General features: G+C 35.4%; 2 long non-coding RNA genes and 1 pseudogene across 2 annotated transcripts; 1 reads left to right on the top strand and 2 right to left on the bottom strand.

Annotated features, from left to right (window-relative positions):
- Window positions 1-16,721: 16,721 nt before the first annotated feature.
- On the bottom strand, window positions 16,722-29,471 carry LOC121030593 (uncharacterized). The gene is made up of 2 exons (XR_005790310.1): window positions 29,000-29,471; window positions 16,722-17,462 (listed from the first exon to the last, which is right to left on the bottom strand). It is a non-coding gene; the product is annotated as an uncharacterized LOC121030593 (long non-coding RNA).
- Window positions 29,472-41,390: 11,919 nt separating this feature from the next.
- On the bottom strand, window positions 41,391-56,629 carry LOC121030586 (60S ribosomal protein L12-like; annotated as a pseudogene).
- On the top strand, window positions 56,575-61,713 carry LOC121030592 (uncharacterized). Its single transcript, XR_005790308.1, has 3 exons — window positions 56,575-56,680; window positions 59,262-59,264; window positions 61,676-61,713. It is a non-coding gene; the product is annotated as an uncharacterized LOC121030592 (long non-coding RNA).
- Window positions 61,714-72,089: the final 10,376 nt, after the last annotated feature.

Here is a 72,089-nt window from a genome sequence, read left to right as displayed (position 1 = left end):
GGGGGAAGAAGAAGAAGTGCTTATATGTGACAGGAAGCAGATTAGCAGGTAACAAGAGTATGGCAGAACTCTGCTTACTTCCTAGTACCCAGAACAGGTGGCCACACAGCAGAGGGCACTGACTTGAATTTGAATTCTGGTACCCTCAGAAGAGAGAGCTGACGTACAGGGTTCCACCAGAAGCAAAGATTCTTGTGTGCGAACTTGAGATAGAAGTATTCACCTGCAGTCAATGTACCACATCTGATTTGAATAAAATGATTATAAAATTTTGCATATCTAACATATAAAGTAAGATATACCCCCAAATCATCCATCTTCCAAGACTTAATTTAAATTCACATTGTTATAAGTTTTTCCTGAAATCCTCACAGTTTGAATCATTCCTTCTCTTCTATATTGATGAGATTCCTTCTCTTCTACATCTATAGATGCTTTGCATCTAGAAAACACGCAATATTGAACTTAATAATTTATTCCTATTTAATTTTTGTTCCTGGTGGTCATACTTCTCCCCATTTCCTCTTTGACATTTAGAACATGTATATATTTTACAAAAGATTCTGTAGTACCTTTCCAATGCAATTAGATTACTTGAGTTTTAAAAGCGAGTGTTCAGCTCTCAAATAGTAATTATGATTTCAACAACCCCAATAGTATTTCAATCTTCTTCTGAGATAAGTGACAAGTGAGAGGAGTAGGTTTTGTTCTCTAATCCCTCAGAGTCTCAAGTGCACCAAGATTGCCTGCAATTATGTTGAGCAATGTCGCTAGCTAACCTTGGCAGTTTCCGACTTTCATAATTTAGTATGCTTTACCTGAAGTGACCTCTAAGTATGAGATATGTCACAATCTTACATACAAATAAATCCTCTGTGACTCAGCTGATATTCTTATAGGGATGTTCTGTTCCATTTGGTTGAGTTTCCTTGGTGTCCCAAATTTTTGTTATGTTGGAACTGGAAGTAAAAGTACAAACTTTGGGAAAACTCAAATGAAATTTTGCCATCATTTTTCAAAGAAAATGCATTTTTTTTCATTTGGGGACTGAGGAGTGTGTCATTTTCTTCTATCTGGCCAGAAAAAATGACAGACTTCAGCAAAAATGAAACTCCTATGTCAATGAAAGTTTTCCTCAGTTCTGCATCATCCCATAATGTTGACTAACTCTGTTCTTTGGGAAGTTTATCAGAATTCAGATCTGACAGGATCTTAGACTTGAGGTGGATATATCTTGTTTAAATCAGTGAAAGTAAAGAGGTAGAAGTGAATACTAAATTATTTTTTAACTATTCTGATATAAAATAGTCACTTTGAAAATGTCTTAAGTCCTAAAGAAAAAATACCATATATTCTTACCATATACATTTAATATTACCAAAAGAAGCAAGCATATTTTCAAAATCCTAATGTACAACCTGATTACAAATACGAATCAATTTTTGCAAGTTCAGTTGATTTTTACAATGTAATGCCTTCCTTTAATTCCTTCCTCTGGATGTCCAGTTTTATTGCTGGGTCCTTCAAGCCTCTATTTTTAGACTAGTAATTTCCCCAGGCTCTGCAATAAATCAGTATTTAATTTAGTACTTAGGTGTTCTTCCAGGTACGTAGCTCAGTATTCAGGTGTCTCACAGCAGGTAGGAAGGTGTTTGTCTTGTTGATAAGAATAGCTTTGGGGTGCCTGTGTGGCTCAGTTGGTTGATCGTCTGACTCTTGATTTTGGCTCAGGTCGTGATCTCACGCTTTGCAGAGTTGAGCCCCATATCAGGCTCCACATTGATAGTGCAGAGCCTTCTTGGGATTCTCTCTCTCTCCCTCTCTCTGCCCCTCCCCTGATTTCTCTTTCTCTCTCAAAATAAATACATTAGCCTAAAATATATATAAAGAACAGTTTTGTCTCTGAGTGCCATGGTTTTATTAAGTGCCTTCTGCCTCCATCACTTGCCTGGCCTTTAGCTTCCTTTTTTTGATTCCCCCATAATGCCACACTGACCCCTAACCTTTTTTCAAGTACACTGAAGTTACCTTCTTCCTACATCTCTGTCCCCTCAATACTTGAATCTCAGGCCACTTACCCAGGGTCCTCTGTTTCTTGTGTAGCAAATTTTTAAAAAAACTGTTATCACTTATTTTTAGTTGCAAACTTTACCCCGCAGTCCAGCTGAATTTAAGAAGAAGTTAAGGGAAAGGTAAACTAAAGAAAGGAGAGTAAAAGCCCAGAGGTAACAGGATATGAGAGGAGACCAGGGGCAGCAAAAGCTATTCCCAGATACAAAAGTCATGGGTGGGCACAGCACCATCCCACACTGAAGCAATGGTGATCTTCCAGGGGGTGCTTGCATTCTAGGCACCAAAACTCCACCAGCTTTTACAATGTTCATTTGTCCTTTTACTTGGCCAGAGACTGCGTGAGACCCACAGAGCCCCCTCATAACAGATGAAGAAATGAAATCATATGTGGGGGTCCAACGTCTGTCAAAAACAAGATGCCACAACTGCTGTGATCCTCCCTTGAAGGTCTTATAAATGTGTTTTCTTCTGTAGGTAGTTTTTCCATCAGTGCCATTATGACCTATGAGCTCGCCAACCTGGCATGAAAAGTCAAGAATCTTTTGGTGGTTTCAGAATCCTTATGTTAGAATGCTTTCTCTCTGGTGTTTATGACCCAAGTGTTTCTGCTGTCTTTGGAACTTTATCAGAAAGTAGTTCAAAAGGAAACAGTGTAAGGCTGAAGTATACAACAGAGAGTTGGACATATTTGGAATCAGTTCAGAAACCCAGAATAAAAGCTCCAGGAAGTATCTATCGTGTGCAAAATGCCCGCATGTTTTATTCAGGCTGCCACCATAGTCAGCCATCTTCTTTGGATAGTGTGCTACCCCCAAGATTCCAAGTCAGCATAGTACACATTACTATTTCCTCAGTGGGGGAGTTGGATCCCCAGGCCTAGGTTCTGCCATCTGTGGTGAACTGTTATCTACCCAGCTGGGTCATGGGATTTAAAAAGATTTGCACATTCCTTGGTCATGAATCTTGGTTTTGAGTTCATTAAGAAGTGTAGGATACAACGGTATTTTCTACACTAAATTGTTATTTGAAGGGTGGATGGTATTAGAGTAAAAGTTTGGGAGTGGTGGTGGTGGGGAAGACTATTTTATTTTGTTGAATTGGAAAGCATGTGTGGTATAAATGGAAGTGAGGCACGTTGAGTCCTAGAGGGCATTTTATTTTATTTTAATATAATTATTGTCAAATTGGTTTCCATACTACACCCAGTGCTCATCCCAACAAGTGCCCTCCTTAATGCTCATCACCCACTTTCCCCTCTCCCCACCCCTCATCAACCCTCAGTTTGTTCTCTGTACTTAAGAGTCTCTTATGGTTCACCTCCCGCCCTCTCTGTTTGTAACTATTTTTTCCTCTTCCCCTCTCCCATGGTCTTCTGTTAAGTTTCTCAGGATCCACATATGATTGAAAACATGGTATCTGTCTTTCTCTGACTTATTTCACTTAGCATAATACCCTCCAGTTCCATCCATGTTGCTGCAAATGGCCAGATTTCATTCTTTCTCATTGCCGAGTAGCATTCCATTGTATATATAAAGCACATCTTTTTATCCAGTTCGTCAGTTGATGCCTGGAAGGCATTTTTATGTTCACTGACTTGGATTCTTTTAAGTGTGTTTCTAGGTTAGATACCCTGCCCCACAGCTCTCTTCTCTCTCCCTTATTTAGGGAGGAATTATTCTTTGTGGAAAAATCACAGAGAAATTATATGATTGATTGATAAAAAAATAATAGCTGCCATATGGATTATTGAAATTTTACTTTTATTAGAGCCAAACAGAAACAAAACAAAGTGAAACAGGGTCTCATCACTGTGTTGTGTCTCAAGTGCCAAGTTGCCTTTTCTCTACCTTTCGGAGTCTTCTGTCAGTTGCTTTATTCATTGTACCCAGGGTTTTTGGTGTAAGTACTAGGAAGACTGAGGTCAAATGTGTATACTCCATTCTGTTCAGAACCAGGAGAGCAGTTATGTTTCATAGGGGCATAAACACGAAGAAAAGGCCTTCTTAAACTCCATTCCCTGTCTCCTCAAGAGAGTGAGACCACTGCACACTGGGTTTAGTTTCTACTTCCTACCCTGTGGTTCAGAAACTGTCTCCAGGCTCTAAGGTGGGGCAAACGCAGCCTCAATTCTTTGCTTTTCTCCTTTCCTTTGTCATAGTCCTCCCTTGCATGTTGACAAAATACGAAATCTTGTTTTCATATATTTGTTGGTTTTTCTAGTTCTTTTTTTTTTTCTTTTTATCCATCAGAAGGTAATTCTCTCCAGTTAACTCTTCATGGATAGAAGCAGAAGCATTCCTAACTAGTGTCACTTTAATTAAACTTATTTGCCAATCCTTGACTTATGAATGCTAGCTCTCATTTTCATAGACCCTCTACTTGAAGGTAGGGCTTTGATTCTGTCATAGGAAGCATTAGGAAGGGAATTACAGATGTTTTTGGTCAGTGCTTAATTTAGCATTGCTGTTTGCTTGAGGGTGGCATTTGATCATTACAGAGCTACAGTACCACATAAGTTTCACCATACGCAAAATGTTGTGCCTCTGAGTACACTTTCATACCACTGTGACAGACTTCAGCCAGCAGATTAGAACACAGTGGGTTGTAAATCTGGAAATACACTTCAGTGAAATGAGAAAATTCAGCAGATGATAAACATTTACAGTTCCTGTTCATGGTATGTTTAGTAGAAAAACAATTAAAAATCTATGGAAAATCCCTTTCTGTCATTCTACTTTCTTTTTTCCCAGGCCACATAGAGTCTAAATCAGTCAGAGATGGGTACGAAAATTTAATTTTAATATTTTTATAATTATAATATTGTATGTTATTATAATTATACAATTATTATAATTATAGCATATATTATTATAATTATAGAATCATTATAAATATCTTTTCACTTTCTTGGGAGAGTTATAGAATATTTCTAAAGGTACCACGTCTACCTATCTTGGGCAGGTGTTTTTCATAGTCCTGTTTTATGTGTTTGAATGGAAATGGAGATCATTTTTATGGCAGTGAGTGTTTAGAAATACATAAATGATTTTTTTCTTGTGCTTGCAAATATGCTAGGACAGATGATTAAATAGTGACAGTGTTTCACACTAAATTGGAAAGAGGATCAATTAATTTCAGTAATTATATCAAATTCTGCACAGACAGCCTTAATGCACTTATTCTGCTTTTAATCATCAGCCCCATTCACATTTACAATGTTGGCAGTACAGTGTAAAAGAAATAGCATGGGCTTTTAAGATGAACATAATTGAGTTTAATTCTTGGCTCCGTAACACGGCTCACAAGTAAGTCAGACGGCATACATACACACACACACACACACACACACACACACACACGTACACACACGTATGCTCAGAGAGACCTGTATCTATTAGTTATGAAAAATAAGCGAGATAAGATATTAATGTAAAGTATATTCAAGTACCCTTTTTAGTGAGCACATTGTAATTCTTATACCTGTTAGGTAATATTATGAGCATTATATAATTTTATGAATTTATAAAGGCTAAAATATAACAGTTTGGGTGATTCTAGAAACTGGCAATTTCACATAATTTCACTTCTAAAGGCCTATAATGTATCTTTGAAGATAAACTGAGATATTAGTGAAACCCTAAATTTATTCGGCCTTCTTTCCTTTGCTGTGTACAGTCTCCTGCTGCTGTCCTCTTTTGTCATGACTCAGATGTCACGTTTACCCAGCAGAAATGAGCATTAGAACACAAAATTGTTCATATGTTCACTTAATCCTGCAAATATTTATTGAACAACTATGAAGATTATAACAAACAGATGTTGATGCCTTGCATAAGAATGGATCTGTTAGAATTTCACTCTAATTCTGTAGAATAGATGCAAGATCATTTCTCTTAAATATCTATCATATGCTAGGACTTTTATATAGATTATCTCATTTACTTCTCTATTAAGCACTGAGAGTAGTTTTCTCACTTTCTAGATAAGGCAACCAGCTAAGATGTTAAGTTACCCATTCAAGGTCATACAAGCCGTGTGACTTAACCAGTTTACGAGGCTTGTTTATATTTGGAAGTATTACAATATTATATAGACTATGTAATTCTTATTACCACCTCTCTCTTTACAAATGAGTATGTTTTAATTGTGTTCCTCTAAAGTGTAAAGATTTTGGAGGTATGATCAACACAGGTCTTTGCTTTACTCAGCAGAAAGATTCTGACCAGTAGCTTAAACCCTGAAGGAGCATTTTCTTCCTTTTCATAGATTTAATAGCAGTCTTTTCTCCCTTGATGTCCTTTTCTAGTGATGTACAGGCATGGTATTTCTTTTATAGATAACAAACACGAGATCAGAATGTGCAGAAGTAAAATAAATGGCGGACGGGGATCATCTGTTGTCCGTAGGCAGCGCGATGGCAGCACTTCCTTTGCTTTACTGCAGACTTGACAGGCATCCCGCTCCCTGAAGGTGCAGCTAGTGAGCTTTGGTAGTGGCTGCAAAAGCAGCTTCCGGCGATTAAATCTCAGTCTTTTAGTCAGGAAACTGCCTGTGATGTCTTTTCTCACAACTACTTATGTCTCATTAAAAGCCGCCTTTCTTCTCTGTAGATTCAAATCTGGCATTGCAAAGGAAAAAAAAAAATGCTCACATGGCATGTTCTGCTGTTCAAGTTCCTTACCTTTATATTTGGATTTAAAAATGTTGATAAACTCATTAACAAAGGAGGAAAGAGAGCAAATATATTTCTGAAAACGTTGACGATTGCACATGGGTTGGAATCCGAATATATATTCTTGAGCATTTCTAAATTGCATTGCTCTGTTTTCACTGATATTTTCTAAACAAATAATTTATTTCAAGTAGCTTCTTAGCATGTGTATTGCTGTGGGTTGTGCAACGTAGATCAAACTGTGTAGAATTTCTTAAACTTGAAATCTAATTTACATAAGCATAGGCAAAAAAAAAAGTGTAAAAATCTGAGTGCATTTATTTGGGTCATAAGTACAGGTTGTCTGGATGAAGATGGAGTGTTAAAAAGATGTGAAGACTGAATAATATTCAGATATGTTAGTTCTAGGGGGAAGCTTTTCCAGGCCTGAAGCATCATGATTCTAGATAAGGAAACAGAGATAGAGTAGGACGGGGTGTATTAATTTAAAGAAACACTAGGTCACATAAATTTTAACATGCATCTCCCCCTCATTTTTTTCAGTGTCCCTACTCTGCCCTCTTTCCATTGATAAATGGATGTGTGCTTCTTCTCAAATGAATTGCCTCTGGGATATTAATAGAGACACGTGTGAAACGACTCTGGAAAAAAAAAAAAGCTCGTCCACCTAACTAGAGGCTATGAAAGAAAATAATTTGTGTGCTCACACCTACACACCCAGAACCTAGGGGAATTGTGGCTATTAAGTGATAATTTGATTGAGAAGGACTATGTGTCCTCAAATATGTAAAATTTTCCTGTTCTATATTAATTCTTATGAGCAAATCCATTTATCCTTTATAATGCTGATACCGTGCTGGTGGGTTACATGTCAGCTTCTCACCTTAGCACTGAGTAACAGATTGCTATTTCCTTAAGCAGGTAATTTCAGTTGAGGAAAATGTGCATTAGTGGAATATTAAAAACAAAAATTTAATTGTGCTTGATAAATAGAGACTGAAATAAACCATACTGAGAAGCTTCGGCTAGCCCCAAAGCAGTATGAGAATCCTGGGTACATGGTGGATACCTGTGAAAGGACAAGTAGCAAAATTGTGTATGCTTACTTCTCCGAGTCAGGCTGTCCAGCGTACGGCTGTAAAAAACCCCTGAAAACAGCACTCCAATTGGGAAAAAAATGTTGCCATTAATTCTTCAATCTAATTTCCTGCACTATTCTTTCTCTCTTCATTTATGAAGAAGCCAATTATATTTAACTTACTGCTTGGTATCACGCAAAAGTCGGTGTTCTGCTTTTTCCATAAACTGTTTTCTTTTTATTCTTCAGATTGAATCATTTCAATAGATCGCTCTCTAATTTCAAATTTATTTTGCTCTCTTGATTTGTGATACACCTGTTAGGTAATTTTTCGTTTTAATTATTATACATTTTGGTTCTAGAGTTTCCATTTTTGTTTCGTTTTGCTACTTCTATGGATTCCACCTTAAATGGATTATTGTGATATTTTCCTTTGGTATATATAATAGTCAAAGAACTTATTGAACTTAAAACCCCAAAGATATTGTGCACATAAGCTATACCTGTTCAGTCCTTTCAGCTGTGGCTTCCTTCTGAGAACCTTGAAGTTTCCACATGCATGCAGAGTTTCAATGTAACCTAACAATTTGGGCAGGGTTCATATGGACATTTGGGGGCTCCTTCTGTTACAACTCATTCCTTTATGGATTCCCTGCTGAACTCCTTGCCACTCTGCTCATCTCTGAGCTTCATCTTCTGATACCTTAAGCCAAATTCTGAGGCTTTTTTTGCTTGGGTCTAGGTGTACTGAGCAACTTGGGTTGTGGAATGCTCTCAGAAAGATCATATATTATTAAGCTCACTCAGTGTAGTTCCTTTTGTCAAGGGTCAAATGCTCTCAAGTTTCTGCCTGTGTTTTGTCATTTCCTAGTGCTCTCAAATGTTTCTTTTTATTTATTGTGTAGAGTATATAATTGTTTCTTCTGCAAAGGTTGGTCTAATACCAACCCTCTGGTATTATCAAAATCCTTCTCCTTACCTAATATTTCCTGATGTGGATAAATTCTATTTATTAACCTTCAAACAATTAACATTAATGATAGTGATGACTAACACTAATGTATTTTATATTTATTTAGTTCTGTAAATATTTTATATTCTTTTACCTCTGTTATGCCATATGGGGATATACATTGTAATAAAGACAAATAAAAGAGAGAAAAATTATATATTTATCTTTATAGTATTAAAAAGGACAGGGAAAACAAAAAAATGATTTTTGTTTAAATCATGAAACCAAAAAAATGCCAGAAGGATAGTAGTTGAAGAAAATCTGACATTTAATCTTCTAAGCCTGCTAGATCCCCTGTCAACTCCACTGGGAACCTATTTAAAATACATTCTCATCTTTGTATTCAACCATAAACCTTCACTAGTGAAATCATTAGTGATTTGTTTTTTGTTTTTTGTTTTTTTTTTCTTTTGTGGGATAGGTTGGACTTAAAAAAAAAAGTAGACCTAATCAATCAATAATGGAAGTTTAATATTCTTTGGACAACACTGTGAAATTTTCTATGTTCTCAGAACATATTTTTATGCTTGTTACATGTGAGAAACATTGGTAGGGTTAGTTGTTTTATAGTTAGTGTTTTTGCTATTTTAGAATTCCTCAGTTGAATACATCATTAAATAAAATTTATATAAGATGGAAAACTTATTTAAATTGCTTTATTGAGCTCAGCATGTGGTATTCATTCTCGGGAATTTAAATAAAGCTTCCATCTGTTCTTTTATTCAGACATCTCTGATTAAATTTTCACACAAAATACAGATAAACACAATATATGCAAGCAAGTTATAAAAGTTCCATTAAAAGTTCACGTTCTCATTCAAATGTAATTTTGAAGTTGAAACTCATTACTTAAAAGTTTTTCTCACAAGAATGGGATGTGATTTTGTTGAATTTCAAAGCAGACATCCTGTGATTCCAAGCTTTATAGGGTGCCAACAAGTGGTTGCAGAAATACAGTGTTTGTTATTGTCCATTAAGTATTTTCTAAAAACTTTTTAAAATTTTTTTAAAGAAGAGACCTAGGAAGACTTTGTTATATTTGGAGCTTATGGTTTTGTCTTTTTAAAAGTTTTTTTTATGAGTTTTGAATTTCAGGAACACCAATTTATTGGTGTTTTAGCCTAAAATAGGAAAGAAGATTGTCTTTTTTATATTTTGGAAAACATCTCCAGAAAGGCTTACAGTCTAAGAAATAACCTTACTGATTTCAATTATCCTAATTTATTTTAAAATGATCAATTATTTTTAAAAATCAATAAAATAAATTTCAAACATAATAATGATATCTGCAGTTACTTACATAGTTTACTTCTTAATCTTACAAAGTAAATCTGTAGTAATGTTTATTTTTTAATTTATTTATTTAAATTCAGGCTAGTTAACATACAGTGTAGTATTGGTTTCAGGAGTAGAACCTAGTGATTCATCATTTACATATCACACCCAGAGCTCCTCCCAACACTTGCCCTCCTTAAATGCCCATCATCTATTTAGCCCATCCCCCCACCCATCAGTTCTGCAGGGGATAAAAATCACATTGTTGAAAACATGTAACTGGTCCCCGGTCTTATAATTCAAAATTTGGTAAGTTGGAATTCAAACTCAGTCCTATTTAAATTCAAAACCAAATTCTCCTTCCATAATTTTGTATTGGATCTCATATTAAGCACAATATCCCTCCTTTGACAGATTGAGTTAAAGCAGAATACAAAAAAAAATTTAAACAGTTGTGTTTCTAACATTCTTCTCCTTTCCAGTATTTTGCAAGCTTATGCTGTTATTTCTGTTGACGAGAGAAATGGAAAAAACAGAGAGAAGAGGCAGATCCTAGATTTCTTTGTACTTGCCTGGAATCTCCACTCTGATTGGGAGATAGGCATCTGGCAGTTTTCTGTATGAAAATGTCAATGATTTTTTTTTTCCTTCATCTTTGTCAGTACTCCAACCCACCTGACATGTCTTCGCAGAGTTGAAATTTTCCAGGTCCAGTCTTGTAAAGGACAGGATGATTTGGTATCACAGTAATTTTGGCATTGTCACTTATCTGAGCGACATGCCTTGCAAACTGTGGCCTGTAAGAGAGCAGGCTTTTTTTGTAACTAATACAGTGCAACCATTGATATTATTGATTCCTTTTGAGCTTTTGGAGATTTGTGTGTGGAAAGTAACATTTGCAAAAATAGTCACAGAATAGGAGTAGAATACATGAAAATTTAGATAGTACAATAATCACATAGAACTGATTTTATTAATAACATAAAAAAGTATATATTGCAGAGTGGGTTTTGCGTTTCAACATAGGTAAGTTGGAATACTACAGATACAGCTTAAAGTGGAGTCACCTACTAAAATCCTATTGAATGGCCTTAATTCTGCTGACCTTAATTCCATCTTCCCTTTATGAGTGAAAATGGTCTCACTCTCTCTGATCCTTACCTTATCATCAGGTTCAATTCTAAAAACACACAACAAAAACAAAAACAAAACCCCAAATTGGTTATTTCTAAAATCTTATTACAGACAGGCTTTGACACTCGCATTGACTTGAACATTCTAGGATTAAAAAAAAAAAAATCATGGGGTGCCTGTGTGGCTCCTTAGTTAAGTGGCCAACTTCAACTCAGGTCATGAACTCATTGTTTGTAGGTTTGAGCCCCTCATCAGGCTCTGTGCTGACAGCTCAGAGCCTGAAGCCTGCTTCGGATTCTATGTCTCCCTCTCTCTCCACCCACTCCCCACTCACGCTCTGTCTTTCTCTCTGTCTGTCTCTCTCAAAAATAAATAAAAAAATTTTTTTTAATTTTTTTTTCAACGTTTATTTATTTTTGGGATAGAGAGAGACAGAGCATGAACAGGGAAGGGGCAGAGAGAGAGGGAGACACAGAATCGGAAACAGGCTCCAGGCTCTGAGCCATCAGCCTAGAGCCCGACGCGGGGCTCGAACTCACGGACCGCGAGATCGTGACCTGGCTGAAGTCGGACGCTTAACCGACTGCGCCACCCAGGCGCCCCAAAAATAAATAAAAATTAAAAAAAAATCATTTGAGGCTCTGAATTCATTTCCCTTTCTTCCACACCATCAGTTGGATGTCTTTTCTATTGGGAAACATACCCATATAACTCAAATAACAAATTTAAGACTCTCTTATTCCTAAAATAATGCTTTTGCTAAATTCTGTTTAACTGATATCTTTAAATTAATGGTCCTTTTCACTCTCATCAGTTATAGAATGTTACTGTTCTTTTATAGCTAACTGATTCCTCACTTAGTCTCTCTGTTTCCTGAGGAACTGATCCAGGAAGATCATAAATTTTTCCACTGTGAGGAATTAATTGACTAAAGAGTACATCAGTCTAGAAAGCATGCCTGTCCAGTTCTGCTGTTGCTTGTTTGTAAGAGTTATGACCACAGTACAGAGATACTAGGGAATGATGTTTGTATTGCAAACACTCCAGCACTTACTAGCTTTGAGACTTTCAATAAGCTAAAGAACTTGACTAGCTAGGTTTTCTCATGTGTAGACATTAAGTATTAACATCATTTACTCCTAACTAGTCTGAAATTATTAAATGTGATGATTTACGTAAAATGTTTAACCAATACTTGGCACGTTGAAAGTGTTAAATAAATGTTAGAAAATCCTGTTCCTTTGTTATTGCTAACTATTACTTTGTTATTATTATTATCTCAAGTTCCAAAGTTTCCCCTTTCCAAAAAACCCTTAGGATACATTCTGAATTTAATAAAAATATTTTCAGTTTAAAGTATTATTAAAAAAACTATGATGTAATAATTTTCTGGACTTGAATATCTGCCCTGGATTTTTTCTACAGTATGAATTTTTACTATTAGTTTAAAAGTGTATATTCAAAATTGTAGATATTTAAATATATTTTTAATTTTTTAATGTTTTATTTAGTTTTGAGAGAGAGAGACGGAGAGTGAGCAAGGGAGGTGCAGAGACAGATGGAGACACAGAATCCAAAGCAGACTCCAGGCTCTGAGCTGTCAGCACAGAGCCCAAAGTGGAGCTTGAACTCAGGAACCACGAGATCATGACCAGAGCTGAAGGTGGACGCTTAACCCACTGAGCTACGCAGGACCCCTAAACATATTTTTAAAAGATACATGAGGGGCGCCTGGGTGGCTCAGTCGGTTAAGCGGCCGACTTCAGCTCAGGTCATGATCTCGCAGTTTGTGAGTTCGAGCACCGCGTCTGGCTCTGTGCTGAGAGCTCAGAGCCTGGAGCCTGTTTCAGATTCTGTGTCTCCCTCTCTCTGACCCTCCCCTGTTCATGCTCTGTCTCTCTCTGTCTCAAAAATAAATAAACGTTAAAAAAATTTAAAAAAAAAGATACATGAGTATATTGTGATACAAGTAACTCTAAACTCATTTACATAAAATATGACAGATTTTTTTTCTGAAATATTCTGGCTGAAAGCAGGGCAGAATATGAGATGTTACCTGAGATTCTTTCAACCTCAAAGATATAAACATATACAATTTCTGTAAACCAATAAGCACCACTTCTTATTAGAGTGTCCTGTAAGTTCCAAGAGGCATTTTGTTTACTTAGAGAGATTTGAATGATGAATTATATGAATGTTTCAGGACATGCTCCTATTACATCTCTATTCTTTCCTGAAGAGCAGGAAGGACTGTGCAGGGAGGTAACATAAAATTAAAATTAATAGGATGATATTATGGACATATGTTTATGACAATAAATATATAGTACAAGAAATGGATAATCTTCTATGAAATTTACCAAAACTACCATGAGAAATAAAAATGTCCCTATATCTCTTTGGGACATTTAATTGGTACTAGAAAATTACCCTCTCACCCCAAAATCAAACAAACAAAACAAACACATCAAAGGCAAGATGGCCCACTTCTCTCATAAGTCCTTACAAATATTCAAAGAAGAAATAATGCTAATCTTACACAAATTCTTTCTGTAAATAGAAAAAGTTAGTTTAGAAACTTAGTTCATGAGACCAACAAAACTGGATACTAAAATTCAAAAAACACGTTATAAGAAATGATATGATTAAGTACAAGCTAACTCCCATAGACATAGATGTAAAAACCCTAAGTGGTAACAAACAGGATCTAACAATATATACAAAGGATGATTAATTATGTCCAAGAGCAGATAATTACAGGGGTGTTAGTGGGCTTCACCATAGGAGGATCAATCATTATAATGCACCACATTTACAGGATAAAGGGAAAGAAACATAATTGTCTTATAGATGCTGGAAATATAGTTTATGAATTCAGCACCTATATATGACACCTATTCTTGATTAACTTATAGTAGAGAGAGTAGTTCAGTCAGATAAAGGGTATATGTATATCTATATTTACTTAATATCCATCTCTACATTTTGCTACCTATGAATCTTTTAAAGACAGCATTATCAAGGCACCTGGGTGGCTCAGTGAGTTAAGCTACTGACTCTTGATTTTGGTTCAGGTCATGATTTCACGGTTCCTGAGTTGGAGCCTTGCGTCAGGCTTTGTGTTGACAGTACAGAGCCCGCTTGGGATTCTCTCTCTGCCTCTTTCCCGCTCATTCCCTCTCTCAAAAATAAATAAATACACATTAAAAAAAAAAGTACAGACAACACTAAAGTCAATAGCAAAATTTTAATGCATGTCTTTTGATGGCAGAAGGAAATGTTGTACCAAAACCCACTGCTAATAAAATAACACAAGGAAACAATGGCATAAACACTGGAAAGGAATGGTGGGACCTGTCTTTATCCGTAAATTATTTATTGTTTCTACAAAAAAACCATCAGATTTTAAGTGTAAATTTTGTAAGTTTCTCAAACTCAATGACATCAAAACCAGCAAAAAATATAAAGTTATATCATAAAATAAAACAAATAAAAATATAAAATTAAATATAAAAATTCCATACATATACAATTGCACATAACATAATAGTTCAAAACTATTAAATACAAAGACACGTATCTCAAGAAGAGTCAGAGATTGCTAAAATTTAAATTGCACTATATTTCTCACAAAATGTAAGCCTAAAATTGGAAACATTTACCTTGTTAATTGATTTATTCCATATTATTAAGATCCATTTACTATGTCGCTATTATTCTCAAATTAATATATAGATTGAAAATAATCCAAGTAATGTTTTAAGCACTATTTAAATGGAAATTAATACATAAGATTACTATTCTAATTTGAGAAAACATAGAAAATTGGAGGGTCCTCTACATATTAAGAATGTTAATCATGTAATTACCCTCCCTCACTAAAAGTAAAATCTTTAAGGTCTGATAACCTCACTGGTATTTTAATAAAAAACTTAAAGAATGCAAAAACCTAGAATTTATACAGAAAGCAACAGACCTAGAATAGGTAATGCAAATTTGAAAAACAAGAATAATATTGGAGAAATTATATTATGATATTTCAAGGTTTACTTTAAATATTTTGTAAGACAGTGCATTTTTAGTGCACGACAAGAACCAAAATCGACCAATGGAACAAATAAAGAGACACTCAAGTGTGTTCACTTAATATATGGCAAAAGAAACATTGCAATTCATTTGGGGAAAGTATCCGTTCAATAAATCGATCATTGACAGAAACATGAAAGCTAAAACAATATAAATTATAGATATAGAAGTTAAAGATTATAAAGATTATAGAAGTAAACATAGGACATATCTTTACGATATTGTATAGTCCAAAACATGTTATGCAAATCATAAAGAGTACTAGACAAAATTGATAAACAGGACTTCACTGATATTAAGAACTTCAATTCATCAAAATATAGTTCTCAGAAGCAAATAAGCAAGTCACAGACTGAAAGAAGTTATTTCAAATTTATATATGAAAAAAGATTAATATGAAGAAATTATAAATTACCCCACCACAAACAAGGAAGAAAGCATCTACTTTATATATTGGGCACAAGACTTAAAAATACACTTAACTAAAGAGAAACTCAAAATAGCCAGTAAACCTAAAAACTCATGCTTGGTACCATGAATTTGGGGGAAATGAAAATGAAAACCACAGTAAAATAGCACTACAAATCTCAGAATGGATAAAATTTTAAAAGTTGACAGTTTCAAGTATTAGCAAGGATGTAGAGCCACTTTCAATATTCTAATTTGTGGGAGGAAGTGCAAATTGACTTAAAAAGAAAAAAAAAAAACTCTGGATGGGGTGCCTGGGTCACGCAGTTGGTTAAGCTTCCAACTTTGCCTCAGGTCATGATCTCATGGTTCCTAGATTTGAGCCCCACTTTGGACTCTGTGATGACAACACAGAGCCTGGAGCCTGCTTTGAGTTCTGTGTCTCCCTCTCTCTATGCCCTTCCCCTTTTCATGCTCTCTCTCTCTCAAAATTCAATAAGCTTAAAAAAAAATCTTTGGAAACCTCTTAGATGATACTTACTAAAACTAAGCATTTTTCTATTTCATGAACCAGTAATTTCACTGTCCAAAGAGAAATTCTTGCATTTGGCTAGCAAAGATACATAAAATATTGTTCACTGCAGCTCTTGTCCTAATAGCACCAAAGTGAAAGCAACTGATTGCTTGCAAAAGGAAAATGTAAACTGAAACCAATACAAATGTGAGAAGAATGGATGAATAATTTCTGGCATATGCATAGAATGCTATCTTATACCAAAAAAAAAAATTTATATGGACTTATATGCACAATAACCTGCCTGAATCTCAGAGACAATATGCTGAGCAAAGAAATCGTATAAAATGAGTCTATCTTGTATTATTCAAATTTATATAAATTTCAAGAACAAGTCACTAATATCTATGGTGATAGAAGTCAGAACTAAGGACACTGACAGGCATAAGTGAGTGAAGAAACTCTCTGACATGGTGAAAATGTTTTATATCTTTATAGGTGTGGCTATTACACAGGTGCATACATAGAACATTTATTAAAGTGTTGTTACAGGATCATACATTGTAATGCACATAAATACAAAATCAATACAAATTAAAAAAATGTTTACAAATTATACTTCATTACAAAGTAACTGTATTTTAAACATTGCCTTAGATATAAATGTTAAACACACAGAAGTCTATTTTCAGAGATCCTAAACAATGCTAGCTAATGCTAATTTGGAACATTTGCTTATTTGACAAAGGATATTTGATTATAGATCCTTGGCTGAAAAGAAACTTGTCTCTTTATCCCGTTACAAGCCACTGTGCTCAGAAGCTGAGGTTTTCCTTTTTTGACTCCAATCCCAAATAAGGAATCCAACTCCTCTCATTGTAGGGGTTTATAAGTCATCTAGAAGAGTACTATCCAGTGATAGGCTGAAAGGTATTTCCATCATTAAGGATGTCTTGTTATTTATATTGCCTGCTTTTCTCCACTTCGAAGACTCTACTCCTTGCACATCTTCCACTTTTATTTCAGAAGCTCCTTCACGTCCTCCAGTCCTCCTCCACACCCAGCATTAGCTCTTCTTTGGGAGGATGAACAGCAGTTCTTTTAGCAGCATCAGATTATATGGATCTTACAGCAAATGCAAATGTTTTTTGGTATTCTTATTTTTCTTTTGTTATAAACCAGAGTTGCCATCAGGATGTCTATATGAGAACTAAATGAGCAAAACATAAATTTAAAAGCACAATAGTATTTTGAGATATAGTCACCTCACACTTCAGTTTTCTCGTCACCTCTGGGATGGTTAATTCACTCTGCACCTTACACGGTGAAAACATGAGTCAATTTACAAGTCCTATAATCCAGAGTCATGGGGCTTTTGACATAGCATATGTGTTCTTTTTTGTTTCTCTTTGGGATATAAACTGTTGGGAGGGTTTTTGAAAGCATCAAACGAGCATATACACTATTTACTAAGGACCTCAGAGGTTGGGAAAAACTGAGACCCTACTGTACCATGTATTCCACACCTAATGTATTTCACACATAATGAATTATGGCATGAACCAAGGTCCCTCATTCAGTACTAAAAGTGCTGTTACTTTCAAGCATTCTTCCCAGCCAAGGCAGCAACGTAGACTTATTGCCTGCAATTGAAGATTTAGTTATGATTTAGCACAATGGAAATACAGGTTAACTTTTGGGTCTCCCAGCTGTGTTTTTTAAGTTGACAGGATGTACAGACAGGTCAATAACTTTTTTGTGTCCAATGCACACATTTCCTTACACAAAGAATTTAGTATCCTCTAGCCTGTAGACCTATGATACTCAAATTTTAAAATGTGTCAGACTAACTTTGAGGGTTTGTTAATAAAACCGATTTCTGGGCCCAAGTAATATAGTTTCTGATTGAGTGACATGTTTGGTAGTAAGATGAGATGAGAATTCACTTTACTAGTAAGTACCTAAGTGATGCTGATACTGTTGTTTCAGGCACCACACTTCAAAAACCACCAATCAGGGCTCCTACTTTCTCTCGCAAATTAACTTCAACTATAGTGAAAATGCTGGCGTTTCTGTGGCTGATCTTGGTCAATTTATGAGGCAAAGTTTCTCCCCTGCTCAATGTAACATTTTTTTTTTTTTTTACATTTTGTAATTTTACTGTGGTTATGTAAGGAAAAATATGTTATTTCTTTGGGAATACATACCCAAAGCAAAGCAATAATGATATAAGGTGTATGCAACGTATACTCAAATTTGAGGTGTGGGGGGGGGACAGTTTGCAGAGGGAGAGACAAGAGATGAGATGAATTATGAAACAAAAAGCAATTGTGTAAATGTAAAAATTTGTGAATTTGAGTAAACAGATTTCTGTGTGCAATTCTTACATATTTTCTCTAAGTTTGAAGTTATTTCAGATATATTAGTTGCACAAAAAAACAAAGGAGGAGAGAAACCTTGAGAGCTACACTAATAATTGTATTTATGTTCCATCACTGCTGCAACAAAATGCCACAAGCTTAGTGGCTTAAAACAACACACATTTATTATATTATAATTCTGTGGGTCAGTAGTGCAATAGTCTGAGCCAAAATCAAGGTGTAAGCAAGGCTATGTTGTTTTCTGGAAGATCTGGGAAAATTCCTTTGGGTTTTACTGCTTTTAGACATTACCTACATTTTTTGGCTCATGACCTCCTTCTTCCATCTTCAAAGCCAGCAATAGTGAGTTGCATCCTTCTCACATCAAATCATTTTGACCTCTAACAGATTCTCTTTTCCTCTAACAGAGGCTCTTGTGATTACTTTGTGTTCACCTGAATAATCCAGGATAATCTTTCTGTGTCAAGGTCAGTTGATTAGCAACCTCAATGTCATCCACCTTCTCCTACAAATTCGGCTTTCCACGTGACTATAAGAGAACAAAGCCGCCAAGCTTTCTGCTGATATTACCAGGATTGCCTTCCTCTGATTTCCAACAACATACCTCTCATTTCTTTCTGAGCCCTTAGTATTAGTAGCATCACCTTGAACACCGATCTTTCTACTAGCAGATAGTTCACAATAATATAGGTATTTTCTGAGATCCTTTAGGTTTTTCTACCATGCTCTTCACTTTCATTTGAATCTTTGATTGCAAAATGTTAGTATCCATATTTATTTTAGCAATCTGTTCAAAGCAATCTAGCCTTTTTCTATCACGCATCTCAAAATTCTTTCTGCCTCTCTCCACTGCCCAATTCCAAAGATAGTTCCACATTTTTAAGTGCTTATTATTGCAGATCCCCACCTTCAGCATTAAAGTCTATTACTTTTCTTTTGTCACTGTAATATTACCACAAACTTAACAGCTTACAATGATGCAAATGTATTATCCTACAGTTCTGTAGCATAGGTCTGATTGGGCTAAAATCAAGGAACAGTGTCCCCTTCTGAAGGCTCAAGAGTCATAGCCATTTCTTTACCTTTTCGAGCCTCTTGAGGCTACACCCATTCCTTGGTTTGTGGTCCACTTACTCCACCTTCAAAACCAGCAAAAGCAGGTGAAGTCTTTGTCATCGTACATCATTCTGGCCTTTTCCTACCTCCCTCTTCCACTTTTTTAAGTAGTCTTATAATAAATACAACCCAGAGACTCTAAAATAATCTCCCCTTTTTAACATCATTTGATTAGCAAACTTAATTTCATCTATAATCTTAACCCCCTTTGTCATGTAAAATGACATATTCACAAGTTCCAGGTTACATGTATGGGGTAATTTTTCTGCCTCTCACGGTAATATCATTAACTTCTAGTACAATATTTTAATTTCTTTATAGTACCATATTTATGTCTATAATTATATGTCCATAAGAATGCATTAATAAGGTCTTTGAAAATTTGAAACATAAAGTTGGATCTAAATGACAAAAAGTAAAGAAAAGCCTATGGACTTATATCTTTGTGTAAAAGTTCATCAGTTACTTTAAAGGTAATAAGACCTGTTTCTATTTTTCAAGTACTTACCTAAAACTCATCTGTATCTGCCAGCTGTCTTCTAGTCTCTGACATCTCAGAATTGTTAACTATTGAAATACTTTGCAGTAGGTTTCATTTTTTTTCACATCTTCTACACCTTTTATGAGGGGTGTTTAATAAGTATTTTGTGATTAATTAGTAGCTAACAACACTGATCAGAAACTCAGATAATAATTAGAAAACTACAGTTGAGCTATATCTCAGTTTTCCAATTAAAAACTAAAACTTTATTACTTTCCTAGTTTTCCAAGAACAAAGAAAGACTTAGTGAAATAATCATAGCAGTGCTAAATGCTCAGCAAATTAAAACTTCCTCCTAAATATAAATATATTATCAAGAAGGATTTATTTTTATTTTTTTTCTGAGATGCATCAAGTTCACAAAGAGCAATTACAAAGTGTGTAATTGGATGAGCAAAAGAGTTAATGGTGCCTTGACTGTAGTTTTTTTTTTTTTTCTTTTAGTAATGGTAGCATTTAAAATAAAATGCTTTAAGTCTTGTAACTTGCAAATATATAGGACTGGTTTTATTCATATCTAGAACATTACACTAAATATCAGATACTCAAGAAAGATATTAATCAATTATCTTTTTTTCTTCCCACCCAACTTCTCACTCAATTAGGATAATTTCATGTATTCTGACCATTAATTACTTATTACATTATACGTGTAAATAGGATGGACAACGTGGTGAGAAAATGAAAAATAAAACTTTGCAACTTATTTAGTAAAACCCCTAACAAAGCAGATTTAATTAATTCAGTGGCCTTGCAAAAAAGCATTGGGTTTATGCTTAGTAGGTCATTATATATTTATATATATATTTATATATTTTATATATTGTGGGGCTCGAACTCACAAACTATGAGATCTTGACCTGAGCCAAGATCAAGAGTCAGATGCTTTATATTTATTTATATATGAAATTTATTGTCAAATTGGTTTCCATACAACACCCAGTGCTCATCCCAAAAGGTGCCCTCCTCAATACCCATCACCCACCCCCTCCTCCCTCCCACCCCCCATCAACCCTCAGTTTGCTCTCAGTTCTCAACAGTCTCTTATGCTTTGGCTCTCTCCCACTCTAACCTCTTTTTTTTTTTTTTCTTCCCCTCCCCCATGGGATCCTGTTAAGTTTCTCAGGATCCACATAAGAGTGAAACCATATGGTATCTGTCTTTCTCTGTATGGCTTATTTCACTTAGCATCACACTCTCCAGTTCCATCCACGTTGCTACAAAAGGCCATATTTCATTTTTTCTCATTGCCACGTAGTATTCCATAGTGTATATAAACCACAATTTCTTTATCCATTCATCAGTTGATGGACATTTAGGCTCTTTCCATAATTTGGCTATTGTTGAGAGTGCTGCTATGAACATTGGGGTACAAGTGCCCCTATGCATCAGTACTCCTGTGTCCCTTGGATAAATCCCTAGCAGTGCTATTGCTGAGTCATAGGGTAGGTCTATTTTTAATTTTCTGAGGAACCTCCACACTGCTTTCCAGAGCGGCTGCACCAATTTGCATTCCCACCAACAGTGCAAGAGGGTTCCCGTTTCTCCACATCCTCTCCAGCATCTATAGTCTCCTGATTTGTTCATTTTGGCAACTCTGACTGGCGTGAGGTGATACCTGAGTGTGGTTTTGATTTGTATTTCCCTGATAAGGAGCGACGCTGAACATCTTTTCATGTGCCTGTTGGCCATCCGGATGTCTTCTTTAGAGAAGTGTCTATTCATGTTTTCTGCCCATTTCTTCACTGGGTTATTTGCTTTTCGGGTGTGGAGTTTGGTGAGCTCTTTATAGATTTTGGATACTAGCCCTTTGTCCGATATGTCATTTGCAAATATCTTTTCCCATTCTGTTGGTTGCCTTTTAGTATTGTTGGTTGTTTCCTTTGCTGTGCAGAAGCTTTTTATCTTCATAAGGTCCCAGTAATTCACTTTTGCTTTTAATTCCCTTGCCTTTAGGGATGTGTAGAGTAAGAGATTGCTACAGCTGAGGTCAGAGAGGTCTTTTCCTGCTTTCTCCTCTAAGGTTTTGATGGTTTCCTGTTTCACATTCAGGTCCTTGATCCATTTTGAGTTTCTTTTTGTGAATGGTGTGAGAAAGTGGTCTAGTTTCAACCTTCTGCATGTTGCTGTCCAGTTCTCCCAGCACCATTTGTTAAAGAGACTGTCTTTTTTCCATTGGATGTTCTTTCCTGCTTTGTCAAAGATGAGTTGGCCATACGTTTGTGGGTCTAGTTCTGGGGTTTCTATTCTATTCCATTGGTCTATGTGTCTGTTTTTGTGCCAATACCATGCTGTCTTGATGATGACAGCTTTGTAGTAGAGACTAAAGTCTGGGATTGTGATGCCTCCTGCTTTGGTCTTCTTCTTCAAAATTACTTTGGCTATTCGGGGCCTTTTGTGGTTCCATATGAATTTGAGGATTGCTTGTTCTAGTTTCGAGAAGAATGCTGGTGCAATTTTGATTGGGATTGCATTGAATGTGTAGATAGCTTTGGGTAGTATTGACATTTTGACAATATTTATTCTTCCAATCCATGAGCAGGGAATGTCTTTCCATTCCTTTAAATCTTCTTCAATTACCTTCATAAGCTTTCTATAGTTTTCAGCATACAGATCCTTTACATCTTTGGTTAGATTTATTCCTAGGTATTTTATGCTTCTTGGTGCAATTGTGAATGGGATCAGTTTCTTTATTTGTCTTTCTGTTGCTTCATTGTTAATGTATAAGAATGCAACTGATTTCTGTACATTGATTTTGTATCCTGCAACTTTGCTGAATTCATGTATCAGTTCTAGCAGACTTTTGGTGGAGTCTATCGGATTTTCCATGTATAATATCATGTCATCTGCAAAAAGCGAAAGCTTGACTTCATCTTTGCCAATTTTGATGCCTTTGATTTCCTTTTGTTGTCTGATTGCTGATGCTACAACTTCCAGCACTATGTTAAACAACAGTGGTGAGAGTGGGCATCCCTGTCGTGTTCCTGATCTCAGGGAAAAAGCTCTCAGTTTTTCCCCGTTGAGGATGATGTTAGCTGTGGGCTTTTCATAAATGGCTTTTATGATCTTTAAGTATGTTCCTTCTATCCCGACTTTCTCAAGGGTTTTTATTAAGAAAGGGTGCTGGATTTTGTCAAAGGCCTTTTCTGCATCGATTGACAGGATCATATGGTTCTTCTCTTTTTTTTTTTGTTAATGTGATGTATCACGTTGATTGATTTGCGAATGTTGAACCAGCCCTGCATCCCAGGAATGAATCCCACTTGATCATGGTGAATAATTCTTTTTATATGCCGTTGAATTCGATTTGCTAGTATCTTATTGAGAATTTTTGCATCCATATTCATCAGGGATATTGGCCTGTAGTTCTCTTTTTTTACTGGGTCTCTGTCTGGTTTAGGAATCAAAGTAATACTGGCTTCATAGAATGAGTCTGGAAGTTTTCCTTCCCTTTCTATTTCTTGGAATAGCTTGAGAAGGATAGGTATTATCTCTGCTTTAAACGTCTGGTAGAACTCCCCTGGGAAGCCATCTGGTCCTGGACTCTTATTTGTTGGGAGATTTTTGATAACCGATTCAATTTCTTCGCTGGTGATGGGTCTGTTCAAGCTTTCTATTTCCTCCTGATTGAGTTTTGGAAGAGTGTGGGTGTTCAGGAATTTGTCCATTTCTTCCAGGTTGTCCAATTTGTTGGCGTATAATTTTTCATAGTATTCCCTGATAATTGTTTGTATCTCTGAGGGATTGGTTGTAATCATTCCATTTTCATTCATGATTTTATCTATTTGGGTCATCCACCGTTTCTTTTTGAGAAGCCTGGCTAGAGGTTTGTCAATTTTGTTTATTTTTTCAAAAAACCAACTCTTGGTTTCGTTGATCTGCTCTACAGTTTTTTTAGATTCTATATTGTTTATTTCTGCTCTGATCTTTATTATTTCTCTTCTTCTGCTGGGTTTAGGCTGCCTTTGCTGTTCTGCTTCTATTTCCTTTAGGTGTGCTGTTAGATTTTGTATTTGGGATTTTTCTTGTTTCTTGAGATAGGCCTGGATTGCAATGTATTTTCCTCTCAGGACTGCCTTCGCTGCGTCCCAAAGCGTTTGGATTGTTGTATTTTCATTTTCGTTTGTTTCCATATATTTTTTAATATCTTCTCTAATTGCCTGGTTGACCCACTCATTCGTTAGTAGGGTGTTCTTTAACCTCCACGCTTTTGGAGGTTTTCCAGACTTTTTTCTGTGGTTGATTTCAAGCTTCATAGCATTGTGGTCTGAAAGTATGCATGGTATGATTTCAATTCTTGTAAACTTATGAAGGGCTGTTTTGTGACCCAGTATATGATCTATCTTGGAGAATGTTCCATGTGCACTCGAGAAGAAAGTATATTCTGTTGCTTTGGGATGCAGAGTTCTAAATATATCTGTCAAGTCCATCTGATCCAATGTCTCATTCAGGGCCCTTGTTTCTTTATTGACCGTGTGTCTAGATGATCTATCCATTTCTGTAAGTGGGGTGTTAAAGTCCCCTGCAATTACCACATTCTTATCAATAAGGTTGCTTATGTTTATGAGTAATTGTTTTATATATTTGGGCGCTCCGGTATTCGGCGCATAGACATTTATAATTGTTAGCTCTTCCTGATGGATAGACCCTGTCACTATTATATAATGTCCTTCTTCATCTCTTGTTACAGCCTTTAATTTAAAGTCTAGTTTGTCTGATATAAGTTAGGCTACTCCAGCTTTCTTTTGGCTTCCAGTAGCATGATAAATAGTTCTTCATCCCCTCACTCTCAATCTAAAGGTGTCCTCAGGTCTAAAATGAGTCTCTTGTAGACAGCAAATAGATGGGTCTTGTTTTTTTATCCATTCTGATACCCTATGTCTTTTGGTTGGCGCATTTAATCCATTTACATTCAGTGTTATTATAGAAAGATATGGGTTTAGAGTCATTGTGATGTCTGTGGGTTTCATGCTTGTAGCGATGTCTCTGGTACTTTGTCTCATAGGATCCCCCTTAGGATCTCTTGTAGGGATGCTTTAGTGGTGGCGAATTCCTTCAGTTTTTGTTTGTGTGGGAAGACCTTTATCTCTCCTTCTATTCTGGATGACAGACTTGCTGTATAAAGGCTTCACGGCTGCATATTTTTTCTGTTCATCACATTGAAGATTTCCTGCCATTCCTTTCTGGCCTGCCAAGTTTCAGTAGAGAGATCCTTCACGAGTCTTATAGGTCTCCCTTTATATGTGAGGGCACGTTTACCCCTTGCTGCTTTCAGAATTTTCTCTTTATCCTTGTATTTTGCCAGTTTCACTATGATATGTCGTGCAGAAGATCGATTCAAGTGACGTCTGAAGGGAGTTCTCTGTGCCTCTTGGATTTCAATGCCTTTTTCCTTCCCCACTTCAGGGAAGTTCTCAGCTATGATTTCTTCAAGTACCCCTTCAGCACCTTTCCCTCTCTCTTCCTCCTCTGCGATACCAATTATTCGTATATTATTTCTTTTTAGTGTATCACTTAGTTCTCTAATTTTCCCCTCATACTCCTGGATTTTTTTATCTCTCTTTTTCTCAGCTTCCTCTTTTTCCATAACTTTATCTTCTAGTTCACCTATTCTCTCCTCTGCCTCTTCAAGGCGAGCCGTGGTGGTTTCCATTTTGTTATGCATTTCGTTTAAAGCGTTTTTCAGCTCCTCGTGACTGTTCCTTAGTCCCTTGATCTCTGTAGCAAGAGATTCTCTGCTGTCAGCTATACTGTTTTCAAGCCCAGCGATTAATTTTATGACTATTATTCTAAATTCACTTTCTGTTATATTATTTAAATCCTTTTTGAGCAGCTCATTAGCTGTTGTTATTTCCTGGAGATTCTTCTGAGGGGAATTCTTCCGCTTGGTCATTTCGGATAGTCCCTGGCGTGGTGAGGACCTGCAGGGCACTTCCCCTGTGCTGTGGTGTATAACTGGAGTTGGTGGGCGGAGCCGCAGTCAGACCTGATGTCTGCCCCCAGCCCACCGCTGGGGCCACAGTCAGACTGGTGTGTGCCTTCTCTTCCCCTCTCCTAGGGGCGGGATTCACTGTGGGGTGGGGTGGCCCGTCTGGGCTACTTGCACACTGCCAGGCTTGTGATGCTGGGGATCTGGCGTCTTAGCTGGGGTGGGTAGGCAAGGTGCACAGGGGCAGGAGGGGCAGGCTTAGCTTGCTTCTCCTTAGGTGATCCACTTCAGGAGGGGCCCTGTGGCAGCAGGAGGGAGTCAGATCCGCTGCCGGAGGTTTGGCTCCGCAGAAGCGCAGAGTTGGGTGTTTGCTCGGAGCCAGCAAGTTCCCTGGCAGGAACTGGTTCTCTTTGGGATTTTGGCTGGCGGATGGGCGGGGAAGATGGCGCTGGCGAGCGCCTTTGTTCCCCACCAAACTGAGCTCTGTCGTCCGGGGGCTCAGCAGCTCTCCTTCCCTTTGTCCTCCAGCCTTCCCGCTTTCTGAGCAGAGCTGTTAACTTATGACCTCCCAGATGCTAAGTTGCGCTTGCTGTCGGAACACAGTCTGTCAGGGCCCTCCGCTTTTTGCAAGCCAGACTCGGGGGTTCTGCTTGGCCGGCGAGCCGCCCCTCCCCCCCGGCTCCCTCCCGCCAGTCCGTGGAGCGCGCACCGCCTCGCCGCCCTTCCTACCCTCTTCTGTGGGCCTCTCGTCTGCGCTTGGCTCCGGCGACTCCGTTCTGCTAATCCTCTGGCGGTTTTCTGGGTTATTTAGGCAGGTGTAGGTGGAATCTAAGTGATCAGCAGGACGCGCGGTGAGCCCAGCGTCCTCCTATGCCGCCATCTTCCCTCCCCTTCAAGAGTCAGATGCTTAACCAACTGAGCCACCCAGGTGCCTCCCAAAATTCTTTTTATTATTTGTGTAAAAGGGAGACAAATATGAAAAACATCAAGGATACACGTCCTTATACATTTTTCCAAACCCACATATTATACAACACCAAGACCATAGTTGTGGTGCGAACTATGAGCTTGGGCGATTACAATGCTCCTGAATAGATAGGGTCATCCTTGATAAAAAAAAATGTACCATTCCAGTAAATTATGTTGATGTTGGGTAGGCTGTGTATGTGTGTGGTAGGAAGTATATGGAAAATCTCTGTACCTTCCTCTGAATGTTGTTTTAAACCTAAAACTGTTCTAAAAAAATGCATTTAAAAAAGTAATTCCCTGCCCTTTAAAAAATAAAAGTTGTTCATTCTTTAAAAAACAGTTGTTAGAGGAGTAGATTTACATATGCTGGTAGGAAAATAATGAGTAATTTTTTTTTTCTCTCCTAGTGGGATTACAGGATACCATGAACAGTTATGAGAGTTGATCTATCTTTTCCACTGAAGGGTGATTCACACTGTGGAGGGGTAGGTAAATGGCTTTTACTTCAACATGCCATTAGCTATATCTTATTCCCAATTTCAGTCATGTGTTTTTTTACTGTTATCCAATCATAAAATCCTTTTACTACTCTCCCTCATCATCTGGGTGCCTCTGAGGTTTGCTTCTACTCTTTTCACAGATCCGTTACATTTGACTTATCACTTTGTAAAACACTACATGGTGTCTGACTCCATCATCTGCATTTTGATAAACATCACTGAGATTTCTCTAAGATTTACTAGTGGCCCTCTTTTGGGAAATAGCTTTCTTAACAGATAATACTTACAACATTGAGATTATTTTCTCATATGACAAATTACTTCCTCTAGAGTGAAAAGAACACAAACTTGGATAGCAGAGAGAAAAAAAAAATACAAGGAAAATTCAACAAAGTGATGACCGTCATTAACATCTTGGGGTATGTCATCCCAATATCTACTAATAACACAGATGTCATTACTGTTTCCTGTCAATAAGGGCTAACTCTCTCAATCTTTTTTTTTTTTTCCATGCCTAATGTGAAGCTTGAATTCATGGCCATGAGTAAGAGTCACTTGCTCTACTGACTAAACCAGCCAGGCACCCCTGTCTCAATCATTTCAAACCTCAGTGAGAATCCTCATAGGACTTTGTTTCACTGACTGTTTTCCACAATTTTTTTTGTTTGTTTTTTTCAGGTTTTATTTATTTAAGTAATCTCTACACCCAATGTGAGGCTCAAACTCATAATCCCAAGATCAAAAATCACATGCTCTACTGACTGAACCAGCCAAGCACTCCTGTCTTCCACAGGTGTTTAATATAACCAAACCTATTGTATTTATCTTTTATTTATGTTCTTTTCTTTACCTTCTTTTATTGTCATAGATTTGTGGAATTATAAAGAAGCGTCACATCATTTACTGCACAGTACACTGGGGAAATTCTCACTGGAATATCTCGAACCAAGCTGCTTCTTCAGCCCCCAAACCGCTAGACTACATTCCTACTTGTTTCCCATGATACACTCCGTCTCACTCCTTCCTTTTACCCCTTGGTATTTAGAGTAACTTCATTTTCTACATGAAGCCAAAAGCTGGTCTCAACAAAAATGGATCTTTCCCTTAAAAGGAATATTTATATTTGTTACTAAGATACTAACCTTGCATTATCTCCATGTCCTTATACAGATACATTATCTAAAAAAAAATAACTAAAAAAAAAAAAAAAAAAAGGATAAAGTGCAACAACATATCAGAATTCTGTCATCAGCAAGTAATCACATACCCAAGTCAAACAGAATTAAGTAACAAGGAAATATGATGGCTTACACAAATGATCATCTGAGGTATGACGGACTTCCAAAGGGTGTGAGCCATGATCCATTTCCCATTGTCTTCTTGTCTTTCCTTTTCATGTAGCAAGATGGCAGTGATAATTCAGGTTATGTCACTCCCTCATGTCACTCCCAGGAAACCTTACCTGAAGGCTTCCCATTGACCTGAATTTTAACATATGCCCATTCTAACCTGATCACTGGTAGCAAAAAATGAAGATGTCCTAAGTCTTGTCACCTGATAGTGTTGGGGGATCATGTCATCTTCTCATGGTGCATATGGGTTAAATAAAAGAAAGTATGAACACAGAACAAAATAGATGCCCAGTTAGGAGGAGAAAGAATGGATACTCTTTAGGCAAGGAATGGATACTCTTTAGGCCCCCATATGTACATATTTATACATAAAATATATTGGATTTTTTGTTTTGTCAGTTTTTTTTTAATATAAGCTTTATTCATTTTTGAGAGAGAGAGACAGACAGACAGACAGACAGACAATTAGTGTGGAGTGGCAAAGAGAGAGGAAGACATAATCTGAAGCAGGCTCCAGGCTCTGAGCTGTTAGCACAGAGCCTGACGTGGGGCTCAAACCCACAATCTGTGAGATAATGACCTGAACTGAGGTCAGAGGCTTAACCGACTGAGCCACCCAGGTGCCCCTGTTTTGTCAGTTTTTGTTTCTGTTTGGCAATATAGTATTACCTTATCTTCATCATTGTTTAAAAAAAGAATACCAATATGCTCATTCTAGAGCTGTAAAATGCTTTAGATGGTATGCAAGGTTGAAATTTTCTGCTGGTTTAAATTATTTTTATGTCTTACTATTTATCCAGTTAGACTTTAATTATAATAAAGTAAGTGTGCAAAAGGTGCCATTCAATTTATACATGGATTACGTTCATTACTTGATTGACGGTAATTATTTTATAAGGATCTTATAATGATTATAATCAATCAATATGTAGGTATGAGTACCCAGAGGCGACATTTATTCAAAGACATGCTGTCCATATAAGTGGTTTGCCTGAACCATATCAGGTCAATCAGCTTTTCTCTCTTAAAATTTGCATCAAGGTAGGTAAATGGCAACATACTACAGATAGGAGGCAAACCCTTAGGACTAAGGTTCCTGGTTTAATGGTTTCTTGTTTTCTGTGAACTACAACTGTATCTTTCAAAAAAAAATCACTTTATTCTCATTTGAGACACAAAGCATCTTATCTCTAACAGTGAAGAAAAGTAGAAGTTTACAGGGGAAGAAATGGCAGGAAAATAAAACCATCAATGATATCATTCCTCCCTTAGTAATTTCCAATATGTATTTAGGCACTGATGTATGCAGCCATCAAATGATCATATCAGAGTGAATGGAAATGTTCAGTTGACTGAAATCCTTGAAAGTGAAAGTACTAAAAATCAGGGGCACCTGAGTGGCTCAGTTGTTAAGTGTCTGACTCTTAATTTCGGCTCGGGTCATTATCTCATGGGTTCATGAGTTTGAGTCCCACATCAGATTCTGTCTCTCTTTCTCTCTGCCTCTTTCCCGCTCACTCACTCTCTATCTCTCTCAAAATAAATTGAAAATAAATAAATTTTTTAAAGTTTTTTTTTATGCAAGTACTAAAAATCATACCTTATCAATCAATCTTTCTTGATCATAGATTGATTCTTTGATATTAGGAAGGCAAATGACCACCTGTAAAGAGTATTAAAAAAGGAAAACATGTTAATTTACTTCAGTTGTATTGTTTCTTACTCAACCTCTATTATTTTAAAAACATTTTGGAAAATTGCTACATATTAGTGTTTCTTCATCTAATGTTTTATTATTATTTATTATTATTTTTTTTTCTTATTTCAGAGAGACAGTGTGAGTGAGGGAGAGGGAAGAGAAAGGGAGAGAATCTCAAGAAAGCTCTATTTTCAGTGTAGAGTGGGACAGGATTCCACCACCCTGGGATCATAACCTGAGCCAAAATCAAGAACTGCTATGTTCAACTGAGTGAGCCACTCAAGCACCCCCTAGTGCTTGATTTTTATATGAACAACAAATTGGGTACTCAGAAGCATATATTTATATAGTAAAAGTGAGGATGTAATTTTTAAGACATTTTATTTTCCTATCCTTGATACTTACCTGGTAATATCTGTCAGTATATTCCAGTGAAAATGTATTCTATCAATAAGAATCAACAGATTAAAGGTTCCCTACTGAAATACTGAGAGTCTCAAGAAAAAAAAAAATCTAGAAGTATGTCAATCTTTTTTATAGACTATTTTTTTAGAAAAGTTTTAGGTTCACAAAACAAAACACAAAAGGTAGGGACAGCGATTTCCTATCTATTCCATGCTTCTATACATGCATATAGATTTCCTCATTATCAACATCTCACACCACAGTTTTAAGTTTGTTAAAATTTATGTATCAGTGTGTATACATCATTATCACCTAAAGTTGAGAGCTTACACTAGGGATCACTCTTGGGTTATCCATCCTACGATTTGGAAAATTGTATGATGACATACATCCAACATTACAATAGCATCCAGAGTAGTTGTCACCACCCTAAAGATCCTCTGTGCTCTGTCTATTCACTACACCTCCACCAACTCCAGGCAACCACAGATCTTTTTATTACCTCCATCGTTTTGCCTTTTCAAGAATGTTATATAGTTGGAATCATAAAGTATGCAGCTTTTTCATTTGGTATCTTTCACTTAATAAAATTCACCCAAGATTCCTCCATGTCTTTTCATGGCTTGAGAACTTATTTATTTTTGGTGGTCAATATTATTCCATTGCTTATCACAGTTTATCCATTCACCTACAAAAATTTATTCCTTGCTTCTAAATTCCTTGGCAGTTATGAATAAGACTGCTGTAAACCTCCATGTGAAGGTTTTTGTGTGAACATAAATATTCCCCTCTTTGAGGTACGTGTCAAGAAGCATGGTAGCTGGATAGTATTGTAAGAGTATGAAGTTAGTTTGGTAAGGAATCCAAAACTATATTCCAAAGTAGCTGTACCATTTTGCACTTTGGCCAGCAATGAACAAAAGTTCTGTTGTTCCACATCCTCACTAGCATTTAGTGTGGTCAGTGTTCTACATTTTGGCCATTTAAAAGGCCATTTAAAAGGTGTACTATGACATTGCAGTTTTAATTTTTGTTTCACTGATAATATAATATGTGGGGCATCTTTTATATGATCATTGCATCTGTCTACCTTCTTTAGTGAAGACTCTGTTAAGATCTTTGACCTATTTTTAATCAGGTTGTTTTCTCATCATCTAGTTTTAAGCATTTGTGTATTTTGCATGAATCTACTTTATCAGATGTATCTTTGCAAGTATTTTCTTTCAGTTTGTGGCTTATCTTTTCTTTCTCTTGACACTTTCTTTTGCAGAGCAAAACCAATAATAGTAATAATTTTAGTGAAGTCCAACTTGCTCATTCTTTCTTTCATGGATTGTTTCTTTGGTGTAGTGTCTAGAATTTATCATCATATCCAAGGTTATCTGGGATTATTTAATGATGGTCTTTCCTAAGAGTTTTGCAGTTCTGAGTTTTACATTTAGGTCTATGATCCATTTTGAGTCAGTGTGTGTGTGTGTGTGTGTGTGAAGAGTGTAAGTAAGGTCTGTGTCTAGATGTTTGTTTTTTTAAATTTTTTAATGTTTATTTTTGAGAGAGACAGAGACAAGGAGGAGGGGCAAAGAGAGAGAAGGAGACAAAGAATCAGAAGCAGGCTCCAGGCTCTGAGCTGTCAGCACAGAGCCCGACGCAGGGCTCGATCTCACAAATTGTGAGATCATAACCTGAGCTGCAGTCCGATGCCTAACCAGCTAAAGCCACCCAAATGCCCCTAGGTTTTTTGTTTTGTTTTTTTGTTTGTTTGTTTTGTTTTGTTTTAATGTAGATGTCCTTTTGTTCCAGCACCAGTTGTGATGAAAATACTATCTTTCCTTCACTGTATTGCTTTTGCTCTTTTATCAAAGATCAGTTAGTAAGTCTGAAGTTTCTGAGTGTTAGTGCCCCAACATTGTTCTTCTCTGTCAATATTGTGATGGGTGTTCTGGGGTTTTTGCCTCTCCACATGTACATTTTAGAATCAGTTTTAAAAACCTGTAAAACAACTTACTGTGATTTTGATTGGGATTGCATTGAATCTATGGTTGTGATGTAGAATTCTTTTTTCATTGTTGGATTTCAACATCAGTGGTCTAAATGCACCAATGAGATCACTGATACAGTTACATTAATATCTGCCATACTTGTTACTATTTATTTGTTGCTGTATCTCAGTTTTTAACAGTTATTTCCATTTTTCAGTGTGTATAAATGTATAGTAAGTTAACTACACAGATGGAGGGAATTATAAGTCTAATCATGCTATAGGTTTTCGATAAATATGGTTTTATTCTAAGGAAAATTTTGTTATTAATAGCAAACAAAATATTCTTTCTGTAGAATGGGCTTAAGCCAATTTCTCTTATTTGATTCTCACTCTGATGATGTATTTATATACAATAAAAACACAAATAATTCTACTAAAAACAGATTATTTCTATCACTTCTTTTTGATATCAGCCATGTCACTCTGTTAGAGAGTTAAATAATCACATAGTCAATTCATGGATTGTTTTGTTTGTATGCGCAAATGTATTATTCATTTGTGACATTCTACAGTGGGGTTAAGTGAGATAAAACACGGCCTTGTAAGTCTTTTTGGAGAGTGAATAAATCTATATATCAATGGAGATATACACATGTAGATATGTGTAGAGATATATAGATTTCAATATACTACAGAGTACAAAATGATGTGATAATATGCTATGAACTTCATAACTGTCTGAGATATTCAGAAGGTGTCTCACGATGAAGGGGAGGATTCCTGCAGGTGAGTGAGGTGCTAAGTTCAGAAAGAATGCTAAATCCACACAAAAGAGAGGGAGATAGAGAAGGTGAAGGAGAGAGAACAAATAGCCCAGCAATGAGCATTATATTCTATATTTTAGCACTATGTTAAGTGTATTTTCTAATTTTTACTTCATCCTTGTTTCTCTCACTTAATCATAGGACATACAAGGAGATGGACCTGTATTCCTCTAACAAGTGGGGATGATTTTTACCCACTTTTATAATATGAGGTTTATTCAAGTTGGTATTTTTCTGTCAACTTACAGCTAAAGGAATACGGTTTTTTTTTTAATGTTTACTTATTTTTGAGAGAGAGAGAGAGAGAGAGACAATACGTGTGCAAGAGGGGGAGGGACAGAGAGAGAGACAGAGGATCTTAGGAGGCTCTGCGAGGAGCCTGTGCAGGGCTTGAACTTACGACCTGTGAGATCATGACCTGAGCTGAACGAAATCAGATGCTCAACCAACTGAGCCACCCACGTGTCCCAAGGATTACTGTCTTAGACATAGTCACCATACCTTAAAATTTTAAACATTCTATAATTTTCTTGAAGATCTCAGTGCTCTCTACAACTTATAGAGGTCTTTTAAAAATACATATGATTTTGGGGTGCCTGGGTGGTTCCGTTGGTTAAGCATCAGACTTCGGCCCAGGTCATGAACTTGCGGTTCCTGAGTTGGAGCCCCACCTGGGGCTCTGTGCTGACAGCTCAGAGCCTGGAGCCTGCTTGAAATTCTGTGAACCCCTCTCTCTCTGCCCCTCCCCCAGTGTGTGTGTGTCTCTCTCAAAAATAAATAAAGATTAAAATTTTTTAAAAATTATACATGATTTCAGCAAGTTATTACCTCAACAAGCATCATTCTGTATAAAAAGATTTTTAACATCTTTGTTTAAATAAAGTTCTCTATTTTACTTATGTGAAAATGAGTGATTCAGAAGACCTGTTCTAAATTACAGTGAGGCAGTAGGATGCAGTTTGAGGATAACTTTAACATAGGCTTTCAAAAGAAATAACATGTTTTTTGTTTAAATTAAAATAGTCTAAGCTCTACTAAATTTTTCATCTGATGTTTGGGATGTTATATTGTTGTTTATCTATCTTAAAGGATAAGGGCTCTTGAAAGAATGAGAACTGTTGCCTTTTAGATGATGTTATATGTGCCAAAGTAATTTCATCAATGTGTCTTTCTTCTGCATTTTCTTCCCAAAACTATCCCTGATGGTGAAAGAGACAAACACATTTAAGTGGAATATAGCGTGCAAAGGAGAAAAACCTCATTCTCTCGTGTAGTCACATGAAGCTTTAAGGAAGAGACAAATGGCTGGGTGGGATTACAAGAGCTTTCCTCTAAGTACAGATGTCTTTGTTCATTTTGCTTGGCAACAGAAGACTTCTGAGGAATGATGGAGACTTTCTGAATAGTGTCTCTTTAATTCACATCCAGCCCACATCTCTGCTGTAATTTCTCCGTGGTACTTTAATAACTAAGGGAACAAGTGCAACTCTTAATCTTGCTTTCAGTACAATATCACTGTAAATGGGTGAAGCCTCTGTCTGCCTTGCATAGTAATTGACAGTCATTTTCTCAATAATAAATGATCTGTGCTTAGACTACATATTTAGATTTCAATTTACTTTATGAACAGTTTTCACAGAGTCCATCCATTGGAATGACAAGTTCCATCTATACACTGTTATTTTATTTAAACATGATGTGCTCCTCAGGTTGGAACTTAGTTATTTTCGTATTACCCACACAAAGATAATAAATCTTAATTTCAGCTCTAAGTCATAAATTGATGTCCATTGAATTTTCTATTTTAAATGCCATCTTACATTACTCCTAAGACAATCTCAAGAACATTGCCTCCTTGGTATTCTAGAATACCAATTTTGAAAAACTATCCAAGTGTTTATAGAGAAAATTTGACAACTATGGTAATAGAAACTGTCAACACTCCTAGAAGGATTTCTACTCATCTACTTTACCAAAAGGAAAATAAGTTTAGACGTGGAAGCAATAAAAACTTAGGAATCCTGTTTGCTGTTATTTTAAATTTTAAAAATGTCATGAAGATCAACAATTAATTTAATTTTCCCTTATTTTGCTACTATGGGGATGAGAGCGTTTTTAAACTTTTCTATCCTTTCCTTTCCTGAAAAATCTCATATATCTGATTAAATTGAAAACATATTTGATTATTTATATTCATTTATGAACTTCATATAAAGCATCATTACATCTTTTCTGTTAAACTCATATTGCTATTAACCATATGACTAAAAGTATATTTTTACTTCCCTTGAAGTATTAATTATTATAACAACTTAGACAGGGATAAATATTCCTTTTATATACACCACTCATGGTTTAAAGATACACAGACTTTGCTATGCTACAGAAATAAGTCATGAGGACACGTGTAATTGTAGTGACTTACTTTCTTGATTTCTCCAAAGAGTAACAGTTAGATTTTGACAATTCTAGCATTTTTCCATATAAGCACATTTGATTTATGCATTAAATGTCTATTTAGCCTCCATATTTTATGATTTTGTCATAGTTAACTTCCTGGCTAAATTCTTTGTTTTCAATATACTGAATATACTACATTCAGATATTTTACTTTTTTTTTTTTTTCTTTTTCTTTCTGAACTTTCCTCATGGCTTTTTCTTTGGGAGAGGTGTGGTAAAGAACACTCCTCACCTCCAACTCCCATGTCTTCATGGTTAGTATAGTGCTATCTTCTCAAGCAACAGTTTCACTGAAAGTAATAGGTTTCTTCTTCTTGTGATTCAGTTCTGGGGCCTTGTCTAGAGAATGGTATTAAATGTATCATTTTTGATAGACTGTTTTTAGTAATAATTTAAAAAAACATTAATATATATACATAAATAATGATAATTAAAATGTTTTCTTGTTTAAAAAATATAATCAGTTTCTGTTTTTATGTATAGCAATAGTTAAGAGTGTTATAAACAAAAACTAAGGGCATTAAAAGTGGAATATAACTGTGTTTATGTCATGAATGGGTATTTCTAGTGTTCAGAGAATTCATACAATTCAAATGACAAGAACGTGATCACTTATCTGTGCTCCAAAATTAATTTTTTCAGTTACCACTGGAACATCTCTACTAACATTTACAGTTTCTAAAACGGAACCCACACATGCAGACAAGCATGCACACTCAGAGAGGTACGTCCTGAGTGCACATATGAGTCATAATAATGAAACCTGGCCTTCGTGTTAAACAAGGTGGGAAAGGAATAGATGGCACCTTCCTTGGTGATTGCTCAGGCGGCAGGTCACTTTGGGAGAACAAAATCACCTAACTGCTAGAACACTTCTTGCCTAATGATGGCTGTCTTAAATGTCTGGCAGTTCTGTACCTCTCATTTCCTTCAGAATGAGAAGGGAGAAGAAATAATAACATCTGTTTCCAATGCAGCAAACTGACATCTAGCTACCTGTCAGATGTTCCAACTCAGCCTCTTTTCCACAGGAAGCACAATGTTGAGTTGGTTCTAACTTCCCCATGAGGATACTGACTTGACTTTGCCAGACAAATAGTTCAGCTTAGTAAGGCAGGCTCTTCCTGCATAGATAGAACAAAGACTCCTAATTTCCAGGTCCAACTACTCTTGAACCAAGTGGCTTATACATACGGTTTTAGTTTTCTTTTGAGGATGTAAATCTTAAGCCAAGAGTCATTGCCTGGCAAATGCCAGAATTTGGATTCCAAATGTGACTCTCTGTTATTAATATTTGTAACAGTGGCACAGGTTAATGAGTATCCAAGAAACTAAAACCACTTATTAAAAGTGAAACCGACAGCACATTCATTCTGTAATTGAATAGCTAATGCAGCATATTGTGTGAGAGAGAGAGGATTTGGAAAGAGTCCTTCTTAAATACTGAAGTGGACTGGCAAGCCAATAACAAATATCGTATCACAGTAAGGTAACATTTAGTTTATTTGCAATGAAAGCAAATTTTACTTACTGTACAAAATAATTTTGGCCTTATTTCTCACTGTCAAGTAGTCCTGATTTAGCATGTCTTTTCCACCTGTACACTTATGAAGGTGTCCATTCATCAAAAGAAGGTGGACACAATTTACATAACAAATGAATTGGAGACAAAGCAGTAGCTGATTGAACACATCATGTACCTTATTAGTAGCTATGTTTAACCTATGTAGTTATGTTTAATTTGCTATAACTTGGTAAATTGTGTGGGTTCACTATTTACTACATTGACACTTCAGAAAAATTAAGAAGTGAAAGGAAATTAAACATATATGATAGAATTAGAAAGAATAACAATATTATGATTTCGGAGGCATTGAAACAGGTATGTCAACTTCATGTCAGGAGGTTGAGATACATGCATGTATCACCTGGTTATTATCACTGATGCAGAATTAAGCGGTCACACATTTTCGGGGGTTTTCAATATAATTTTTATTTTTTCATTTGTGGTTACTATTATAGGGTAGAACTCCTCTAACCATGACTTTTGAGCCCACCTTCTTCCATTTCTTCCAGAATGTAGCTCCATCATTTATGTCTTCTTTCACTCAAATCATCAATTCAAATTCATCCACTGAATTTTACTCTCATGATACAAATGTGTTTTATTTTCTCTATCCTAAAACCAAAAACATCTGCATTGGCAAGGCAATCCTGAACCCCTTCCCCCTAGTTAACTCTGCTCCTTCTAAACTGCTAACTTACAAAAGTGTCTTATAAAAGTAACATATCATAAGAGATATATTACTTTTTCACTACCCACTTAACTTTAAAAAATAAATGATGATTTTATCTAAGTGATGCATGTCTTAAAATCAAATGATACTAAGATAATAATAATAATTATTATTATAATAACAAAATCCACTAGCCAGACTACTTCAAGTCCCAGCTTACTGAGGCAAACTGCCACAGATGTGAACTCATTTAAATTATTGACTGGCTTATTCTGGTATTCACCAGCAAGTTGCTCAATAATATGTATATATCATTATTATTGATACGTCTCTCATAAATGACCTATTTATTTACTATTGTGTTCTGAGGATACAGTTATCTAATCCTGCCCAACCCACCAGCGGTTCACCTTCCATTATTGTCTCAATATATTAGAAGGAACTGCAAAATCCTTCTCACTACAGTTGAAGAAATCAAATAATCTATTTGTTTCCTAATCCTTCTTCGGAAGTAACTCCAATCTGTACTGGATGACTGCTAGCCAACTGCGTAGCTATAGATCTAGAATATCGCTTTACCCCATCCGCCTTCTGTCCTCCACCCCTCTCCGGTGTTGCATTCCCAGTTTCCAGAGTCTTATGTTTTGACCATTTATAACTTATTCTTTCTTTTGCAGGCTACTTATCCTGCAGTAGTTTTTTGAAGAACTCTCCTGCAAAATAAGATATCTGTGAGGTCTTGCATGCAAGAAATAGATTTTAATTGTCGTCTTGACCCTGCTGGAAACTTGGATATAAAGTTTCAGATCAGTAATCAATACTTCTCAGTCTCTGAAGGCATGAACTACCATATACTGTGTCTCAGTGATACTCTTGAATAGTATAGTAACAATCTTATTTCTGCTGTGTGATATGTGGACTCCTTTGTTTTTTGTTTGTTTCGGGGTTTTGTTTGTGTTTTTTTTGGTTGTTTTTGCTTTGTTTTGTTTTTCTTCTTTGCTACTTTTAGGATAAAAAAAGTCCTCTTTGTTCTCAAATTTTAGAACAGATAGAATCATTTTATCTTCATTTGTGATGATAAGCAGTTGTTGGGATCTTTTTGTCCGGACACACATCTTCATTATTTGGAAATATTTCTTTTTTATACTCTTCTTCCACTTGTTTTTTCCTATTCACTTTTACTAAAATACACATTACTTGAAAACTGGACACCGTACTATAATATCCCATTTTACTTCTGTATTTTCTATCTCTGCCTTTTTTCCTATTTTCTGGGAGATAATCTCAACATTATTATAAGCTTTCATGAAATGTCTAGTGATCTTTGGCTATCGAATCATGATTTAAAGTGAGATACTAAAAAGCTTATTGAGACTCTACATATGTGTTTGATGAGGGTGCTTTTGAATGAAGGACTTCAGAATAAAGTTCTACCATGGAATCTCAAATTGCTTATGTCTGTAGTTTTGTTGTGATTAATGTTTGTTTGCTTGAATCTTGTTTGAATCTTTTTAGGCTAATTTCTTCAGAGATGAATTTTCGAATCTCTCGCCTGGTGCTACACACCTGGCTGTTTTCATACTGGTAACTGACGGGAGCAACAGGATGGGAACTGTAAAGTTTAATCTTGCATAATTAATTAGTTACAATCATAATTATTTAAGAATTTGGTGAATCTATATTTTTATTTTTTAAAGATCATCTCAGAACCTTTAAAATATGTGTATACCTACACACAAACATATTCACATATAAAAATATAGAGGGACAGTTGAAGAAACATTGCTCTAGAAAGAACAGCACCATTCCTTGTAGTATGAATAGATAGTGTATTCATGGATACTAAAAATTGTAAATGGGTTTTATAAAATTGTACCTGTACCGGTTTTTCAGAGATGAAAAGTGTAATCAAACCATTAAGTAAACTACTTTCATATCATAAAGGGAAAAAAAGTTCCCATTAAATATATTTCACATAAATCCTATGTGCTTCCTAGCCCTTTTTTGTACTCAGTGCTCTGATGTACCAGGACAGTTGAGTATTTCCTCATTCAGCCTAAATTTTCCTGCCAGGTTTTCGGAGTAATTTTCAGCATACTCCCATCCCCTCAGGTTTTTCTCAGACTGTCCTTGCTTAATACAAATACATTTGGCAGTAACCAAGCAGGAGGTTTCACAGCAAGATCACTGGCTGTAGGCAGATGCCTGGCCAAAAGCGTGCAGGTGGTCCAGTGCTGCCCACACTCCAGACATCCCTGCCAGCACCCCACTGTAAAACTTCATCATCATCCAGTGACCCCAGCCCCTCACTCTTCAGTGGGGTCTGATTGTTAGGCTTGGTGGGGTTCCTTCTGTGTTTAACCTATTTTTTTCTTTACTCTCCATCTGCCCTAGAGGTAGTGGCTGTTGATGACATTTATTGTTTTCTTATTCCTTAGAGTTTTCTTTACTTCTTTGCATCGCAATTCCCTTTTACTAGTTAATTTTCACCTTAAGCTTTTGTTGTTTTTCATTTTGTTGTGTTTTCTGACCCCTGCCTGGACACTAATACAAAATGGAATACAGTTGGGGCGCCTGGGTGGCTCAGTTGGTTAAGCAACCGACTTCTGCTCAGGTCATGATCTCATGGTTAGTGGGTTTGAGCCTCACATTGGGCTCTGTGCTGACAGCTCAGACGCTGGAGCCTGCTTCAGGTTCTGTGTCTCCCTCTCTCTCTGCGCATCTCTGGCTCACACTCTGTCTCTCTCTCTCTCTCTCTCTCTCTCTCTCTCTCTCTCTCTCTCTCAAAAATAAACATTAAAAAAATAAAAAAAAACAACAAACAACAAAATGGAATACAATTACTCAAAAATGAAGATTTCTCCCCTGCTTTCATTTCTAGTCAAGTGTTTAAACAACAATTTTATCAGTGAGATCCATTCATTGGCTCTAACAGCAAAAATTATTACCTGGCCTTATAAGAAGAACTGTGAATTTTACAATCTATAAGGAATACCTTCTATCATCGCCACAACCTGCTCAGTAATGTCTTCTGTAATGTCATTTACTAAGGATTGCTAAGTACTGTCCCTGTCACCAATATTTCAGACAATTGCAAGTCTGTTTCCAATATGTGTTTGTTTATTTTTTTCTAAATGTGTTTTAATGTCATTGAAAAACAATAATGAATACAAGATGGATGGGAGGTATACCTTTCCCTTAAGTGATGACACCAGGATTGGGAAAACGGAAGCATCAAATCTTCCGGACCACCTAGATGCTGAGATGCAGACCAATTTGGGTACCATAAGCACAGGGATTTTTGCTATGACAGAATATATGCATCCCATGTAGACCTTGCATTTTGCAAAATCTTAAAATCCTCAGGGCTAATTAGAGAAATAAGGTTGAGCTAGTGCACTTGAAACTAGTGTAATTCTATAACAGGAATGCACGCATGCGACAACAAAATCCTTGGGACATTGAGAAGTAACTTCATTAGTGAAGGCAGGCAGCTCATTATGGCTCTAGACTTTCCTGTAGTGCTAATAAGATTACACCCCCAAAAATGAAAATAAAGTGAAAATACTGGCTTGTTGACCCTATGATAAGGCAGATGGAACTGGACCTCTAAGCATTAGGGGGAGGTAAAACATGCCAGGAACCTAGAACTGTATAAGGCTCAGGATTTACATCTTCATGAAAGAACAATCTGCAAGTATTTCCTTTATCATTAAAACAACAACAAAAATATAAAGCCAGTAGCATTTTTCCCTGGGCAATATCCATGCTTGTTCCTTTCTTGCTGAAGATTATAATTCTATTAATGATATTCTGGCTGCCTTTACTGCAGAAAATAGTTCATACTCCAACATATGTCGATTATAGTGTACATAACTTTCCTGTTTTCCAATCACTGTTTTAGAAACATGCATTGTAGCAGAATGCAATGCATATGAAAGTTGAATATCTAAAAATTTATCTCCTTAAAATTCTTTGCTCAGTTACCTTTAACGTGTTCGTGTTACTCCTACAGATAAGCTTATCTCAGGTGGACGTCTGATGGCTTATACCATTAATCACTTACCTTTTTCTGTACTCTGATGGAAGATTCATGGTAAAAATGTAAACTCAAAGTATGATATACAAAGCAGTGTGCTCTTTTACTTATGGGTAGTACAAATTATGTTGCTAGCCATGTTTGTCTTTAATTGCCAGAAATATAAAAGCAAAATTAAATTTCAATATTAATTTTTATAAATGTTGTATCCCATGTATCTTACCCAATCTGTCATGATGAATGAGTGAATAAAAGATTCTACAGATTACATGTCCTGCCTGTTTATTTTGTTTTCAACTAGAATTCCAGACTTCTAGAGCAGAATATCTATAACATAGAAAAATAAAGATAGGAATTATTTTTCCAAATTAGGAAATAAATTGGTATATGCATTATTTCTAAGAGAAAGTGTTTGAGATAATAGTTACTTTATTTAAATATATTTTAGTTACTTTCAAAATAACAGACAAGGGACTATCTGAAGACCTGTTATTTTATAATTTTTGACGATCTGTAGAATGTACCAGAATGACCTAATTATGTCTGGGATTAAAGAATTCTACGTTCATCAATAAAATTCACTCTCTATTAAAATAATAACACCGACAAGTTGGTTAAAGTTGGTATTTGCAAATAAAATGCCATTGGGCAACTGTGATTCCAGGATTGCAACATATGTTACTAATCAGGTCTTTTAGAAACATTTTAATCTTTGGAGAATTATTTTTTTTAATATGATATAATATCAATGGGGAGCTTGTCAAATGATGCTTTATTGAAATATTTTCCTTTGTAGTTCTTAACTAGTTGGGCATTCTACTGCACCACTACTGATGTCATCTATGATGTCATGTGGGTGGCAGCCATCAACATTGGAGCCCACAGACTGGGAAGTCCCCAGGATCTCTTTAATGGTTCCCTCCTCTGGCTAAAGATTGGTGCCACATTTGATTGGGCAACGTTGACAATCTCATCAAAAGTGATACTTCCACTGTGCTTAATGTTTTTCTGCTTCTTTCTGTCTCTTGGTGGTTCCTTAAAGGCTTTGACCAGGGCAGAAGCAGAAGGTCCCACTTCAATCTGGACCTGCCTGCTCTGAATGGTTAGTTTCACTGTAATTCTCAGACCCTTCTAATCACTGTTTGCCTTGCTAAAGTCATCACCAACCTTTTTTGGAAACAGACTCAGGGGGTTGATCTTCTGGGCCAGGGCAGACACGCACCAACTTCCCCAACGGGGAACCTCAGGTACAGGACTTTGATCTCATTGGGGTCAAACTTAGGTGACATGGTAGAGGCGGATGGTGTTGCATGATTCTGGAGGACTAAAGAGAGCTGCACCTGGGTCTCCTCTGAATTGAAAGCCAAAGGACTCAGTATCAGTAGTTTCTGAAAGAAAGCAAGTGAATTCTGATAAACAGTTGATATCTACAAACATTGATTTTATCACTAGTACAAAACATAGCTATACAAAAATGACATTTGCGGGGCGCCTGGGTGGCTCAATCGGTTAAGCGTCCGACTTCAGCTCAGGTCATGATCTCGCCGTCCGTGAGTTCGAGCCCCGCGTCGGGCTCTGGGCTAATGGCTCAGAGCCTGGAGCCTGTTTCGGATTCTGTGTCTCCCTCTCTCTCTGCCCCTCCCCCGTTCATGCTCTGTCTCTGTCTCAAAAATAAACGTTAAAAATTTTTTTAAATGACATTTGCAAGATATATATGTTCTATTAAATATATAATAAAACCTCTTACTGAACAAACTCTTGCATATAACTAGAAGAGGTCATATCAGAGGTAAGACAGTAATGATAAATCAGGAAGTACATTATTGAATTCAAATTTCAGCTCCATTCATTCCTAGGACAAGTTATATATGAGATTCAATGTTCTTATCTGCAAATGAGGATAGTAATAATACTTACCTCCTGTGGTTGTTGTGAAGATTAAATGAGTACATACAGTGCCTGACATATGGTAAAAACTTCATTAAGTGTTAGTTAATGTTATTGCCATTATTTTTAATGGAATTAAGATTTTTTTAATATTACAATAGAGGGAGTCCATGAGGGTGATAGCTCTTAACTTTTGTAGTTACATTGAGTACTAGAAATGAGTCTTAGTTTAGTGATACATGATAATTCTACTATTTCCACGGAAGACTCCAATTTTAACTATACAACTTTGATTGTATCCTTCCATTATGAAACACAAATATTTCTATTTAAATACTATAGAAAAGAAACAAGGCATAAATTATTTTATCTGTATACCAAATTTATTAGTGATCCCAGAGGGAGTGTTTCCTGGGTTCCCAGGCTAAGACTAGACTGGTCAATTCAAACCAAAAATAAAGCCCCTTCCTCACTTTTTAATTGGATTGTTGCTATTGAGTTATAGGAGTTTTATTTTTATCTCATTTTGATAGTAATCTTTTATCAGATGTATAATTTACAAATATTTCCTTCTACTCTGTGGGCTGCTCTTTTATTCTATTGATTGTGTTCTTTGATTCATAAGTTTTTAATTTTAATGTGGTGCAATTTATTTATGTTTGTTTTGTTGCTCATACTTTAGCATTACCAATGCTGTCATTTCCAAAACCAAATGCTATGAAGCTTTTCCTATTTTCTTCTAAGAGTTTTATAATTTTAGTTCTTGCATTGTAATCAATGAATTTCAGCTATTTTTTTAATGTGTTTAAGAATCCAAGTTTATTTCTTGGCCTGTAGACATGCAGTTTTCCTACAATCATTTTTGAAAACATTGTCTTTTCATTGTTGGATGGTGTTTGCACCCTTGTCAAAAACCATTCACCCATATGTATGAGGGTTTATTTCTCAGCTGTCTATTCTGCTCTAGTGGTGTATATGTCTGTGTTTATGTCAGTAATACCACAACAATGTAGAAATCAAAACAGTGTAAATTTTGAAGTTAGAAAGTGTTAAGACTTCCAACTTTGTTCTTTGTCAAGACTTGTTTTGGTTATTTGAGGTCCCTTAAGATTCCATATGAATTTTTGAATGGATTTTTTTTTCTACTTGCAACATTATTATGATTTGTAATGATTTTGTTAAATTAACATGTATTAAATAGAGCCCCAGGTGAAAGATCAACAAAGCTCAACAAAGACCTCAAGGGAAGGTGAAATAGAGAAGTTTATTATGCATAGGTACACAGCATGTCTTGAGGCCACTGCATGGGGAAGTAAAGGCAGGGTGCAGAGTGTGAGGGGTAGGACCTGGGGCATGTGTTTTTATTAGTGTTCACAGGGGGCAGTGTTTTTAGGGTTTCCTGGGCTAAGGCTGGATTGGTCAATTCAAACCCAAAATAATGGGGGGGTTGGTAAAATAAGCAGGGGTCTTATTTAAAGGACACATAGGTAGAAAGGAGGTAAGGCAGAAGAGATTATAATCAGGGGTATTGGGGGAGACATATCAGGAACTTAAACTTTCTTGTGACTCTCCAGGATGTTATTGAGGGCATGCACTTGGGAGACGGGCTAGTGTTCATTCAACCAGCCAGTTAGCCCATAAAATGAATTCTGAGGAAGCAAAATCATGGAGTAGTTTAAACTCTCAACAGTATTTTGATAGGAATTTCATTGACTCTAGTTTTCAGCAAACAGATCTGTTACATCTTTGGTTAGGTTTACTCCTAGGTATTTTATGCTTCTTGGTGCAATCGTAAATGGGATCGATTTCTTGATTTCTCTTTCTGTTGCTTCATTTATTGGCCATTTGCAGCAACATGGATGGATGGAACTGGAGGGTATTATGCTAAGTGAAATAAGACAGTCAGAGAAAGACAGATGTCACATGTTTTCACTCATATGCAGAACTCGAGAAACTTAACAGAAGACCATGGAGGAAGAGGAGGGGGAAAAATAGTTACAAACTGAGGGAGGGAGGCAAACCACAAGAGACTCTTAAATACAGAGAACAAACTGAGGGTTGATGGGGAATGAGGGAAAGGGGAAAATGGGTGATGGGCACTGAGCAGGGCATTTGTTGGGATGAGCACTGGGTGTTGTATGTAAGTGATGAATCACAGGAATCTATGCCCAAAATGAAGAGCACATTGCATACACTGTATGTTAGCCAATTTGACAATGAATTATACTAATAAAAAAATGAATTGCATTGACTCTGCAGGCTCCTTTGTACAATATTGACATCTTAACAGTATTATCTTTAATCCATGAAAACAGGGTGTCTTTCAATTTATTTGTGTCATCTTTAGCCTCTTCCAGCTATATTATGTAGGTTTTAACATAAAATTCTTTTCATCTCCTTGGTTAGGTTGATTTCTAAGCAGTTATTCTTTTCAATGTTGTTGTAAATATTTTTTTTTCTAATTTCCTTTTGGGATTTTTCACTAGTATATAAAATGGAAGTATGGTGTGTTTTATATCCTTTGACTGCTAAATTCATTTACTAGTTCTAACATTTTTTGTAGGATCTTTAGGATTTTCTACATATAAGATTATGTCATGTGCAAATAGAGAAAAATTTACTTCTTCTTTTCCAATTTAGCTGACTTTTATTTCTTTCTCTTACTTAATTGGTCTGTGTAGAACTTCTAGTATCATCTTGAAAAGAAGTGGTAAAAGTGGTGTTCCTTGTCTTGTGCCGGATCTTAAAGGAAAAGCTTTCAATCTCACCAATAGTAAACTATCAGCTAAGGGTTTTTCTTCTATGGACTATTATGTCATGGTATATTTCTTCGATTCCTGGTTTGTTGAGTGTTTTTAGCATGAAAGTGTGTTAACTAATTTGATTTTTAAGGACTTTATAACTGCAAATTGACCCTAAGGATGTTAAAAATGTTACGTCATTTCATTCTCTAGAAAAATTCCAAATAAAATTTGCTACATTTATTTATGGTGCAAATAGTAAGAAGAGATATGTTCTTAGACTATATATAGGCAAGGAATATGTAAAAATTGAAAAGTCAGAGAAAATTGAAAGTTGATTGGTAGGAATAGAAAGATCAATTTCCTAGGTACTATATTAGTAATACAGATTTTATTATATGATCAGATATTTAATTCTCTTAACTGTATACATTCATATAATAGACTTCGTGTATTCTATATACATTTTAAAAGGCCATAGCATCTATTAGCATGAAGCAAAATAGCTTGCATTTAATATTTTCCTTTTTAATATGTCTATATATTTTTAAATTTTTTTAATGTTTATTTATTTTGAGAGAGAGGCAGACACAGAGTGCGAGCAAGGGAGGGACAGAGAAACAGGGAGACACAGAATCTGAAGCAGGCTCCAGGCTCTGAGCTATCAGCACAGAGACTGATGTGGGCTAGAACTCACGAGCCATGAGATCATGATCTGAGCTGAAGTAAGATGCTTACCCAACTGAGCTACCCAGGTGCCCCAATATGTCTATATTTTATAATAGCATTTAAAAATATAGTTCATAAATTAGTCTTATTATTTAGCAACTTTGGGTATCTTATTAGTTAAATTTACTTTATAAGAAAAGGTATCTTGTAAGAAAAGTATTTTACTTTGTTGACTAAAATGTACATTTATTGATTAAAACTCATTAGAAACACATTGGATTTTTTTCCTACCAGTAATTGATATTATTAGTATTTCAAATAATATAAAATGTTGCTGTTGCTTCTAAAAATCATTAATAATTGAACAGCCTCTTTTTCTCTAATTACTGTAGTGACTGAAACACAGATTGTCAAATATATTGCTTAATAAAGAGTAAATGACAATGTTCTTCAAATACAGCTTCTCATAGCACTAGCAAGATCTAAAGATTTAGAATTTTTATACTTAAATGATATTTTCCTCTGATGAAATTAATCATATTCAATTAGTAAAGAAAATATGTATGTATAGGTTGAGGTAGAGTTGTATGGAGGAAACACAAGATCATGGTAGATATGATCCTGATAAACACTTTTGATAGCTTGGGTGATGGAAATTTATTCAGCAATAATTAAAATAACAAAAGTTAAACACAAACATAAATTTAGGCTATTTCAAAATAATATTATAATACATGTTACTTCTAGAATTATTTTATATTTTTTAATCTTTATTTTCAAATCTAAAAATAATTTAATTTTTATGAAATATAAAATTACTGTCACTAGGCACTGGTTGAAATGTTTCCATCAGTTAAATTGTAGCATTTGGGTGAGCTTTCTATTAGCCTGTACTTGTGTCTTAAATATTGACAGGAATTAATTAGTTACATTTGGAGATTTTTCCTTTCTCAAGAAAGGAAGGGAGACCTTTACTGTATATTAAAAAGCAACTAAAATGACAGATGCTATGATAGACACAACATAAGATAAAGCAAATGCTAGATGATTTAGGTTGGTAATTGACAAATATGTGGTACTGTTTAACACTTTTGAAGGAAAATCCTAAAGAAAGAGGATTAAGCATATAAGTTATATTTTAAATTAATCACTATTAATTTTGTACTGCTATTGACCAATTTAACTGATTCCTTTGCTTTTTACTCTACCCTTCTTGACAACTACTTCACCCATTCTGTCTCTTCAAACTTGTACTCTTTTCTCTGTGCACCTGCTTTCTTTTTGTTTTTAATAATTTTTTTTAACGTTTATTTATATTTGAGAGACAGAGCATGAGTGGTGGTGGGGCAGAGAGAGAGGGAGACACAGAATCCGAAGCAGGGTCTGGGCTCTGAGATGTCAACACACAGCCTGACATGTGGCTCAAACCCAGCAACCATGAAGTCATGACCTAAGCGGAAGTCGAATGCTTAACCAACTGAGCCACTAGGGTGCACCAACACCCCCCTTTTTTTAAACCTTAAGTAGACTCCATACCTAGTGCAGAGCCCATTGTGGGGCTTGAACAAGACCCTGATATCTACACTTGAGCTGACATCAGAAGTCAGATGCATAACTGACTAGGCCACCCAGGCACCTCTCTCTGTGCACCTTCTTAAGTTACACTGTTGCTCCTACTTCACTGAGGAAATGGAGTAAGTTACAAGGGAACTCCACATGTTCTAAGCACTCAATGACTCACCTACTAGTTTCCAGAACTTCATTTTCTGCTTCCAGATCTGCTACAATATGTTAACTGTTTATGTTACTATCTCAGGTCCTTTCAAAGATATATATCAATTCATTATTTTTATTTTACTGAGGGTCATCAGTCTCACAAATCTCCCATTACTGTTCTACATCATTTATTTTCCTCTACTGAATCATTTCCATTATTAGCACATAAATACATGTTGGTTCCACTGTTTTAATAATAATCATTTACCTGATTTCATTTATCTTCTAGATACCACTCCGCTCCCCACTCCATTAAAAATCCTTGAAAGAACTGGCTCTACCTTATGTCTCCAATACTTCTTTTTACATTCTCTGGTCTAATCCACCTTTATCCACATGGCTTTACCCAAACTGTTATTGTCACGGTCATCAAAGACCATTATATGTCACATAAATTCACCCCACTCATTTTACACACTTTTCCCATTTTATTCCAGCACCCCACACTGTTTTCCCATCTCATCTTTTCAATTTCTCCCCAACCTGTTATGATTGGAAAATTCCAAGATTTAGTATTCATTCCTTTATTCATCTCTTTCTTTACCCTCTCCTCTGGGGATTTCATCCTGCCTCTTGTGTTTAAATATCATCTATATATTGAGTTCCCCAAACCTGTATCTTTAAGCCCTAGCCTATGACCTGACTTCTGAAATTTTATATCACAAAACATACTTAGCATAGAAACATGGGGGTACAATTAACATCTCAAAATTAACATGTATAAAGCTGAATTTCTTATGTTATTCCATCCTGACCTCATCCTCACCCAGTCTTCAGTTTACCCCTTCATAATCAATGCTAACTTCACCCTTCCTTCCAGTTGTTCAGTTGAAAAGCTTGAAATCATTTGCTATCCCCCAACACATAAATTGTTTCCTTTTTAAAAAAATATTTTTAAGTAATCTGTACACCCAGTGTGAGACTTGAACTCACAACCCCAACATGAAGAGTCTCATGCTCCATGGCCTGAGCCAGCCAGGCACCCCTAGATAAATTGTTTTCAAGGTCACAGTTCAATCACCTTAACTGTGATACCTCACTCTATGCCATATGGATTTACATCAGTGGCCTTTTAACTGATGTTTCAGATTCCATCTTATTCTTCATACTCCTAACAAGAATTGTTCTTATAACATGCGAATCATTCCACATCTGTTCCAAATTCCCCCATGGTTTCCCATTTTCTTCAGGAAAAAGGCCAAATCCACATGGTTGAATACTACCTACCTCTAACTCATCTCTAACCTTATCTCCTTCCTCTCTTACAGATTCCCTCTGCTATAGCAATGTTGGGTTTTGCTGATTCTAGAACACACCAGGCATTAACCTGCCATATAATCTTTGTTCTGTCTGTTGCCTCCATCTGGAATGTTCTTCCTCCATATAACTTTCTCCAATTTCACCTCCTTGATATTTCTACTCAGATACCACTCAAATACCAGCTACCTTGGATTTTAATCTCCCCAACTCATTTGATGCTATTTACCCTAATTTTTCCATGACATTTATAACCTTATACTTTGTTATATAACAAATGATTTCATATTTATAATATACTGTATTATTTATTATACTATTTTCATTCTCTGCCTTTCCAGAATGCTGAATGCAGAGATCGTTTGAAGTTCTTTTCACTAGTAGATTCTAAGTGCACAGAAGAGTGCTTACACATTCATAAATAATTACTGGATGTATGAATAAGTAAATAACTGAACTTACATAATATGGAAATGTATTCACCTGCTACATCATAAGGCATATACAAACATGTATATAAAAAGAGTAAGATTAAAAAATAAGTACCTGCATTAGACACCTTAACTTCATCATAAAACACAATGGGCCATTGTGAATGCTTGTGGGTATTGTTGTTATTGTTGAGGTAATATTTATAAAGAAAAGAAAATAGATTAAAATTTCTACTTTTTGATTTTAAATATTTTCATATGCAGTGCCAAATTAAACTGAGCTTGGTTTACTTATATTTAATTGTTTTGGGGTTTTGAATGATAAAGTAAATGTATCATTAAGAAATATTAAGAAGTATGATATAAAGTAAAATGAGTTGCACTGGAGTATTAGATATTTAACGTAGTGCAAGAAATACACTAACTACATTCCAAATTTATTATGTGTGTCTTATTAATACTTTTATTATTAAAAATTAAAATCTTATTGATTGATGAATAAAATGCAATGTAAATATTCTAGACTGAGCGAGATGGTGTGAGTTCTAATTATAATTCCACCACTACCTTAGAGACACAGAATGGGGCAAAATATTTGTTTCCTGCACTTGAGATTTTTCATATGTATAATTTGAAAGTTCAGTTAGAGGGCTAAGTTTCTTTCCAGCTCTGAAAATATACGACTTTGTCAGATAAAAAAGTAATTTTAAGTATTTTAAAATGCTTTTAGAGATGCAAGCTTTATTCTATGAGATGTCCAAGTGATATGTACTTTTTTATACTAGTTACCCAGATATTTCTGCTTAAACTTTTAGATCTAATAGTCAATGGGTGAGAAAAAAAGAAAAGCATAAATTTTATAATTAAAATCACAACAGGCTTATAACAATTCAGGAGTTTCTTTTGATCTATAAATTTTTGAGTCATATTTTTATATTAAAATATGCTTTGTTGAAAAGAATAAAAAGTATTTTTTGAAAAAAAAGATTTTAATTTAATTTTCATGATAGTAAGATTTTAGGTTCAATTTTATCAAATTTTAGAAGTACTCTTGGGATATTTCACCTAAAGTCATATTTCTCTGCATTTTCTTTGAAGTTATTTTATAACATATTCTTCTGGTTTGGAGTCCCGTATTTACAGTTCTTAATTACTCAGGATCTTTCTCTTACAGGTTGTATGTTTTGTCTCACAGCATAATTACATCATGTGAATTTCCTGTATCTCATATACTGTATTGCCAGCTGTCCTTAACAACACCAACCATGACACTTCTGTGTAAGCACATAAGAAAGGGCTTATTGTATATATGGAGACAGAATTTACATAGATACATTTCCTAAAACTTTATCGACAGGAATGTCAAATTCCAAGATGAAGAATAGTATTATGTGAAATATCTACAAGAGAAAAAGATTCCAACAGTATTTAGTGAATAAAATGTGACATATTACTGATAGCATTTAATGAAAGTAGTCTGAGTTTATATAAAGTAAATTCATATCTTGGGCAAAATAATGGGAAAGAGGCAAGAATTGGGTTTCTATGCCTAAAGTTTACATAATTTGGGGGTGTTTTTGGTTTGCTCGCAGTTTGAGAAATATGGGCTAGGAACTCTAAATAATGAATAATTATTATCAACTACTGCTTTTATAATAAGATATTGAGGCAAGCACAGAAAGGAATATTTAATCAATCATTTTGGTTTTAATTTTCACAAGGCTGCATACTTTTAAAGGTTTCTAGTATCATTTATACCTTTTTCACCCCTCAGAGGAACACATGTCAAAACAATGAATAGGATATATCACCAATGTTTAGAATGTGGTACATACGGGAAATTGAACTAGACATGTTTTAGTCCTTATCTAAATTCTCTTAAAGTTAAATTCTCACAACAATGCAAGGTAGCTATCAGTCCCATTTCACAATGGGATGAAAGGAATTGCCTTTCAGGATGAAAGGAATTGCTTAAGCTCAAACAGTTGTAGAAATTTTTTCAGATATATACACTATTTCCAATGGGCATGTTCACAAGTATGGGTATGTATTCAAATTCAGGACTGCTTCACTGAAGGTACTACATATGAATTCTTAAATGTTTCTTAGAAAGTTGATACCAATAGATGATTATTAGCAAATCTTACAGTATTCTGGTGACTAGCATCATGTCATTATCATGGATAAATTAATCCTTTTAGAAAAGACCCTTAACTACAGAGAGCAAACTGATGGTTACCGGAGGGGAGGGATGGAGGAACAGGTGATGGGGATTAAGGAGTGTGCTTGCTGTGATTAGCTTTGGTGTTGTATACAAATTGAATCACTATACTCTATGCTTGCAACTGATGTACTGTATGTGAACTAACTGGAATACAAACAAAAAAACTTTAAAAAAGAAAAGCATTTTTAGGGTCAACAAGTAACATAGAGCATGTTTAATACTTACTTTATATTATGTTTATTATAGAAACAAAAACATTTTCCCAACAGAAGGTCTTACATTCTATACTGTTTTATATTTTTGTGATGTACTGAAATATTAACAGGGAAACAGTGCTGTTAAACAATACTCTACAAGTGCAGTGGGAAACATGACTTCTTAAGAAGAAATTAGTTTTATAAGATTATTGTATACTTTTCCATATGATCTCTAATTTGATACATTTTTATTATATCCTAGAACATGTTGCCTGTGCTTACTGTAGATATAAAGTAATGCTTTCCACAACATCATAAAACAGCTTACAGTATAAGCAAAGACATCTGTTAATAGTACCATGAATACATATGAACTGTGGTGCTCAAATGGCTTTGTTAGCAAAGCATCTCCTCCTAATTTATTTTTACAGCAAATGAAAGCCTCATTTTTCATGGTTTGGTAGTTGCATTCAAACATACCAATAATTTCAAATGCAATCACTTCTATACAGCCAATTTTATTTTTGAACAGAAAATGGAATTGTTAATGTTCTGTTGATGGGGAGACAGCTTCTCCAGCAGCAGCTGCCTCAATCTTTGCTTGATATTTTTAAATTGATTTTAAAATAATATTTTTAGCAAAATTTAGGAAGTTTGATTTTACATAAGAATTGGATATGATTTCCAAATATACAAAACTGAAAATTATAAACATTCTCTCTCAGAGCCTTGGAACTGGTCATTTATTTTCCTATATTTTTGGTAGCTGAAAGTATTTTTACATAGGAAAATGAAAATATTAAAGATTTTTATGATTAACATATGTCACAAGAAATTATCTATAAGTAAGAGGTATATGAAAACAATATCCTTTAGAGAACAGAATACAGATTCTGGGAAATTATATGACTGTGGAAAACTTTAACTTTTTCAAATAGGTTACGTCATATACCATTTGAAAAAAATTAATGTTTATTTATTTTTGACAGAGAGAGAGAAAAAGACACACAGAGCATGAGCGGGGGAGGGGCAGAGAGAGAGGGAGACACAGAATCCGAAGCAGCTCCAGCCTCTGAGCTGTCAGCACAGAGCCCGACGCAGGGGTCGAACTCACAGACTGCGAGATCATGACGTGAGCTGAAGTCGGACTCAACAGACTGAGCCACCCAGGCACCCCCTTCATATACCACTTTTAAATCACATATTCCAAAGTAGGGATGACAATTTGATATGTATGTATTTTTATTTATTCCTGAGTCACAAGATATAAAATGATATAACCTTCACCCTAAATATATAACTCTTGACTTCCAGGTCAAATATTAGTGTTTGCCTAAAGAATTCTATATTAAGTTTGGCAAAATTTTATAAACACGTTACAGCATCATGTTGTCTATAAATTGCAACAATAACAATATTATTTAATGACTCACTTAAGCATTTGTGTAAAAGAGTTTAATGCTTCTCAAAATGCTCCAAAATATAAACAAATGAAGTTTGATAGAAATTAAATGACACTAGCAGCATTGTAAGAATCTATCATAAAACAATGATAGAGATAATAAAGTAATGACACATTTTGTCATGTAACAAACAGCATGGCATGCAACATAAATGAGGATTTGGGATAAACTTGCAAGTCTAGAAGACAATGACACAATTACTACTAATTATGGTAATATTTTTGTTTTAAATGTAATATTTTAAATGTAAATTATAATTTATAATTTCCACTTATAGGCTTCAAACATTTTTTCACTCTTCTATATACAGTAACATGTTTTTCTCACAACTTTACCAAGAAAATGCCATTATTATCTGCTGTTAATATATGAAGTTTCAGAAGGAAAACAACACAAGCCACACAACTAAAGAAAATGAGGCCAGCATTTGTGTGCAACTTGACAGTCACTGCAGGCTATCATTTTAATTGTGAAACACAAAGAATCACACATAGTGATTTTTAAAAATCATTTTTTAACAAAGACCACGAGGACAGATGGTAAACAAAAAGCTGAGAATCTCTCTCTTGAACTGCTGATATCATAATCCCATGTCACTTTCAGAAGCATAGGCATTATAAGGCAGAGGGAGTGTGCCTGTGACACATGGGAGAATAAGGCCAAGGTAGACAGTGGCCTGCATCGTTGCCATATTGAACACAAGAGGTGTTTTATGATATGAAACACAAACCTAGACCAGCTAGGAACATCAGTGCTCCAGTGTCACCTAGGTTATCTATCTCTGCTCCTCTAATGCCAGCTCCCTTAGAAAATTACAAACCAGCAGCTACATCACCTTCCTCAACAGAGACACCAGAAACCCCGCCGAAGACACTGGGGGAAACAAGAAGAACTCCATCAGCTCAGCATTGTAGTCCAACAAATGGGAATGGCAGGGCGACTGAGTCCTTCAAATGGCCTTTGGCAAAACAATCAAACTCAAGTGTCTGGCACAAAATTCATGAATGATCTGCACTAAGGGACTCTATGCTGGAATCAGTATTTTGGTTGTGGTGCTGCTAACTTTTTGGTTATCATCATTACCAGAAAGTATTTCTACATCAGAAACAAGTGGCAGCAACTAGATATGGTTTCATTTCAGGCCCTCTAATTGGAGTTTTGCAAAGTGCATCTCATGTGTGCATCCAAGCAGCTGATACCTACTTTATTGAGGAGCATCTTTACATATTGGATGAAGACCCAGTGGCCATCTACTGCTTTATGCCCATGACTGCAGAAGACAGTGATCAGATGACACTGTGAAAGATTCTTTTAAGCTCCAGGGTCATTTTTCTCTGTCAGTTCTGCCTGGTGGAGAGACGGTAGCTCAACTCTATGTAGTATCAATGATATTGATAATACAGTCCTATATTTTAACCCTAAAATGGACTCAATCTTTCTGGGCATTACAGAGCTCTATTCTAAATATCAATACTGTAAAGATGCATTTTTTTTTTTTTTTAGACCCCATGAATCCTATATACTTTAAAAAGAATACTCATTGGGAAGACAGGAAATGGTTTCTATCCTGGTCTCCCATCAAGGAAAGAAGAATGATAAGTAAAAGCAACGAATCTGATTTGACAATTGAATACTTTCCTTGGAAGCATTTCATGATTATTTTTTTTTCTTATAATTCTAAATGTAACATATCTTGGGTTTTAATTTATTAGAGATAATCATATCCATACCACCTTGATGTATAGTGATAATTCCAATAAGATGGTTCTTCTGAGGAGTCTTTGAAAAGCAAAACCACTGCAGAAAGGCAAGGATTAAAAAAATGGGGGTGGGTGGGTGGCTTAGTAGGTTAAGCATCTGATTCTTGATTTCAGCTCCGGTTATGATTTTGCAGTTTGTGAGTTCGAGCCCTGCAGTGGGCTTTGTGCTGACAGTGTGGAATCTGTTTGGGAGGCTGTCTCTCTCTCCTTCTCTGTCTCTCTCTCTGCCCTCCCCACTCTCAAACAAACAAACAAACAAACAAATAAATAAACAACAAACTTAAAAAAATTCCCAGTATTTTTTAGTAATAGCAGATCTATCATTAGTGTTCAATAAATAATTTGTGTAATGTTACATTTCAAAATCTCTATTATTATTTAAACAATTTTCTTTTGAAAAAGTTAATGTTGGATAATTTGGCTATCATCTTATATTGAATATAAAATTTGTTAATAGCTGAGCGGTAGAATGGGTAAAAGGGAAATGTTTAGTTAATACAAAACTCTTTTCTATAGGGGCACCTGGGTAGCTCAGTCAGTTAAGCATCTGACTTCAGCTCAGGGCATGATCTCATGGTCTGTGAGTTCGAGCCCCACGTCGGGCTCTGTGCTGACAGCTCAGAGCCTGGGGCCTGCTTCGGATTCTGTGTCTCCCTCTCTCTCTGCCCTCCCCTGCTCATGCTCTGTCTCTCTCTGTCTCAAAAATAAATTTAAAAAAAGATAAAAAAAGAACAACTCTTTTCTGTAAAGATATCAGTGTTGGAAAACGTACTGAATTTTGTTTTGTTTTTGATCTTTCAAGACACAATTCAGATTCCATTATCTACAGTCTGTCTTGGAACATTAGGATACTAATGAAATTAAGCCTATATATGTGTGTGTGTGTGTGTGTGTGTGTGTGTGTGTGTGTGTGTGTATGCATTTTATTAAGCCTATATATATATATGTATACACATATAAATGTTTATTTTGGGAGAGAGACAAGAGAGAGAGACAGGGGTCGGGGTACAGAGACAGAGAGAAAGAGAGAGAGAGAGAGAGAGAGAGAGAGAGAGAGAGAATTTGAAGAAGGCTCCATGTCGTCAGCACAGAGTCTGATAGAGGACTCAATCTCATGAACCATGAGTTCATGACCAGAGCCAAAATCAAGAGTTGGACGCTTAAGTGAGTCACCCACATGCCCTGAGTGTATACTTAAACATAATAAATTTTGCACATCTTAAAGTAGCTGAGCTAATCTTCCATTGATGCTTACTTTCTCTCTCTCAAAAACAGTGTGTGTGTGTGTGTGTGTGTGTGTGTGTGTGTGTGTGTGTATAGTCTAGCCTAAGAACTAAATTATCAAATTTATAGTAAAGGGATTATTTTATTAATACTTTCCCTAAAAGTAATATTTTTAAACCAAAAAACTCATTTCCTTTGCTGTAAACAACAAAAAAATTAGCATTCACAGTTTACCCTACCTGATAGCAAAGTAGTGCTTTCAGACTTAAGCATTAACGCTTAAGGCAAAAGCTGACAACAGTACAGGAAACACAGCATAAGCTTAAATCTGAGATGTTTCTACTGAAATGGCTCCTAAAAGCATCCTCAATGATTTATAGGTTATTAAAGCCAATGCACACTTTGTGATTTTGTATTCATCACTGTGAATTAAATCTTGCTTTTAAACTATTCCCCTACATAGAAAACATAGAACAATAGTCTGCTGATGCTAGAAGAAGATATTTCTTCTGAAAATATGAAAATCCTCAGAATTCACAGTGTTTCATTCTAATAATACCAAATAAACATCTTTGGCTTGTAATTGACATTCTTTTTTGCACTTTTTCTGATAGTTTCTGAAGCAAGCTTCCTAAGATAAAGTATACCTAAAGCAAGGGAGAATTTGGAAATTGCCCTATTACCTCTTTGAAACTTATTTTGGTGTTTCAATTATGAAGTACTAAAAACTTGAAATGCTCACCTAGCTAATTATGCATTATGTTTTTGAGGATACTTTTTTTGAAAAGCCATCTTATGCCTTTGTGAATTAAAAAAAATACACGTTATAGTCCTACTATATCAAATAAAACAGAATTTAAGTTCAGTGGAATTAAAATTCTATATAACACACCTTTGATTTTACCCATCCTGGGAGAAACCTTGGGCACACATTCATTATCTTTAAGAAAGTCAGTGGAGAACCATACCCATCACATGAGATAACGTCACCAGATGTGTCTTATTGAAAATGCTGAACCTGGATACATTGCTCCTTTGAGAAAATATAAAAATACCCAGCAGTAAATAAGTAAAATAATTTGTTTCCCTGCTTAAAACACTGCCTGTCGGGATGTGGTCAATTAACTAACATGCAGTAACAGATATAAAACACCTTTCAGTGTTTTGACTTCTTGAAAATTATATAGAAAAGCTTGATTTATCTGTTACTGTTGAGAAGACACATTTACTGTTAATACTTTGAATGGTAGGATAATACTACTGGTATAATTTCTCTTTACCTTTCAATTCTAGTGTATTCCCAAAACATGGTATAGAATCCCTAAAATATAAAGAATCAGTAGTACTATGAATGTAATGAATCTTGTTTCTTTTCTATATACAAATTATAGTAACAATTTTAACCAGTCATATGTACATAATGTAGCATTATTCATACATAATAATTTCTAATGAATTGCAATCGAATTTAGATAACTTCACAATATACTCTAAAACTATCCTATCTAGTAATAAATATTATCAAGGGTTCAACTATTATCTTAAAAACCCTATTTAAAATTAAATGTTCATTTTATAGATTTTAAGTTTTAAAATGTAATGGAATGTGTGAAAGGGCTAACTCTTCTAACTGAAAGGGGTTTAGAACACACTTTTTTTTTTCTTTTTTACAGGACACTTACAACTCACACATGAGCAGACTTGAGGATGTCTTCTATTTTTATTTTCAAATGAAGAAATGGGTTAATAGAAAGGGGAACGGCATTCACATATTTCAAGATTGAAATTTAACCCTCTCCTGATTATTTCTTGAACTTTGTTTTATTCTTCTTTCATCTTCATCTTTTTCACTTCTCCACTTGGGGATAATACTCAGTGTCAGCAAGAGCCCTTGAGATATCAAATTCTTATAGTGTGCCACGGTGGTTAATAAATCATAATTACATTGACATCTTCTGCAAAAGGGTAGGAAGTTTGGTGGCTTTTGAACTTAGGCCAACATCATACTTTCTTGAGTGAGTTATTATTTTGATGAAAACGGAATCATAATTATACTTTCCAAAACCCAGTAAATAACTGTTTAGTATTCTTACAAATAGTAAAATGTAAGTGCTAGTTTGGGAAACTTGATTTATTCATAGTGTTCATTGCAGATTTTCTTAAAGAATATCCATTATTATGCCATATAAAAGAAGGAAGTCTTGCCACTTGTTACAACATGGATGGAGTGTGAGGACATTATACTAAGTGAAGTAAGTCAGTGAAAGACAAATACTATATAAACTCATTTGTATTTGGTATCTTAATCAGGGACTTTATTGGTTAAAACTGATAAAGTCACTTATCTTATGGTATATACTTTAATACACCTTCCTATTCCTGGACACAATTTAGGCTACTCTGGCCTGTTTTTGCTTATGCATTTTATTCTTTTATTTCTGATGTGTCTATTCCATTTCATTGGTCTATCTGTCTATTTTTGTCCCAGTACCATACTAATTTGATTACTACAGATTTGTAGTATATCTTAAAATCCAGTATTATGGTACCTCCAGCTTTGTTCTTCTTTCTCAGGATTGCTTTGGCTATTCTGGTCTTCTGTAGTTCCATATAAATTTTAATATTATTTGTTATAGTTTTGTGAAAATTGCTGTTGATATTTCGATAAGTATTGCATTGAATCTAGACGTTGCCTTGGGTAATATAGACATTCAACAATATTAATTATTCCAATGCATGAGCACATTTTTTTTCCATTTATTTGTGTCATCTTCAAGAAACAGAAAAGAGACCCTAAAATTAAACCCAAGATAATAGGGTTAATTAATCTATGACAAATGAGGCAATAATATACATTGGGGAAAAACAGCCATTCAATAAATGACGCTGGGAAAACAGGACTAGCTACATGTGAAAGAATGAAACTGGATCACATACTAACACAGTACACAAAAATAAACTTGAAATGGATTAAAGATCTAAGTATAAGACCTGAAATCATAAAAAAACAAAACAAAACAAAACAAAACAAAAAAACTAGAAGAGAGCACAACAGTAACTTCTCTGATATCAGCTGTAGTAACATTTTACTATATATGTCTCCTGAGACAATGGAAATAAAAGCAAAAATAAACTATTGGGACTACATCAAAATAAAAAGATTTTCCACAGTGAAACAAAAAGGCAACCTACTAGATGGGAGCAGATATTTGCCAATGATATGTCCAATAAGGGGTTAATATCCAAAATATATAAATAACTCCTACAACTCAACACCAAAGAAAACAACCAAAAATTGGGCACAGGACACAAATAGATATGTTTCCAAATAAGACATATAGATGGCGAACACACATGTGAGAAGATGCTCAACATCACTCATCATCAGGGAAATGCAAATTAAAACCACAATGAGGTATCACAATACCAATTAGAATGACTAAAACAAAAATGACAAGAAATAACAAGTTTTGGTGACGTGAAGAAAAGGGAACTCTTGTTCATTATTGATGGGAATGTACATTAGTACAGCCACTGTGGTAAACAGTATAAAGGTTACTCAAAAAATTAAAAATAGAAATACCATATGCTCCAATAATTCCACTATTTAACAAAAGAAAACAAAAGCAGTAATTTGAGAAAATATATACATTCCTATGTCTATTGCAGCATTATTCGTAATAGCCAAGATGTGGAAGTAACCTAGGTGTCCATCAATAGATGAATGAATAAGGCAAATACACACACACACACACACACACACACACACACACACACACGGCTATTACACAATAAAAAGGATGAGATTGTGCCATTTGAGAGAACACTGACAGATATAGAAGGTATTATGCTAAGTAAAATAAGTCAGACAGAGAATGACAGATTCTGTATAATTCCATTCATAAGTGGAATCTACAAAGGAAAGAAAGAAAGAAAGAAAGAAAGAAAGAAAGAAAGAAAGAAGAAAGAAAGAAGGAAGGAAAAGAAAGGAAAGAAAGAAAAAGAAAGAAAGAAAGAAAGAAAGAAAGAAAGAAAGAAAGAAAGAGAAAGAAAGAAAGAAAGAAAGGAAGGAAGAAAGAAAAAGAAAATCAGAGCTAAAAGTACAGAGAACTGATGGTTGCCAGAGAGGAGGGAATTGAGTAGGGGGGTTGAGCAAAATGAGTGAAGGGGAGTGGGAGATATAGGCTTCAAATGGAATGAATAACTCATGGGAATAAAAGACACACCATAAGGAATATAGGTAATGATATTATAATAGCAATGTAACAGGATGGATGGTAACTACACTTGTGGTGAAGATAGCTCAATGTACGAACTTGTCAAATCACTAAGTTGTACACCCGAAACTGATATAACATTGTGTATCCACTATACTCAATTTTTTTTTCTTTCTCAGCAAGGCCTGAGTTACTGGAATTTTTTTTTTCCACATAAGAGAAGATACTACCTCAACAATGAAAAAGGGAAAAAGGAAATTTGTTAGCCTTCTTTAATTACTTGGAAAAATTTCTTAATGAGGGGGAAATTAGAATAACAGCCTACATATTATATATGGAAAAATTAATTATCTTCTTAGATAATTGGTTTGGGTAACAAGTCAAAAAAATCTTGAGTGAGAATACCTCAGAGCTAGATATAAATATTCTTAATTTTCTTTACTACTGGCCATTGTTCCCTAAATTGATTAATTAAATTTTAAAGGATAACATTTAGTTTAATTTTAAAAACATGTTCAAAAGAAGTCAAGATTCTTCGAATTTAGAAAGGCAAACCTATAATTTAGGTTTATAATAGCATTAAAATTACGTTCTGCTTGACTTCTTTTAAAGCAACCTCCATAGCTAAAACTTTGATGAACTCTGTATGCCTTAAGAAGAGTCATTTTGCCTTCTCTGGAGTTGTAAATAATGGATTAGTAATGTATAATGTGTTCCTGAAAGCTAGTACTGCCTTGTTTAACACTATCTGTCAGTTATAATGATGCTGAAATAGAACTCAATATGAAAGGAACGTTGGGGAATGTATTGCTGTGCAATGTAAATGTGAATGAATTTGTATCAATTGCTTCATTTTTAATGCAATTGTGTGTTACCTGTATCTCAAAAAGATAGCCCAGCATGTGACATTTGGTTTGATACTTTTTGACACTCTGGAATATAGATGATGTTATAAGTTTGATTTAGATAGCATAAAAAACCCCAAAACCTTACTATCTTTTTTTTTTTAAATATGAAGATGAAGCTATTTAGGGCATCATATGGTGTTAGAATATTGTGTCTGAATTAAAAATATTCCTAAGTGCTTATAATAAAGCATTTAAATAATCTGATTGTGAGCAGCTCTAAAATTTTTCTCAGCACAAAAATGATAGGATGTAACATTCAGCTAGAAGTAGCTAATGAGTTAAAATATATTTGATATACTTGCCAACGTCCTAAAATCAGATTCAGAAAATATGTTTGAATTAATGAGAAATGTCAGCTCACCAATTGAGAAATCATAGCTCAACTGCCTTACAAACTAGATTGGGCTCTCAGAACCCAATTCCTACCACAGATTATTTTTCATATTAGAAAAGGGGAAGCGAGGGCACCTTGTGAGCTCTCATCAGTTGATTTGATTATAATAAAAAGGGAATCTTAAAAAGTGAATCTTGAGATATTCTAGGAAATGTATTACAATGATCAAATGAGGTGACCTCATATTAATTTACATATGTCTGTATTGCCAAATGTTTCTGGACTTGAGTGTATTAATAAGTTAAATACCACAAAAATGTTGCATGTAATGAACTCCTTTCTTCTCTTCATAAAATTACACTTCTTTGTGTAATATTTTTTAAAACATGGCACCTTGTGTTAAAGAAGCCCCATTTTTACAATTTGAAATTTACTATACAAAATTAACTTGCTTTTAGAAACAAATCCATTTTAGGATTATTTTTGTTAAACACTGTATGTATTTTAATGCCTAAATGTATACACTAAATGTATACCTAAATAGTTTGGATTTAATTTGACTCACATGAGTTGAGACATTCATAGTAATGTGTATACTAGAGTTGTTCTGATATACAAGCACAATTTTCTCATAAATACCCATAGTTAAGTATTGCTATATTTCCCACAAATGATTTTGAATAAAGAAGACTCCATTAGGATTTTATGTGATTCCATAATTCATAAAAATTCCATAATTTAATTAAAAAATAGTGGAAATAATAATAGCTATAATAATACTAATAATACTATGTAATGGCTGTTGTGGTTTAAACTGTGTCACGGTATTTTACAAACTGTATTACATGAACCTCCTCACTGACACATAATTTTATGTGTATAATATAGTTAATGCTCCCATTTAAAAAATATTAAGTTTATTCATTTTTTTAGAGAGAGAGACAGAGCATGAGCAGGGGTGGGGCAGAGAAAGAGAGGGAGGTAAACACAGAATCCAAAGCAGGCTCCAGGCTCCACACTGTCAGCACAGAGCCTAACGTGGGGCTAAAACTCAGGAACCCCGAGATCATGACCTGAGCCCAAGTCGGATGCTGAACATACTGAGCCACCCAGGTGCACTGCTCCCATTTGTAAAAATGAGAAACAGGGAGCACCTGGGTGTCTCAGTCAGCTAAGTGTCTGACTCTTGCTTTTGGCTGAGGTCCACTGTGTGATGGAGCCCTGTGTCAGGTTCTGTGCTGATGGCATGGACTCTGCTTGGGATTCTCGCTCTCTCTCTCTCTAAACCCCTAAACTTCTCCTGTGCACTCTCTCAAAATAAATAAACTAAAAAAAAATAAAAATTAGAGACAGTGGTATATAGAAATAATATAATTTGCTAGGGTTTCTGGCTGAAAAGGTTTAACTCAGCAGGCATTAATTACTCAAACCCAGCTCATTCCAAAGATGGCTCCTTCAGTTCTAGGAGATAAACTTTGAGCTCAACAGACTGGAGCTTGGAACATTTGGAACATTTGGAACTGATGGATTGGAGCATTTTGACTGATGAGACTTTTTTTTTTTTAATATGTCTGAGACCATATTGTACCAATTGACAAGTTTATCCTAAAATGTGATTCACAGTGAACAAATGTCTTCTTTCTGTAGGGTGGGCTGGAATGTGAGTAGCTGAGTCATGTGGGTACTGTATGCCTACGTGACTGACTCCAAATCAAAACCCTGGACCCCAAGGCACAGGCAAGCTTCCCTGCTTGAGAATGTTCACATGTGTTGTTATATATCACTGCTGGGATCAGTAAGAATAACTCCATGCAAATCCACTGGGAAGGGATACCTGGAAGCTTGTGCCACATACTTCCTAGACTTTACCTCATTCACTATCCCCCTTTGTTTAGTTCACTATAATATAAACCAATACAATACTTCATATTGTATTCTATTTGCAGATCACATGACTTTACACCTAGAAAATCCTAAAGACTCTAAAAATTGTTAGATCTAATCAACAAATGTGTTAATTTCCAGAATGCAAAATTAACATACAAAAATCAGTAGCATTGCTATAGTAATACTAATGTTGTCACTAACAATAAATTAACTTAAAAGTTAAAGAAAACAGGGGCACCTGGGTGGCTCAGACTATTGGTGATGGGTCAAGTCATGACTTCACAGTTTGTGGTTTGAGCCTGGTGTCTCCGTGCTGGCAGTGCAGAGCCTGCTTGGGATTTTCTGTCTCCCTCTCGCTCTGTCCCTCCCCTGCTCACTCACTCTCTCTCTCTCTCTCTCTCTCTCTCTCTCTCAAAATAAATAGTTAAAGAAAACAATCCCATTTACAATATAATCAAAAGCAATAAAATACTTAGGGATAAATTTAACCAAGAAACTGAAAATCTCTACACTAAAAAGTATAAGACACTGACAAAAGGAATAAAAGACACAAATATGAGATATTTCATATTCATTGGGATAGGAAGAATTAGTATTGTTAAGATGTTCATACTACCCAAAATCATCTATAGATGCAACCCCTATCAAGATTTCAATGGAATTTTTTACAGTAGAAAAAACACTGCTAAAATTTTATGGAACCACAAAAAACCCTGAACAGATAAAGCAATTCTAAGAAAGAACAAAGCAGAAGACATCACATTCCTGATTTCAAACTATTTTATAAAGCAATAGTAATCGAAGCAGTATAGTACAGGCATAAAAATCAGACACAAAGACCAATGAAACAGAACTGAGAGCTCAGAAAATAATCCATCCATAATTGATCAAATCAACTTGTATTTGACAAGGGAGCCAAGAATACCGAATGGAGAAAAGACAGTATTTTCAATAAATAGTGCTAGAAAATTGGATATTCTCATGTAAATTAATAAAACTATACCCCTTACGCTGCTCACAAAAATGAGCTTAAAATAGATTATACACCTAAATGCAGAAAACCATAAACCAGGCTACCCCAGTAGGCAGTGTGCACAGCCACCACATTTGAGTGGCTCAGAGTTGGGCTCAGCCCAAGAGAGCTGAGGGATCTTCCAAGTCATGGGGCACAGCTCATCAGCACCAGGGCTGGACTGAGGCATCGAGGTACCATGAGGCCCCAGTATTTAAGAGATTATGGCATCTGAAGCCCACAATGTTCAAAAATGAAACTTTTAGGGTGCCTGGATGGCTCAGTGGGTTAAGCGTCTGACTCTTGATCTAGGCTCAGGTTATGATCTCACAGTTGGTAAGTTCAAGCCCCGTGTCCTGCTCTGCACTGACAGTGTGGAGTCTGCTTGGAGTTGTCTCTACCTCTCCCTTTGCCCCAACTCATTTGTGCTCTCCCCCTCCTCTCTCACAAAATAAATAAAGTTAAAAAAATTAAAAGCAAAACAAACAAAAAATGAAACTTTTGTAATAATATTGAGGATCAGTCCACAGATCTTCCTTGAAAAAGGATCCCTAATTTTGCTAATAAGTACATGAAGGAGGTTAAGTAATCTCCAAAACAGTTGTCTGTTTACATAAATAGAACAGCTGGATAAGCTGTGAAAAGCCCAGATAAACTTTGTAAGGTGATCTATCGCAGAAAGAAAGTGCACAAAATCCTTGTCACAGAAAAAGCAGTGCCCTAGAAGTGGAGGCTATGGCATGGCAAATAAAGAAAATTAACTGTAATGAAGTCCGGCATGTCAATTTTTTCCTTTCATGGATCATGACTTCAGTGTGTATCTAAAAAGTCATCACCATACACAACATGATTTAGGTTTTCTTCAATGTTATCTACTAGGAATTTCACAGTTGTGCATTTTTCACATTATTCAGCATTATTTATTGAAAACTATATTTGCTCCATTTTAGTACCTTGTCATAGATTTGTTGATCTGAAAACTACTATTTATTGTTAAGCCTCCCTTAGTTCCTCAAATGAGAAACTTCACTAGCTTCCATATATGCTCATATATTGTTCATTTATTATTATATTCATTTTAGGTGGACTTAATTTATGCCTATACTAAAGACAAAACAAAAACAAATGTCTCTTAATAAGGGTCTAAAATCATTATTGCACAAGGTAATGTAGAACAGCAAATACTCTAAATGCCTACTTTACAAAAAATCACTCTGTCCAGAGTAAGTCAACAGAATTCAAAATATCTATAACATATCATGCACAATGTTCATTTCATAGGTTTTGAAAATGCAAGAAATGTGAATCAAAAAACTGACCCCAAATCAATTTTAAAATAAGCTATGGTTATGATTAGGAATTTTACATCTAAGAGGTAGTAAATTAAAATATATTCAAACTAATCAGCAATGAGAAAAATGCAGATAAAGTAACAATTTGAATTTTTAATGTAACACCATAATAAATGGAGTAGCCTCATGTGGACCAGTGATTAAAAAAAAAAACAAAAAAAAACAAAAACGTGCTATGGAGTGAGGAGCATATTGGACTGCAGCTGGAGGAATGTGTTTTTCTCCAGCTGTATCCCAGTTTCTGAGGAGGGACCTCTATGACTGGGAGGAGAGAGAAGAATGGAAGGAGGCAGTCAAAAATATCAAACATTAAAGAACACATTTCCTACTATCTTCATTAAGATTTCAGCAGGAGGTGCACCCATGGACCTCTGGGAGGCCCCCAGTCAAGGATCCCCCTATGTGGCCTGTGGGTACCCTCAAACCCCAGGTGCTAAACCCACACCTCCCCCACCCTGCTGCCAGCTTCTTGTGCCCACTCACAAGTGCAGCCGCCACAGACAACTCCAGTAAAAGAAACTAAAAACTTGAGCTATAGCACCACCTTCTGGAACGTGAAAGAAGGCTTTCTAATTTCCAGCTTGCCAAACTGAAAGAACTCAAGTAAACAAAGCCTTGACTAGGAAGAGGTGTGCTAGTCAAATGTGAAAGCAGAAGCACGAATCGTCAAACACTATAAAATTAAAGAAATATGGTATCACAAAGAGAAAATGGTAATTCTTTAACAATGATACTCAAAGGCATGGAATATTGCCATCTGGTAAATAATTCAAAATAACTGTTATGAATAAATTCAAGAGCTACAAGAAAACACAGAAAGGCAATTCAATGAACTCAGCAATGAATCATAAACATGAGTTCTTGACCAGAGGGCACCTGGGTGACTCAGTTGGTTGTCTGACTCTTGATTTCCCCTCAGGTCATGATCTCAAGGTTCATGAGATTGAGCCCCTAGTGGAGTCCAGCTCTGGGCTAACAGGTGGAACCTACTTGGAATTCTCTTTCTCCCTCTCTCTCTGCCCCCACCCCTCAAAATAAGTAAACTTTTATAAAACAATAACTATATGGGGCGCCTGGGTGGCTTAGTCGGTTAAGCATCTGACAGGCTCAGGTCATGATCTTGCAGATCGTGATTTCAAGTCCCATGTTGGGCCACGTGCTGAAGACAGCTCAGAGCCTGGAGCCTGCTTTGGATTCTGTGTCTCCTTCTCTCTCTGCCCCTCCCCCCCCATGCTCTGTTTCTCTCTCTCTCTCCTTCAAAAATAAATAAACCTTAAAAAATTTTTTTAAAACAATAACTATAGCTACTATAATTTGTTAATGGATTAGCATAAAAAGAGGCAAATTGTGACATTAAAAATGTAAAAGGAGAGGAAAAGAAAGATGGTAACTTTATAGGCAAACAAAGATAAGCGACTATTAGCATAAAATGGACTATTTTATCTATGAAATGTTTTATGTAAGCCTTATAGTAACTGCAAAGCAAAAATGCAGTCATGAAACATAAAAAAGGGGAGACTGAGAATATCACCATGGAAAACCACCAATTTACAAATGTAGACTGAAGCAGAGGGAAAAGGAATCAGTGGAGATACAAAACAATCAGAAGGCAAATGATGAGATTGTAGTCATAAGTCCTTGCATGTCAATAGTCACTCTAAATGTAAATTGCTTGAGTTCACCAATCAAAAGGCACAGAGTGAGTGAATGGATTAAAAAAACAAGACCCAATTATATGCTGCCTACAGGAAACTCATTTTACCTCTAAAGATACATAGGCACAAGATGAAGGGATGAAGGAGATATTCCAGGCAAATGAAAAACAAAAGAAAGTGGGGGTAGCCATCCCTGTATCAGACAAAATAGATTTCAAGTTAAAATTGGTAACAAAAGACAAGGAAGGTCTTTATATAATAAAGGGATTGATATAGCAAGGAAATTTAACAATTGTCAATAAATATGCACCCAATATCAAAATATTAAGCTATATTGAAGAAACACCAACAGATCTAAAGGGAGAAATAGACAACACAACAGTAGAAGGAGAATTAGGTACCCCGTCATCAGCAATGGATAGATCATCTGGACAGAGTATCAATAAGAAAATGTTGTAATTGAGCCACAGTTCACAACAAATAGACTTAATAAATGTACATAGAACGTTCCATGCAATAGCAACACAATACACATTCTTCTCAAGTGCACACAACACATTCTCCAAGACAGATCATATGATAAGACACAAAACAAATCTTAAAATATTTAAGAAGACTGGAAACATATCAAATATATTTTCTCACCACAATGGTATAAAACTAGAAATCAACAAGTAGAAAGCCCCAAATATATGGAAAACAGCACCCTTATGAAACAACGGATCAAAAAAGAAAGCAAAAAGCAAATAATCCTTATCTCAAAACAAATGAAAATCAAAATACAATGTATCAAACTTATGGGACATAGTAAAAGCAGTTCTGACAGGCAAGCATATAGTGATAAATACATATACCAGGAAATTAGAAATATCTCTAACAACCTAAACTTATACATCAAGGAACCAGAAAAAGAAGAACAAATTACGCCCAAAGTTAGTGGAAGGAAAAGATAATAAAGATCAAAGTAGAAATAAATAAAATAAAGACAAAGAACTAGAAAGGATCAACAAAACTAAGAGCTCGTTCTTCAAAAAGATGAACAAAATTTACAAACTTTTAGTTACACTACCTAAGAAAAAAGAGAAAAGGCTATTTAATAAATAAAACTAGGAGTGAAGAAGAGATTACAACTAATACTACAGGTAAGCATAGAATCATAAGAGACTACTCTAAACAATTACATGTCAACAAAATAGATAACATAGAAGAAATGGATAAATTTCTAGAAACACACAACCTACTGAGATTGTATTGGAAAGAAATGGAAAATGTGAATAGACCAATAATTAGTAAAGCAATTGAATCAGTAATACAAAAAAAAAAAAACCCCACAAAAAACAAAAAACAAAACAAAACAAAACACCTCAACACAGAGAACTCTAGGACAAGATGATTTTACTGGTAAATTCTATCAAACATTTAAAAAAGAATTAACATCAATCCTTCTCAAATGCTTACAGAAATTGAGGAGGGAACACTTTCAAACTTACTCTATAAGAACAGCATTACCCTGGTACCAAAGTCAGAGAAGGACATCACCAAAAAAGATAACTATAGACCAATATCCCTAATGAATGTAGATCAAAATTCTCAACAAAATATTAGCAAACCAAATTCAAGAATACATTAAAAGGATTATATACCAAATGGGACTTATCCCTGGCATGCAAGAATGGTTCAACATACACAAATAAAAAAAAGTAATATACATTAATAAAAGATAAAACCACATGATTATATCTCAATACATGCAGAAAAAAACTTTGACAAAATACAACACTCTTTCATGGTAAAATCCCTCAACAGACTGGGTATAGAAGAAACATACCTTAACATAATAAAGACCAAACATGACAAATCCAAAACCTTATACACAATACAGAAAAATTAAAAGCTCTTCCTCTAAGAGGAAGAGGAACAAGGCAAGGATACCCACTCTCACCACTCTTATTCAATATAGTACTGGAAGTTCTAGCTAGAGCAGTTAGGCAAGACAACAAAATAAAAGGCATCCAAGTCAGAAAGAAAGAAGTAAAAATGTCACCATATGCACCATATGTCACCATATGCAGACCATTTGATGATAGTTTTTGTACATAAAAAATCACAAAGATTCAACCAAAAAACTGTTGAAACTAATCAATTTCAGTAAAGCTGGAAGGAAAATCAACATACAAAAATTAGTTGCATTTCTATACACTAATGATGATACATCTGAAAAATAAACAAAATTATTCCCTTTACAATAGCATCAAACACCCTCCCCCCACCAAACCTAGGAAAACATTTATCCAAGGGAGTTAAAAATCTAGAAAACAAAATCTGCAAGGACTTTGTTCAAACAGAGGATGAAAAAAAAATGAAAAGGCATCCTGTGTTCCTGGATCAGAATAATTAATATTGTTAAAAT

This window comes from Herpailurus yagouaroundi, unplaced genomic scaffold, assembly GCF_014898765.1.
Source record: "Herpailurus yagouaroundi ecotype Mexico unplaced genomic scaffold, PumYag 28, whole genome shotgun sequence".
NCBI classification, from domain to species: domain Eukaryota; kingdom Metazoa; phylum Chordata; class Mammalia; order Carnivora; family Felidae; genus Herpailurus; species Herpailurus yagouaroundi.
Note: the sequence above shows the minus strand (reverse complement) of the source record. Positions and strands in the feature narration are given on the sequence as shown.